A 72,089-nucleotide genomic window follows, 5' to 3' on the forward strand; every position below is an offset into this window, starting at 1 on the left:
ACCAATGGAACTGATGACCGGTAGACCGGTTAAAGATCTTCTTCCATCTCTGAGAACCGAGCCATATTGGAGTCGGGATGAAGAAGCTCGGGATAATGACGCGATCAAGAAGATGAAGGGAAAGCTTTACGCGGACCATCGAAGACACGCAAAACCGTCAGAGATCGACGTTGGAGATGATGTTATGTTGAAAAATTATGAAACCGGAAAACTCGAATCTAAGTTCAAACTAGACAAGTTTACGGTGGTCAAAAAGAGTGGAAATGATGCGATTGTCACAAACAAAGAAGGAGTTTTGTACCGCCGCCCTGTTTCTCATCTAAAAAAGTGGCCATCGGTGATTGACACTGAACTCGATCAGTCCACTTCAAAAAAATTCCAGTCTAGTGACCATTCGAATACACCAAAGATGGGATCACCTGTAACGATGAGCGATTCGACCACGGGAACAAAGCACACTGAGGATCCTCCTGAAGTGTCACCAGCGTTGAAGATAAACTCGACACCGAACAAGCGATTGCACGATGAAGTTGAAGAACGTGACATTTTAAGCCGTCCAAAGCGCGAGAAGAAGTTGCCGGCACGATATATTAATAATACAGCATAAACAAGCAGTAGAGGAGGAAGCTACGATTATTTTTTTTATTTTTTTTTTTGTTAGAGTAGAAAAGGGATGTAGAGTTGATAAACGTAAATATGGCAACCATTCTCCACCCCCGGAAGAGACCTATGTATATCGAGCGGAAGAATCAAGGAGAGTGAGAGAGAACGGACGACGACAAACGAGCGCCTCGGTGTAAGGGAGATTTATTGAGGCAGAAGCCGATGAACGATTGTTGCGACTGGTAGTGAATAAAACGGTCTGTTAAAGTTAAAGTGGTTAAACGAGTTTTATTGGCGAGTTCCGAAAGTGTTCCTTCTGGTGAATTCGATTGTTGCCTCCTGGAGGGACTCTACAGTCAGGAGAAATGTAGTTTCTACTGCTGGCAAATAAAGCGTCGTTGATGATTATCTCGAATACTTTCGAGCAGGCACAAAGTGAAGTAATTCCTCGGTAATTCTCCACATTTTGTTTGTCTCCTTTCTTCAAAATCGGGAACATGAACGAAGATTTCCAATGAGAGGGAAATACACCTTGTTGTAACGAAATATTGACCAGCTTTGAAAGCGGAGAGGAAAGCTCTGTTGAGCAACTTTTGAGTATAGACGATGGAATGCCGTCAGGCCCAACAGCGTTCGAGAATTTCAGCTTCTGGATGGCAGAGTCGACGAGGTCCAATGTGACCGTGAAAATATCAAAACTGAACGCGTCACTGGGAGTATCTCTGATCCCTTCAGCAACTTGGCTTAACGATGCCGTTGAATCGTTGAAAACACTCTTGAAATGCTCAGCCATTACATTTCTCTAAAGAAGTGTTAGCCCATCCTCTTTCCTTTTTGTCTTCACAAACGTCCAGAATAGTTTAGGATTACGCCGGAGATTGGTCTGCATACGTCTTGAGTACTTCTTGTTTAGAAAACGGTTGTACATTCGGTAGCAATTACTTTCAACGAAAATAATCGCTTGGTGAATGGATTAGGGGACTGGCTGTATTTTCGAAGAGCCTTCGATCTCACACGCTTCAAGTGTTGTAATCGAGCATTGGAACATTCAGGTTTTGGAGCAGGTCTCCTCAGAGGCACACAATCCTTTATTAATCGGCTAACAACTTCGTCGAAATAGTTAACGGCTTCATCAATGGACGAACACAAGTCAAGTATTGGTCTATTGACATCTTCAAATATAAGCGGCGCCGATGGTGTAGTGGTTAGCGTGATTACTTCTCACCCCAGCAGGCCTGGGTTCAATCCCAGTCGGCGCCGCCGGGATGTTCTGAGGCATAACATTTCTCCCCGGTTCATGAGTTGATGGGAAGATAGGTAGGGTCCAGGTATGGGAGCTGCCTCCCTGGCGTCGGTAGCATTGGTGCTCAGCACGGAAAACAAGATCGACGGAAAACAAATCAAGGAAAAAAAAATCTTCAAATATCGATTACACACGTTTCTTTTTTTAACCTCCATTTGACTTCCGTTTGTCGAAATAAATCTTGAATCATAACGATTGAGATTGTGAGGAGGTCAATCAATCCGATTCCGCATTCTGCAATTTAATTTAGGATTTAATAAATAAGGATTAAATTATTAATATTAAACTCACGCTTAGAAAACTTCAAGAAGACGATCTAGGGATTGTCCACATATTTGCTATTGGCGCCATATTGAACTTATGAATAAGCAAAGAGCACTAAAAAGAAATCGCAGTCGTAAAACCTACGTGAATTTCACTTAACTTTCACCAGTATAACACTTAACTCGACCAGTCAATCCAGTTGAATTCATTACCATGCAATTGAATATTAAGTGTAGCAAGTAATTCGTACTGTATTACTGTCTTTAGGAAGTTACCTGAATTTTCAGGTGAAATTTACGTTTCTCGTTGGTTATACACGAACTGACAGTTCGTTTGGCTACATTATACTTTTCCTCCGCTTATCTATGGAATCTATAGTATCTATAAATAGTAGTTAGTAGCTGAACCCTCACTTGCTTACGATTAATGCCGCTTCAACTTTCGGATTGAAATAAACAACGAAACTCATCTGTTTTTATATCACTTTATTCATGTTATATTCATTATGTATATCTATTTTAAATAGTTGTCTGTAATCTTCCTCCAATTGCCCATCAGTATTTTGTAATAAAATTATTCCTTCCGACTATGTTTTGTGTATTGAAAAACAATCAAAACAAGGATACTACTACCTTTCACTCATTTCATTTTTTTTTGTATTAATTTTCTTTTGGATGATCAACTGTTACTAGCGTGTATAATAGCTACGATTTGTTTTGTTTTCTAATTTTTGCAATTGCACGTGATCCTGTTTACTGTTTTTTTTTTGTTTTTGTTTTCTGACCTAGGTATTACTTTCAATGATATCAACTGTCCTGCTCATTTACGGTAGCATTAAAGGTTAAAATTGTTACAATTGTATGGTTTCAGCGCAAAGCTCGTCCAATTGTTATCTAATCCAGTTCACAAAACATTAACTTTACACCACTGTTTATTACTGTTTGCTGTTAGCGTTTGTTTAAGACATAGATCGTTTATTTCTCTGCAGCTGTATGTTTGTTCTTGTTCTGTTTCTTGAATTATTAGCTAGTTTCTATGTAGGTAGCGAATAATATTTCTCAATAATTAATAATTTAATCATAAGCATCAGATGCAGGCAAAGTTAAGTCCGTGTATCGATTTTTGTTGTTGTTGCCTTATTGATGAAAAATCGAACCGAAATTATGGGTAATTTATTTTCAGGTTTAATACGGGACCAACAATGTTTCTAATCTTGTAATCGACTACTCTACTAACCAGGGGGACATCAACCAATCAGGTGGTGGACAGCGGAGTAAAAGAAACTCAGCGAAAGCGGAATCAATTTCAAGAGTCTATATTATTTGCTGCTTTGATGCTTATTTAAAAAGTATGTACTTAACAACTACTATACATCATCATCCGATAAAGTGTTTTCTTGCTTATTGGATTCTAATCTTTTCCTACGAATGTGAAAAGAACCAAGAAAAAAAATGTACTGTATAACATAAGATTACTTTCTTTTCATTTTTTTTTCGACGCGATTAGAATTCGGAGCCTTGGGAGATCTGCGCAAGTCAGAATTAGGTTTATATTAGTTTTTGTTTGTTATAAATTTTGGACTTTCAAAATTTTCAAGTGTGTGTTTTTTTTTTGTTCGTATGAAATCAAGAATAATGTGTTTGATTTAGTTTATAAACGTCGATATCATCTACTACTGTTGGATACTGTTGTTATTTCTGTTGTTTATTGTTTTGCTGTGGAGTGTGTTTACAAATAACTTTCTCTGCCTTACGCACACGTACACGTGTTGCTGCTGCTGTTGTTATTTTGCAGCACGTCCGTCTCGTTAGTGTGTGTTTGTTTTTATTGAAATTTATCTATTACCTTGCTGCGGGTAGGCGGTTATTAGCACGAGCAGTTGTCACCGTTTCGAGTCCGGTTGTTGCGATCTGCGTTCAACTTGATCTGATCGGGGAATTCGTTGTAGAGTTCGACCTGCAAAGAAGAAAGGAAAACGAATTACGTAACGAAGTAGAGCTTTGATAACATTAATCTGAACCTGAACAGTGTCTGTTTGAACAGAGCAAGCAATTACTACGAGGGATTGAAAAACAATATCTTCAAGTGCAAAAATAATCGGCGTAACCGGAGAATAAAACCTAGTTTAGATGATTCAATTAATCATATGGTCGAGGTGCATGAAGAATATTGTGTCTAACAAAACAGGTGGCATCAGACGACTTGGAATCCTATCGGCGTCATCTTAACAACCAGAGGATTCAACGCCTGCACTGCCTATAATCCCATATCAGTCCCATTTGAAAAAAGTAGGCATTGAGAAAATGACAGTGGAAGTTATGAAGTGCAATTGCCATGTAAATATTTTGAAAATCATAGTAAATTTATTGATTTTTTTTTTCAAGTTCAAATCAGTTTCAATAGGGCTTGCATCAAGGGGTACGTACCTGAGTACTGCGAACTCAGCCGATTTTATTTTTCAAGTGAGCTAGAAAACATCTTGAAAATCTTCCGAAGTTTCAAATTGTTTTGCTGAAACAGCTCACGAAATTGTATATAGGTACATGCTGTCAAATGAACTCTTGGCTCATCCTCCTCTGCTCCAGAAATAACGTATACATGGTGATGGGAGTGCTATGTGCTTTACCTATAGGCACAGAGAACAGACATGGAGGCTCGAGCAAAATTTCTCTAAAAACTTGTGTAAAGATTCCTATTTGACTTAAGCGCCTCTAACGGCGACTTCCCCACTTAAAAACCCTCTTTGACAACATGATGGCGCTGGCGTTGCACAAATTACACTAGATACTAAGTGCTAGTAGCGCCAAGTGGCAATTTTCAACAGAAAATTTATCGATACTAGTGGCAAATTGGTCGAAAGTGGAAAATTTATAGAGAAAATCAGGAGATGCTAACACCACGTAACGGCGACGTTCCCACTTATTTTACACAAGTTTCTGACCGAGCTTAAACGTCTGTTCTCTGTGCTATAGGTGAGGCAGTGCCTCTTACGAATGTATCAGTAAGCGGGGCAAACTTTATGGGTGGTAGTGTGGTCCCGTGTACCCGAAGCGTCAGGCACCAGAGACAATAAAGTCACAGAGAACAGACGTTGAGGCTCGAACAATATTTCTCTAAAAACTTGTGTAAAGATTCCTATTCAACTTAAGCGCTACTAACGGCGACTTCCTCACTTAAAAACTCTCTTTGACATCTTGAAGGCGCTGGCGTTGCACAAATTACACTAGACACTAAGTGCTGGTAGCGCCAAGTGGCAATTTTCAACAGAAAATGTATCGATACTAGCGCCAAATTGGTCGAAAGTGGAAAATTTATAGAGAAAATCAGGAGATAGGGGAATTTACGTATTCTCGGTAACCTAAGCAGCGACCTTCTTTCTATAGCCTTTTTCTCTATGGAACGCACACATATGCAGTATTGGTTTGTTTACAAACATTTGCTGCCAGCTGCTCTAACAATTTCAGTCGAAAGAATTGTCAAACACTGTTTTGAAACGCTTTTACAAAGCTCCAATCTTCTCTAGTGAGAGCGAGTATTGTCGGCAATCAGTTTTCTTCGGCAACCGTTCCATTTGAACTGCATGTAAATCTGCTGTTCTATTATCGGCAACTCGAAATCAGCTACAATTTGTAGTGCGTGTGTTTCATTTCAAGAAAACCCTGCTAGATTGCTTTTTCTCAGTGGGAAAAATATAGTCAAATTGAAGCTGAAAGCATAAAGAATCGTTTGCATGCATTCAGCGAAGTGTTTTCGTAAGAAAATCCAGTGAAAATAGTGTTTCAATTTGGGTTGCCGAAAATAGTCTGTCATGCCGAAGCCGTCATTTCCCCTACTAACACCACGTAACGGCGACGTTCCCACTTATTTTACACAAGTTTCTGACCGAACTTGAACGTCTGTTCTCTGTGATAAAGTTTCGACGTCACAATCACGATTTTTGTTCGGAGAGTTGGTTCTTGTGTCGTCACCACTTTTCATCTCCGAAAATGCTTAGTAGTATCACAGAGAACAGACATGGAGGCTCGAACAAAATTTCTCTAAAAACTTGTGTAAAGATTCCTATTCGACTTAAGCGCCACTAACGGCGACTTCCCCACTTAAAAACCCTCTTTGACAACATGATGGCGCTGGCGTTGCACAAATTACACTAGACACTAAGTGCTAGTAGCGCCAAGTGGCAATTTTCAACAGAAAATTTGTCGATACTAGCGCCAAATTGGTCGAAAGTGGAAAATTTAGAGAGAAAATCAGGAGATGCTAACACCACGTAACGGCAACGTTCCCACTTATTTTACACAAGTTTCTGACCGAGCTTCAACGTCTGTTCTCTGTGGTAGTATTGCTCTCAAACACAAACAAGCACTATCATGTGCCACTCCTGTATGTATATCTCATTGATGGGAGTGCACCTGCCCACAAAGCTCACATTACTCTTATAAAGTTTGATTACATTCTTGTTTCAGCAACCCAGTTTTGGCATTATTAATATCAAATAAAAACACTTTTTCGAGCATCACGCTCGATGATTTACATTATCCGCCTACTAAGGTTGATGTTTCGATAGTTTCATAATTATAATTCTTAATTTGTTTTCAGTAGGTGGCAACACTTTTACTTGTGGTTCAAACAGTAACTACCTACGTGACTTCTGAGCTCTTTTGAATGTTTGGCTCGAGTTTGACAGTTTGACTCGGCTCCCAGATGACAAGCATTTTGAGTTAGTTCGCAGTACTCAGGTACGTACGATTGTTTCGAAAATACCCATCCCGGAAAGCCGTTTTTTTGGCACCTTGAATGTTTTGGTTTTAAATCGCTAGGATAAATTGGATTGAGGATAACGCGGTAAGCGGCGGGTGTGCGAAATGTTGGTGTTTTGCGTTCATAGGATAATAAAAGCCCTATGTTTTAGGGTACATATTATAATGCCCTCAAAGGTAGACCAAAAACCTAACCTTTAGTGATGTGAAAAGCAACGGTCTATCAGCGGCCGGAACCGGTGGGGAACATTGTTGAAGACCGACTCTATAGGATGATAAATCGAGGGGGACGACTCTATCTAAAGGGTGATACGGTCAAAATTTGGTCAATATCAACTTGACGTATTTCTTTCAATTTTGCATTTAAAAAACCTGAACACCCCTCATTTTGAAGGTGTGTGTGTGTAGAATGTTGCTCCTATTTTGATTTTGGAATTCACTCTTCAGTTGTCAAAATGCCGTCCAAGCAAGAAGAGCAGCGTATCAAAATTTTGCTCGCGCATCGCGAAAATCCGAGCTACTCGCACGCAAAGTTAGCAAAATCGCTAAAAGTTGCCAAATCTACCGTTACAAATGTAATTAAAGTGTTTGGGGAACGTTTGTCGACAGCCAGGAAGTCTGGATCGGGGGGAAATCGAAAACCGGAAGCCGCTGAGACGACAAAGAGAGTTGCTGGTAGTTTCAAGCGAAACCCTAACCTCTCTCTCCGAGATGCCGCAAATAAGCTGGGTGTATCGTCTACAACCGTGCATCGAGCCAAAAAACGAGCCGGACTATCGACTTACAAGAAGGTAGTGACTCCAAATCGCGATGATAAACAAAATACGACGGCCAAAGCGCGATCCCGGAGGCTGTACACGACGATGCTGACGAAGTTTGACGGCGTGGTAATGGACGACGAAACCTACGTCAAAGCCGACTACAAGCAGCTTCCGGGACAGGAGTTTTATACGGCAAAAGGAAGGGGAAAGGTAGCAGATGTTTTCAAGCACATGAAACTGTCAAAGTTCGCAAAGAAATATCTGGTTTGGCAAGCCATCTGTACCTGTGGCTTGAAAAGCAGCATTTTCATAGCTTCCGGGACTGTCAACCAAGAAATTTACGTGAAAGAGTGTTTGAATAAACGTCTGCTGCCTTTCCTGAAGAAACACGGTTGTTCCGTACTGTTTTGGCCGGATTTGGCATCTTGCCATTACGGTAAAAAGGCCATGGAGTGGTACGCCGCCAACAACGTGCAGGTGGTTCCCAAGGACAAGAACCCTCCCAACACGCCAGAGCTCCGCCCAATTGAGAAATACTGGGCTATTGTCAAGCGGAACCTAAAGAAGACCAAAAAACTGCTAAGGGCGAGCAGCAGTTCAAGGCAAACTGGCTTTCTGCGGCGAAGAAGGTGGACAAGGTGGCTGTACAAAATCTGATGGCAGGGGTCAAGCGTAAGGCCCGGCAATTCGGATTTGGAAAAGCGGAAGCCTAACTGAATATTTTTCCTGAATTTTATACTAATTGAACTTGAAAAAGAAATTTAATTTGATTTTTTAAATAAACGATTTCACCAATTTACACACGTTTTCCCTTGACCAAATTTTGACCGTATCACCCTTTACGATGCAGAAAAAAATGTGTTATGCTGTGGCTAGCTGCGCACACGCTGAGTAGATAGAAAGAAGATTGTTGACGATTCTGAAGATTTCCTGCAAGAAGATGATGCGCGATGCAAGTAGATGCGACAAATGAAAGAAGATTTTTCAAAGATCGAATCGCTAGTGTGAGTTTTGTTGAGCATCTAAACTTGAGATTTAGATGTGTCGCCCCCTCGTGATAAATAGACTTCTTCAGTTTGTTTTGTGTGAGTTGCAGCATTATTTGAATTAAGGGTACTAATGGGGTCTGATTAACTGCCTCTTTCTCTTGAGCTCACTCTAGAACCTACTTTTCGTATTCAGATCTATGCTGGTCTGAGTTCCTCTGGTATATTCAATTAGAAGATGTTCCTGAATATACAGTCAAACAGCACGTAATTTTGTGAACAACTTCAATGACAGTTGTCCATCAGTGCTCCTATTTTAGTTAAAACAATCCAATGCCTACGAGATTGTGCCGAAGGTGTACCAATGGATGTGCCCAAGCAGTGCCGAATCTAATTTCGGCACAATGTGCTGAGTGACTTAAAATTTGACTTTTGAGCGGCGCCGTGTTTACTAAAAATGAACACATGATGTAATGCTCGCAGCGTGACGTAACGAATGAACTCAGTGTTAACACAGAGAACAGACGTTCAAGTTCGGTCAGAAACTTGTGTAAAATAAGTGGGAACGTCGCCGTTACGTGGTGTAAGTATCTCCTGATTTTCTCTATAAATTTTCCACTTTCGACCAATTTGGCGCTAGTATCGATAAATTTTCTGTTGAAAATTGCCACTTGGCGCTACTAGCACTTAGTGTCTAGTGTAATTTGTGCAACGCCAGCGCCTTCAGGATGCCAAGAGAGTTTTTAAGTGGGGAAGTTGCCGTTAGTAGCGCTTAAGTTGAATAGGAATTTTTACACAAGTTTTTACATAAATATTGTTCGAGCCTCTACGTCTGTTCTCTGTGGTGTTAATCGGCTGAACCTTTTTGACAGTTTAGTGGTACTGTTTACAAGCACTTAATCGTTTTTTCGAAAAAAAAAATTCTAAAATTTCCGAATTTTAACTTGAAAACTGTCGAGGAACAGCGCGTTGCAAGGATGTTGCTCATGAACATTGCAGAAATGTGGTGTACATCTCACTACAGTCTGAAAAATTATCGAGAAAATCCACCTTAGAAAAAATCGACTAAGTCCACGTAAACAGTACCACTAAACTGTCATCAGATTGAGGTTAACCCCGGCTGTGCAAAACCTAATAAATAACTTGTTAGGCCCTTTTCTCACGAGCCGAAGAACACCAGGGTGGCAAGTGAATTTCCATTTTGAACAATGAAACAATGATTTAAAAATTTCCTGGTTTTAAAAACCATGTATTAAAAAAACAATTTTCAATAAAAAAATAAAGTGAATCCTTGTACCATCATTCATGCGTAATGCGGAATTTCACAAACCAAAATAGGTATTAAGGTTCTTGTGAATGCCCGTGAAATCTTTACCTGATTGTTTGCTGTAAAGAAGCTAGTAGGGAGCCGCGCTACTTCGTCGTATCATGGCGCCTATTTCCGTTCTATGTGCTAAAACTATAATTGCAAAGCATTTTCACCCATGTTTTTGCAAAAACATCTTTGCTTACAAGATTAATTACGATAGAAATCTGAAATTTAGAGATCTATAAGCCCCTAAATCTTGAGATTTCTGTTTTTGAAACTGCGATTTTTTTAACTTTATTATTGAGATTTTTAGTCAACGGGCTAGTTTATCCCAAAGTGAAATTGCGAAGTGTGATATGAATGAGGACTCTTCAAACAAACCTTTGTTTCAAACAATTTTACGGATTTCCAGTTTGTTTAAATTTTCCGCAAATTGTCAACGATTAAGGATCTTATTTAGCGGAATTTTGATAACAACATGATTTCAAAATCATATGAACAAAAGATTTCATAAAAAACGCTGGTTTAATAACCCTTATTATTAAAAAGGCTGACTGCTGAAGTTCATAGAAAGTCCCTAAAATTCGTAGAACTTCCCTGAAGCGTTAAGGTCTTTCATTCATTGAAGTTTGTATTGCCTGAATTTCATGGGACTTCCCCGAAGTTCGAAGGACTTTTTTTAAGATCTTAGGACTTCCCTGAAGTTCGGAGTTTTTTGAAATTCATAGGAATTTCTTAAATATCGTAGAAGTACCACGAAGTTCGTATAAATTCTCATAAGTTCGTGAGACTTCCTTCAAGTTCAAAGAACTTTCTCGAAGATCTGAGGACTTCCCTGAAGTTTGAAGGACTTAACTGAATATATGAGAACCCTAAATTTAGAAGAGCTTTAGAGGTAACTCTAAGACCAGAAGGTCCCGAAGAAACGAGCTCAACTTTTTGGCTCAGCTCTGGTACTATCTTCGGTCCCAAGCTAATCGGTTCACCCCTCGAAACATAGGAAAATCCACTAGCCCCTCATTTTATCTGTCAAAATTTCATAGCGAATCAAAACAAACATAGTGTAGTACTAGAATTTCGACTAGAATGGGGTATGTTAATCGATTTGCTTGGGACCAAGTCGAACCGGGGGGTTCAACCAGTGGCGTCTCGTGAGAAGATTCACTAGTTGTGCACCTATTTTATTTATATTTTGTCTGTAACAGTAGAAGCCAATTTTGATGCAGAATAAAAAAATGGGATACAAATCTTTCGACGGGGATACCTGTATGAAAAATAAACGAAATGATGATGGGAAACAGTTCTGCTACCAGTTTCGCTTTCTCTTGCATAGAAACATTAATTTTCTTTTTAAGTCTTATGTTTATGATATTTGTCATCGTTACTCACCGTTTCATAAGCAGTAGCGTAGAGTTGACGCCAATTGCGATTTCCTCGAAATGCTCCTTTTTCCCACGCAATTTCCTCGAGCATGACACAACCAACAATTTCCACTTGTCCATTTTCGGCAAAGTTCTGCGTTATGATTTTATCATTTCTTTTACATGTCATTTTCAAGTTGTTCAACTTTGGCCGTGGGACGTCTTTTCTCGCAATAAGCATTTTTTCCTTTATGGATCTTCTGGCAAACGGTCTTTTCAGGAGGTCATTAACAATATCCTGTTCCATGATTCCTATTTAATTTTGCACTATGCTATGAACAATATTCCATCAATGTGCTGAGACTACTGAATGTAATGCAGTCAGGTAGTAGGAAAATTTAAAAATTTAAAAATTCGATGTGTGCGTATAGGTAAGTATACAACGAATGACGGCTCTCCAAGATTCAATCAATTCAGAGAGAAACTCAAATTCGACGTTGCCTATACATGCCAATTTATTCTCTTCTCTTTAAACTGTGCAAAGATAGAAGTGCACAAAATAAACACTAACACATCGGCAATTATGCTCACGGGACTTCAATACATATGCAACTGATCTGGTTGTAAATACGAGCGTTTCTGGTGCACAAGCAAAAGTGCTCAGGCTGGGAGAACTAAGCATGCGGTGGCTTTGGTAGAACGAAGGCATATTTTCCTTGCTTGTTTTGTGTCGCTCATTCGCCACGCCATAGAAGCCCAAAATGAGTTGTCTGCACGTGGTAAAATCCCAGCGTACCCGTACGTGAAAACAAGCTCGCTATGCCTCGCTTCTGTTTTTACTTACTTTTCTTTCAGTGGCGGGTAAAACGGAGGTTGAGCAGCGATGTGGTAAGCAATTCAGCTACTATCCAGTGATGTGGTGGACAATTCAGTTACTATCCATATGAAACCAATAAATAGGGGGGACAAAAATGGTTTTGATTGAGTATTAATTTTTTGCCTCTTAAATTTTATGAAATATAAATTTCACTTTTTGAAAATTCGAGACTGTGCAGTGCACGAGGTGCACATATGGACGAGACGCCACTGGGTTCAACATATCCGACTGAACATTGAACACTGTAGTTAAATCTCGACAGGTATATTTAGGAATACATAATCGTGAACTTGTTTTGATTTATCCTCTCTTTTTTTCTAAAGGGGCTGTTCATAAACTACATATATAGGTTAAGGGGGGAGGGGTAGATAATTGGTGATTGTCTACGGTCCATACAAATACAAAACAAAATGCATGAACAATTCTCGCGTAACTTTTCAAAAGGTCCTAAGTAACAAATGTAAACAAATCGAGTTAAGTGATACAAAACTACTACTCTTTTATCATTGTATGTTATACAAAACACCCATCCAAATTTACTTTCATTTATTTAAGATAATCATAGATCAAAAATTGTCCAACGTACAGTTTGAAATTATGGGTACATGATTGTTACTTCGGTCATTTGGACTGCCTAACATGATTGGTGCTCATTTTCTAAAGGCGGGGAAAATCTAAAGTTACGTACTCTGAAATCTGTGAAAGGGAATCTAATATCATGTAAAACAGAACGTCCAATCAGGCGGTAAGTCATTCTGCCACCTTGTGTTAAACACATTAAATACACTCTTCGACACACTCAAACACCCTTCACGGTGTTTCGCGAAAACCCATTAATGGGTATAAAAATACTCATTTCCGCTAAAAGTGCCCCTCCTCATTTAATGGGTAAACTATGGTTTGCTTATAAATGGGTAAATGGGTGGTCTGTCAATAAATGGGTGTTTTTTCACCGATTTTCTTAAATTGTGTTTACCGTAAAATGGGTGAAAAAATACCCATTTTTACAAATGGAGGATGCAAGCGCTCGTTGATGTAAAAAACTTTCTAATACATTGAAAATAAATGCAGGTGTTCCGCTCAAATTTTACACGAAATATTATAATACCATATTGGATAATTTGTATTGACTTATCCGTAAGCCTCTCCAACGTTTCGGATTCTAACACTTTCCGGAGATCGTCTATTTTCGCTAAATATGCTGCGGACAGTAACTGTTTGCATTCCCAATGAATCGGTGACGGAAATGAGACGATGATATTTTGAATGTTTTTTCACCCATTAGTGGGTAAAAAATATACCCATTATTCAACCGTGTACTGATTCTTTAAATGGGTATTTTTTCACCCATTTTATGATTTCAAAAATCCCCTATTTTTTGACAGCTGCATACATGGTTTGAAAATGGGTATTTTTTTTTCGCGGAACACCGTGTTCACCACCATGAGAACCTATTTTTCAATATTTTCTGGCAGCACTGCCTAGAGCCAAGAATGTTTACATTCTTTTGATGCCGTTTTTATTTTTTTTTTAATTTAAAACTCTAGCAATTTGTAGGATTTCACCGAAAATTGATCGGGACACGGAAGTAAACTCACTCAAGAATATCTGTAACTGTATGTTAACGAAGGAGCGGATAATTATCAAGTCAAGACATATATTTTTTTATAATTCAGTAGTCATTCCATATACACAATACCAAATCAGAGAGATCCGTCTAATAGCAGCCGCCTACAAAGTTCGTTTTCTTTGCGAAATTTAGATAGAGAGATTGCTTAGAAAGAGGTGGCTTGGCTGAGTTATCTGGGCTTGATTGCGACATGAATTCGTTTGAGATGGATTCGAGAGGACTTTACTAGTTTGAGCCAGAATGTCAAGCAGGCATGACATGATAATGCGACGGTTGAGGGAGTTATTTGTGAGATAGGAGTGGAACTTCAGGCACCGACGAACCGACATGCCACTGAAGCATTTCGTTTGTCCGCAATTCGATTTGTCAAATGGGGGTTGAACAAATGTGGGTGACTATTCAACTTGGTGATCGTCAATTGCTTCTCTGTGCAGTGTACATTCCTCCAGATCGAACCCGTGACTTGGAGCTTATTGACGCACATTGTCGATCCGTCTTGGCCTCTTCAGACAAAGCAGGCCCTTCCGACGAAGTTATTGTTCTTGGCGATTTTAACCTACCGGACATTGTATGGACTCCAACCCATAGTGGTTTCTTTTGTCCTGATCACGAGCGTTCATCTTTCCACGTAGGAACCATCCAGCTCCTGGACAGTTATAGTACCGCAATTGTGTCCAATGGCCTGTTGAATGAAAACAACCGCACCCTGGATCTCTGCTTTGTGAGTGCTCGTGATACATCTCCTTTGCTCTCCACGGCACCCGAACCTTTAGTCAAGGTAGTGCATCATCACCCTGCTTTAGTTATCGTGATCGAAAATAATATTGTCCATGATTTCACCAGCACTCCAAACGCTGTGTCATATGACTTCCGTAGAGCTGACCATCGCAGTATCGTCCATGTGCTGTCTAACCTAGATTGGGAGCATATTCTAGATCCTGTAGACGTTAACATTGCTGCACAAACCTTTTGACGAAAGATCTTCGCTCGTTGAAAAGAACTAAAGGCTGCTCTCAGAAGATTTACTAAACTCCGCACACTGCCGCTGAAATGCTACTATGTCAGACTCAACCACGAGTATAAGCGGTTAAGTCGTCTCTGTTTTCAACGCTATCAAAGGAGGATTCAACGGCGGATAAAATCACACCCGAAATCCTTCTGGAACTTCGTAAATGAGCAACGCAGGGAAGTCGGCTTACCCTCTTCCATGATTTTTAATGGTGAAACTGCTGGAAATCAACAAGACACTTGCAACCTGTTATCAGCCAAATTTGCTAGTGTGTTTGAAGCCGTCCGCTCACTCGCCGACTACCGTTCTCTCCAAAATCAGATTGACATCTTTGCTGACTGGTGTAGTCTAAACCGACTGGTGGTCAACCCAGATAAGTGTACAGTTATTACTTTCTCACGCAAGAAACAACCGATTATTTTCAACTACAAACTACTAGGCACGACTATCGAACGGGTGCACTGCGTGAAAGACTTAGGCGTTTTTCTAGACTCAAAGCTGACATACTCACACCATATATCGTAAGTAGTCGACAAAGCGTCCAGAACGCTTGGCTTTGTCTTCAAGATTACTAAGAACTTCACGGACATTTACTGCATGAAATCGCTCTATTGCTCTCTCGTACGATCTACGTTGGAATACTGCTCTGCTGTCTGGAGCTCGAACTACAATAATGGGGCCGAGCGAATTGAATCTGTTCAACGACGTTTTCTTCGCTTCGCGCTCCGTAAGCTGCCTTGGAGATACCCACTTCGTCTTCCAAGCTACGAGAATCGCTGCCAATTGATCAATATCGAGCCCTTACGTATCCGAAGAGATGTTTTCAGAGCCTTAACCGTCGCCAATACTCTGCAAGGAAGAATCGACTGCGAAGCAATTCTGCAACAAGTGAACATTAATGTTCAACCTCGATCACTAGGCAACAGTCTTATGCTGAAACTTCCACTTCTTCGAACTAATTATAGCATAGGGAGCGCTATTTACGGCTTGCAGCTAGTGTTCAACCGAGTAGCGTCGATGTTCGATTTCCACTTGACACGGAATATGCTTCGCCGAAGATTCTCTGCCTTTTTTGCTCACCGAAGGCGCTTGATGCCCAACAGCTAAGTGTAAAATTTAAGACTTATAAATTTTTAGTAACTTGACAATGCTTTCCTAGTTATTTTCGTTTGTAACTGTAGTAACTGTAGTATATGTATGTCGTCTGTATAATCTGTACTTTTTTTACAACACATCATTGGGACTATTTCTAGTCTGGTGATGCAACCATAACAAATAAACAAATGAGCGGTTTGATCTGTCCAACTGTCTTATTTGGTGTTATAGAGAAGATATGAAGTGCTCTTCTGCTGACCTCGTTTAGGGTCAAGCATTGCGCGTTCCCGGTGAGTTTTTTTTTTTTTGAAAAAACCGAAACTAACTTTTCAAAAATTTTACCTTCGAAGAACTCAGAGCCATTCAAATGGAGCATCATTTTCGCAAGACATCATTTTTGGTAGAATATAATATGAATTTTTGCAATTCGATTGAAATATGAATTCTTGTTTAAACAAATCATAACACATAAAAAATTTGGTTTTTTTCAATTTAAATAAAACTTTTCCAGATCATGATTTAGGGGGAGGGATTCATTCGCAAGGGGTTTAAAATGTTCAAACCAAAATCACAGCACTTACCTCACTCTCCTGGGCTAACGCATTTTTGGCAATCGTTTGGAAAGCAAGGTCTACATTGATGCCTTCTTTGGCCGACGTTTCGAAGTATGGAATATCGTTCTTGGCTTGACACCACTGCTGCGCACGTTTCGTTGACACCTTAAAAGACACACGGGAACATCAATCGTCAATCAAGCGCTTTACCGATGTTTCCAAAATACTTACAGCCCTATTCTCCAGATCAATTTTGTTGCCCAGCACCACGAACGGGAAGTGGTCCGGATCGCGTGGACTGGCCTGGATCAGAAATTCGTCCCGCCAAGATTCCAGATTTTTAAAAGTATTGGGCGCGGTCGTATCGTACACCAGCACGCAACAATCCGCTCCGCGGTAGAATGCCACACCGAGCGACTGGAACCGTTCCTGTCCGGCAGTGTCCCAAATCTGAAATCATCCGTAACGACATCGTATTAGCTAATTGAATGCACACACATCGAATGCGTCCAATTATGAATTTACCTGCATCGTCACAACCCGATCGTCAATCACCACTTCCTTTGTCAGGAAATCAGCTCCGATCGTGGCCTTGTATTGGTTCGAGAAGCGCTTGTTCACATACTGGTTCATGAGCGACGTCTTGCCGACGCTGCTGTCGCCGAGGATGATCACTTTCAGGAGAACTTTTTTCCTAGTTGCCATCGTGGGCCGCTGTTGCTGTGAACACTATACTGCTGGGTTACTCTCTATAGTTGGGAACGGGTAGAATTGAAGATCACCACTCTCAACACGTGCTCTCCTTCCTCGAGCTCGACTCGAGCTGCTGCAGTCGAATGATGAACTGGGCTGGTATCAGCTGTAAACAATCAACGGGAGGGACTGTGTTAGTGGTTGTAGTAAATCGTCGAAATTTCGCAGATCATCGTCAATAGTCAATATGCTGTTCTGAGGATGATACTTTGTTGTCGGTGGCGCACTACGACGCAGTGAAAGTATGACTAGGTAGATTGTGTAAAATTCCGTTTCCTTCCTACGTCTATAATTCAAGGGAGTATGATGAAGGGTACAGATCGGTTTATCACATTCACTGTACATATGCACTACCACCATGCAGATGGGCGTAACACAACGACGCGACGACAGTTTCTTATCCTCTACTATAATTATCACTCGTTGTTTTATGATGGTTAAACCTGAATCTGGTTGAGTGTTCACAAAATCGCGATTGTTTCGTGTACTGACGGAGAGACTGTTCAGCAGCAGAAGAAACCGACCCGGTGAATGAACCTTTGTTATCTGTTGAGAACAATCATCACCATAGTAGATAATGACGTGGAAGACTTAAGGTTGGTCAGCATCGAAAAAAAGAAGAATGTGGGCCAAGAGGTTATCAAGCAAGGGATGGAGTTAGTCATTTTGGAAAATATTTGACCTTATCACCCTTTGACGATGACTGTATTTGTGATCTGTCATGAGAATTTACAGGTAGTCGAATGTGCTATCAGCTAGTCCAGAAGCTTTATTGCGGTATAGTGCAAAACTTCCCCAAGAACGCATTGTTCTACTTATCTATTTTGGAAGACTACTCATTATGTACTAGAATACTGAGAAACGATGACGTATTGAGTTTTTTTTTTTCATTGAAGTGATTCAGGTTCTAGCTAACCAATTTTTTTTATTTGATATACTGCTGTCATTTCCGGCTCTACCTGCAGAGTCACTTGGTTGTTTTATTGTTTTATTGTTGTTTCACATCAACAGGCTGGATGAAGCCTCAATGATGTTAACCTTATCAACTAAAGTCTGGAACGCGCAAAAATTGGTTAATTTCGAATTGGTGTATTTCTGTTAAAAATGCATTAAAAAAAAATCTGAAATGCTGCATTTGGAAATTGAGTGTATATACAATGGTTGCTATGATGAGTTTTCCCCGTTTGCTATAGTTTTCAAAATGACGTCCTAGCAAGAGGAGTAGCGTGTCAAATTTTTGCTTGCGCAGCAAGAGAATCCGACGTTCTCACACGCCAAGTTGGCAAAATTGCTGGATGTGGCCAAATCGACCGTGACAAACGTTTTAAAAGCGTTCGGAGAGCGTCTGTTGACCGCCAGGAAGCCTGGAAGTGGCGGCAATCGAAATCCGGACGTGGCAGCGACGACGAAGAAGGTGGCGGTGAAATATAAGCGGAATTCTAACCTCTCCATCCGGGACGTCGCTGGGAAGCTCTATGTCTCCGATACTACTGTTCAGCGGGCCAAGAAACGAGCCGGGTTGACGACTTTAAGAAGGTGAAGGTGGCGAACCGAGATTACAAATAAAACACGTCGGCAAAGCAGCGGTCCCGAAAGCTGTATACGAATCTGCTCACAAAGTTCGACTGTGTCGTCATGGACAGGCCACGCACAGGCAGGCCACATGTGGTCTAAAAAGCGGCTTTTTCATTACTACGGGAACCATCAATCAAGAGATCTACGTCCAGGAGTCCCTGGAAAAGCAGCTGCTACCATTCCTAAAGCAACATAATAGATCTGTGCTGTTCTGGCCGGACTTGGCGAGCTGCCACTATGGGAAAAAGTCAATCGGATGGTACGATGCGAACAACGTGGTTGTGGTACCCAAAGACCACAACCCTCCCAACCGCCCAGAACTCCACCCTATCGAACGGTATTGGGCCTTGGTCAAACGGAATCTCAAAAAATCTAATAAATCCATTGAAAACGAGCAGCAGTTTAAATCTAACTGGCAACACGGCAGTTCGGATTTGGCAAACCAAAAGAATAAACGAACCTTTTTTTCCTTTAAGTATACGAATTGAACTACCAAAAGAAAAATAAGAAGATTTTTGTGATATGAATTTTGACTGAAAGAAACGATTTTTTTGTCGATCAATTTTTGCGCGTTCCAGTCTTTACTATATAACAAAAAAAAAATCAAAACAGAAGAAAACTTTCGACGAAGGGCATCACGGGAGAGATGAAAGTCTAAACAGATGCAACTCTGTCTCTGTAGTCCGAAAATCGCACCGTATGCTCCATAATTTGTGCGACGTAGAGGCAGTCTTAGCATAAGGTTGTTACGAAGTGGTCCGGGTTGAACATTCAGGTCAATTTGCCTCAGGATAGCCTCGCAATCTGTCCTTCCTTGCAGGATATCGGCCACGGTTAAGGCTCTGCTTGTGTCTCTTCTAGTCCGGAGAAGTTCTAGGTCGATAAGTTGATAACGGCTTTCGTAACTGGGTATTCGAAACACCGCAAAACGAAGGCACCGTTGTTGTAGTTTGGGTTCCAAACCGCTGAACAATACTCAAGCGTCAATCGAACAAGCGAATCATAAAGAGAGTTAGATATCGGTGAAGTTTTTAGCTATCCTAAAAATGAACCCTAAAGTTCTTGACGCCTTGCCTTATCGACAACATATGCAATGTGTTGCTTGAATGATAGCTGCGAATCCAAGATCACACCCAAGTCTTTCACCCGATTCACGCGTTCGATTATCGAGCCAAGCAGGTCATAGCTAAATATTATCGGTTGTTGTTTTCGTGAGAGCGTCATAGCGGAGCATTTGGCTGGGTTCACTACCATTAAGCTGGGTTTAGATAGGGCAAGTCAATTGATCAAGTCAGTTGAATTTAACTGACTTGAACGCGAATTGAACGTGTAAACCATGCCATTCAACTGACTTGATCAACTCACTTGAATTGAAAAAAACCAGGCTCAACTTTTCAAGCCAATTGAATTCAACTGAGTTGATCATTTGACTTGCCCTATCTAAACCCAGCTTTATGTTTAAGCTGCACTAACTAGCGAAAACATTCAGCTGACGTTAAAGGAAGCGACAGTCAGCAATGGAGCGGATTCGTAGGAACATTTTGAGGTCATCTGCATATGATAACCGAGGAGCTTCGATGACCAGATGCACGTCGTTGAAGTACAGTATAAAAATCAACGGTCCCATGTTGCTTCCCTGAGGTATACCTGATGTGGCGAAGAAGCTAGCTGATCTGCAATCTCCTATGGCAATCTTTAATTGGCGACCGGTAAGATATGACCGAAACCAACTCAGAAGATTACCGCATACACCGAGCCTGCCGAGTTTAGCAATCGCAATAGCATGGTTCAACTTGTCGAATGCTGCGGATAGGTCTGAATAAATAACGTCCGTTTGAACCCGATCCGACATGCTTTCGGTGGCCCCGTCTCGATTAGTTTCATCGTCGCCCACTGGTCACGGCTCTTACAGGATTTATGTTGTAGCTAATGAAGTAACGCATCGGAACAAACCTATTATTGATTTGTGCACGGTGAAATAACCAACAAACCGACATTCTGACTTATGCCCGAAAATCGTAAACGGCCGATTTAAATGTGCAGTGATCCGAACTGTCAAAACCATTGGATTTTTTGATCTAGACAAAAATAATTTGTCCAGAATAGATCAGACACGAACCAATTCATAACTTTAGCATACGGGTTCATGGCTTAGCTAAATATTTCCCGCGAATACGGAGCCAGATGTCAGTAGTGTGTTGTGGTCAGAAAATTTATTGTTTTTGCTATGGTCATTCATCTCGGTTTGTCGGTGGTGAAATCATTGATATTATTGATCTTTTCTGATCGATAGAACGGAAATGGGCGATTACAACGAAGTAGCGCTCCACCCTACTGCTTACAATGGGACAGAAACAGTTCAATAATAACTAACTCGAATAGCTTTGAAACGGAACTTAACGATGAAACAACACCAGATGGAACTCCATCAGGTCCAGGATTGAAGTATGACTTGAGCAGAGCCACGGTCTTGGAAATCATCTCAGCATTAACATCAATTGCACCCAGCGTTTGATTATTTACTGGAACGTTCCTGCTGGCTGCCGTTAGTATCTCATTAGTGAATACACTAGAAAACTTGTCGGAAAAAAGGCGGTATATATCCTGAACGGTGGCAGCAACTTCTCCGTTGAATTCCACAGACGATGGGAGGCCGAATTCCCTGCGTTGCTTGTTCACGTAGTTTCAAAAGGATTTCGGGTGTAGCTTAAGTTTGTGCTGGATGTCTCGTTGGAAACTTGAAAAGCATTCCCGACTGACTCGCTGGTACATGCGATTCTGCCTCACATAATGTAGTTTCAGAGGAAGCGTGCGATACTTCGTAAATCTTCTCAATGCTGCTCCCTTGATTGACTTCAACCTACGTAGCTCTCTCGTCTGCCAGGGAGGTTGAGACACTTTGTGGGGAGTTCATTTCGGGACGTGTCTGTCAATGACATATGCCAAGACATGTGAAAAGGTTTGCGCTGCAGCCTCAACGTCATCTGGATCAATAGACAATACATCTATGATGCTACGGTCGTCGAAATCACGCACGAGTTTGTCCTCTACAGTGACAATTAGAGGATGGTGATGTGGAACTAGCTTAGTTAGTGCACAAGGAGCCGAGGAAATTAATGGAGCCCTGTCCTGTCTGCTCACGAAGCAGAGGTCCAAACGACGATCATTTTCGTTAACTACATGGTTAATTTGAGAAAGCGTTGCTGCGCTGTAGTTGTCGAGAAGGCTTATAGCTCCTGCGTGAAATATAGAGCTATCAGGATCTGGATACAGGAATCCGCTATGAGATGAACTCCACGAAACGCCTGGCAGAACTGGGAAACTGCGAAAACTGACCGACAGTTATTGTCTCGGGCGCGATCAGGTGGAATGTACAGAGCGCATAGAAATAGTGTGCGATCACCCAGATGATGGTTGTCCAAACCTGCTCCACAAAATAGTTCCATGAATCGTTCTCGATGGCTTTTTCCTCCAACCCGCCACGGACAGCTACAAGGACACCTCCACCAGTAGATTTACGGCTGTTGTTAGGATTCCGATCGCAACGAAAGACCTCGTAGTCAGGATCGAAGACTTGACTGGAAAGCGTTCGATAATCGAGCCACGTTTCGCAAAGGACAATTACCGTATGCGTGATAATGTTTGCACCATTGAGAAATGTCAAAATTTAAAAAAATTCTCAAAAATTTCATTTTCGAGTTTTTTTTATTTATTCAAAGGGGGATGTTTCTCAGAGTCTTAAACTATGTTAATCATCGATCGAGTTTCAACTTGCTGCAATTACGTCCTCGATACGCTTCCGGAATGCACGGCAGGTTCTAATAATGTAGTCTGGATACATTTCTCTCCAGGTACGGGTCAATGTTTGTCTGAGGCTTGCTGTACTCGGGTGGCGTTTAGAACAGGCCTTGGCCTTGATGACGCGCCATATTGAGTAATCCAGCGGATTAAGATCGGGGCTGGATGGCGGCCACATATCCTTCGCCCAGAACGGAAGATATTCCTGCAACCATTTCTGAGTGCGGTTCGAGGTGTGGCACGGAGCCCCATCTTGTTGAAATACAACATTTGGCTTCGGACCGTACTGTTCTTTGATCCACGGAAGAACATACTTACTTAAAATCCCGATGTAGACCTCCGTGTTGACCTTGTCGCCTTCTGGTATGAACACCGGGTCCATTTTTGACGTAGAACTACGTCTTTGTCGACTATACTGGGGTGCAAATCAAAAAATATGTGTGGTGAAGGAGTGTTAGGTTTTGAACGCTTGTAACTTTGTCATTTATAGATGAAATTAAAATCCAAATACGTCAATCGATAGGATATTACATTACGAATCTGTTGAAATAAATATTTTTCCAATTTTTCTGTAATTAAACTATTGAAAGTGTACAAATGATAATTTTATCACTGATTTCATGAAATAAGCCTTTTTCACAAACCCAGTCATCATAAACGAATACCACTTGGTTGCGCATGATTTTGCTTGAACCTGAAAAGATATAAATGAGCGCTGCTCTCATGCCACTGCTCATTAACGCTTCGGATGGCGTGGCGCTTGGTCCTGCAGCAAGCACGACCAAATCAGCGGCTTAAGGTGGATCACGGCGTGACCACAATGAGGAAAAGCACACACGCCCTTCAAAACAATCTCTCAGCCCCCCCCCCCTCAACAACCTCTCCTACCCCCCCCCCCACCATCAAACCTTTCCTACCCCCTCACACCATCAAACCTCTCCTACCCCCCCCCCCACCATCAAACCCCTCCTACCCCCCCTCAAATACCACTCTTAAACCCCCCCCCCTCAAATACCTCTCCTACCCCCCCCCCTCAAATACCCCTCCTAAAACCCCCCTCAACAATAACCCAAAAGCGAGACAGACTGACGATCCCTTTTTTCCGGGAAATAAATTTTAAACAAACCACAATCATTAGTAAAACCAAGTTTTACCAAATTTGAACAAAAAATTGCTTTGAAGACATGTTTGATGACATTCAGTTGGTGAATTACACACAACTGACGGTAAATTTGTTTAAATGATCTTTATTTTAGTTTAACTTGGACGATTACCATATAAATTTTTACTAAGTGATTTAATTGCTTTCTTCATCTTTAGGTATGGGCAAAATTCAAAATTTGTTTTACAGAATTAGTCCTAGACTTAGTACACGGTCGACCACCTTGGTGGGATTGGTTTGTTTAGTTTTTAGAATTTGAAGAGAAACTACTTAATACTACTATTTACAGCTTAAAACTAACCTACTCTACTATATACACTTAACCTACTATGTACAAATTGCTTATTAAAGCATGTTCAGAAAGATTGCATTTTTGAATAAATTTAGTTGTCATATCATCAATTTTGGAATCTACTTTGGGAATTTCTGCCTCTTGATGGAGGTCTGCTATTCTTGTGTCGAATGGACGATCTAGGATCATCCTCAACACTCTATTCTGTGCAACCTGGATTTTGTTCCTGTGGGTCTGAGCGCACGATTCCCACACCGGGGCGGCATAGAAGATCGCGGGGGCTATGATCTGTTTGTAAACAGCCAGTTTGTTTTGCCTTGAGAGGCGGGATCTGCGGCAAATGAGCGGATACAAACACCTAACCAAGGCGGAGCACTTAACTAGGGTTTTCTCTATGTGCGAGCGGAACAGGAGCTTCTCATCGAACAACATCCCGAGATAAGTAACATCAGTGGACCACTCGACCCTTGTACCATCCATTATTACGGTACAGGAGGGAGACGGTTTAAGTTTTAATGATTGTCTGTGAAGGAACATGATCGCTTGGGTTTTTGAGGCGTTGATTTTGATTTTCCACGTGGTGGCATAATCAGTAAAGGTGTCAAGGCATCGTTGGAGCTTGTTCGTAATTTCACGAGGCATCCTACCCTTGACGGCTATCGCGGTGTCATCTGCAAACAGAAAGAACACGCAACCGTCTCCTAGAGGAGGGATGTCCGACGTGTAGATGCTGTAAAGCAGTGGTCCCAGCAGACTCCCTTGCGGAACACCTGCTGGGATCGGAAATTGTCCCGAAAGGGAACTATTCAACGACACCCTGAACGACCTTTGCTGGAGATAGTTACGGGTGATTTTCACAAGGTATGGTGGAAAGTTGGAGTTACAAAGCTTGTATATAAGTCCGTCGTGCCAGACATTGTCAAACGCCTTTTCGACGTCTAACAAGGCCATGGCTGTGGACTTGGATACAGCTTTGTTACTCCGGATGTTATTCATCACCCGCACTAGCTGATGATTGGTGGAATGCCCCTTACGGAACCCGAACTGTTCCGGAAGAAGAATGTCATGTTCCTCCACAAACTTGTTTAGTCGGCTGAGGATCAATTTTTCGAACAGCTTGCTCAGCGCTGAGAGCAGGCTAATCGGTCTGTAGCTTGACGGTAGTGAAGGGTCTTTCCCAGGTTTGCGGATCGGGATGATTTTTGCCACCTTCCAGATGCTTGGAAAGTAGTGCAGCTCCAAGCATCTGTTGAGGATGGCAGCCAGCAGCGAGTGGACCCTCGGGCTGAGATTTTTCAACGCTAGGTTGAATATTCCGTCAAACCCGGGAGCCTTCATGTTTTTACTATATTTCAGCGCTGAGCAAATTTGTTCCTCTGTAATCCGTTCTTCTGGAGGGACGGCACAAGGGTAGGCATCTAACGTCAGGACGCACTGCGCAACCTGGTTCTCGAGTGGACTTGGGATTTTAGAGCCAAGCAAATGCGACTGGGCAATGTGCTCCCCAATCGCATTGGCCTTCTCTTCGTTGGTGATAAGCCGTTCGTCATTGACTCTAAGTGGTGGAATGGGCTTGGGGTGAGACTTCAGCACCTTGGCAACCTTCCAGAATGGTCTGGAACGGTCGTCCAGGTTCTGAACGAGCCGCCCGAAACTCTCGTTCCGGATTGAGACCATTCTGGAAGCGATCTGCCGATTCAGATCGACCATTTCGTATTTACGCTGCAGATCCCCAGTCCGCTGAAACTGGCGTCTACGAACATTTCTGAGCCGAATCAAGAGTTTGGTGTGGGAATCAATTGCTTGAAACTTACCCCTCACAGGAACTCGTCGAACGCACTCTTCGTCAGCCACGGATATGGCTTGATGGAGACCCTCCAAGGCCCGGTCGATGTCATCCACTGTGTCGAGCGGTGGGTTGTCGTCGATGTGGCGGTCGACCACGCGTCGAAACTGGACCCAGTTGACTCGATGGTAGTCCTTCCGCTGGCACGGTGCAGGGGCCACGTTGTAGCCCAGCTCGGTCAGCACCGGTTGGTGGTCCGAACTCAGGTCGTTGACGGCAACCGGCTTGGCTAATCTGGTGTTTGCCAAGAACAGGTCCAGCGTCGATGGGTTGCCCGTCGGTGATGTGAAGGTTGGTTCGTCCGGAAACCAGACGGAATAGAGACCATGCTGGGAATGGTCGAATAGCAGGCGGCCGTTCTGGTTCTGCTGGTAGTTCCGCCAGGCCTCGTGCCGGGCGTTCAGGTCCCCTCCGATTACAAAGCGGGCATTGGTGTGGGTTATGATGGCAAGGTCGTTCTTGAACTGCTGTGCTGTACCATTGCTAACGGTACATTGCCGGGGGCAGTAGGCGGCGATGAACCGGACGTTTCCGGTCGATGTTTCCACCTCTACGCCAACGGCCTCGATGATGGAAGTGCGGTAGTGGGGTAGGGTGCAGTACTTGATGCCTTTCTTGATGATGACCGCGACACCGCCCCCCCTGGAGCTGGTGCGATCAAGCCGGACAATGCTGTGGTCGGGCAGCCAGAAGCTGTCACCGGTCTTGAGGTGAGTCTCGGTGAGAAGGCCCACGTCGATGTCGTGCTTGCGGAGGAAGTCTGCAAGCTCAATGTTTTTCGCCCCTACGGAGCGAGCGTTCCAGTTGGCGATCTTTATGGGTTCACGGTCCATAATTAGCGACGAAGGAGATGATAGCTTGGAGCTGTTGTGTTCTTGTTGCGCAGGTGCGCTTGATGATGATGGCCTGGGCCAACAGTGTGACGATCTCATCCGTTGACAGCGGAGAATCTTCTGTAGCTTCACCGGTTGTACCGGCCAATCCCGGAGCAGGGGGATCCGTCGATGGGCCGGAGGCTTGACTGGGTACTGCAGCGGCAGCCGACTGGGCAGCAGCCAACTGTTGGTTGAGCGGGAGCGGCGCCAACACTGGAATTGGCCGTGGTTGGACCGGTGATAACGGAGGAAAGTTCTGCGCGTTGTTTTCCGGGACCTTCTTGCGACCGGGCTGGTTGTTGGACGAGGCCTTCTTCCGGATCTCGGCGTATTCGGCCCGCTTCGGACAGGCCTTACTCGTGGCCTTGTGGGCAGCACCGCAGTTGGCGCATGTGGGAGCGGCTTCCTCGATGCTGTCGCAGTCGTCGATCTTGTGGTTTTTGCCGCATTTGATGCAGCGGCTGGCCATGCGGCAGTTCCTGGTGCCGTGCCCGAACAATAGGCAGTTCGAGCACTGAGTGACGCCACGGTGGGTTGGCTTATACCGCTCCCACTTCACTACGATGTGGAACAGTGTGCGTGTCGTATGGAGATCCTTCACGGTTGTGGAGTTCTTCTGCAGATGGACCAAGTAGAGCTGGTCACGATACTTGATGGCCTTGCTGCGGGTCATCTTGTGGATTTCGACCGGCTTGAGGCCGTTCGCCTTAATCTCGTCCATTAAGGTGGTGGTGTCCATGTCGTGGAGCCCGCGCAGCACCACTTTCAGCGGCTTGGTGGCCTCGACGTCGTGGGAGAAGTACTCCAGCTTCATCCTGTCCAAGAGGGCCTGGACTGCGTTGTAGTGATTTTCGGCCGAGACCATCAGTTTGTAGCCTTCCGTGCACCGTTGAATGGTGCAGCGAAGGCCCTGCTTAATGTAGAAATCCAGCTGCTCCCATAGCCCGGGAGGGAAGCCCTTCACATAGAAGGGTGGCAACTTAACTTTTTTAGGCACCGTCTCAGGGTCCGACTGCGGCTGGGCTCCGTTCTGCAGGGCGGAGAACGGATTGTTGCTCAGCAGCTTTTTTGCTGCCGATGCGGTGGCGCTGATGTCTTCAGGTCTGGGTCGTTTAGTTCCGGGAGGCCCCGGCTGCGGGTCCGCAACGCCTGTCGGGACGGGCAATGGGGTTTTCTTCTGCTTCTTCTGAGCTGGCTCGGTGGTCGCGCCGTCTCCTGGGAGAGTCTGTTTTCCCGGTAAGCCGGCACTCGCGTTACCGCGCGATTTCTTACCCATGGTTGGGTCAGCGAGAGCGTCACTATACAACGCGGAGCTAATTCGACTTGCGAACGAACGAACGAAACTAGAGAGAATTCAAATCGACTGAACTGCTCAACAGTCTGGCAGCGAATGTGAATGGCTGACGGTAAATCATATCTGGTGCCTCTATATATGCAATTATATTAACATTTAAAGTCCATCCTATTTTACATATTCTGCACAAAAGAAACTTTCTGCTCCGCCCCATTCATTAAAAACTGCGGGAAATCCTATCAGGTTCTGAACCTGAAAAGATATAAAACAGCGCTGCTGTCATGCTTTTGCTCATTGTCGCTTCGGACGGCGTGGCGCTTGGTCCTGCAGTATGCTGGACCAAATCAGCGGCTTAAGGTGGATCACGGCGTGACCACGATGAGGAACAACAATAATGTAAACCCTCCCCCTTCACAACAATCTCTCGTCCCTCCCCCCTCAACAACCTCTCGCCCCTTTTAACAACCTCTCGCTCCTTTTAACAACCTCTCCTACCCCCCCCCCCACCTTCAAACCTCTCCTACCCTTCTCTCCACCATCAAACCCTTTCTACCCCCCCCCCTCTCAAATACCACACCTAAATCCCCCCCCCCCCTCAAATAGCTCTCCTAACCCCCCCCAACAAAAAATAACTCGAAAGCGAGACAACTTTGACGATCCCTTATTTCCGGGAAATAAATTTTAAACATACCACAATCATTAGTAAAACTAAGTTTTACCAAATTCGAACAAAAAATTGCTTTGAAGACATGTTTGATGACATTGAGTTAGTGAATTACACACAACTGACGGTAAAACATATCTGGTGCCTCTATATATGCAATTATATTAACATCCAAAGTCCATCCTATTTTACATATTCTGCACAACAGAAACTTTCTGCTCCGCCCCATTCATAAAAAACTGCGGGAAATCCTATCAGGTTCTGAACCGGAAAAGATATAAAAGAGCGCTGGTGTCATGCTTTTGCTCATTTTCGCTTCAGACGGCGTGGCACTTGGTCCTGCAGTAAGCAGGACCAAATCAGCGGCTAAAGGTGGATCACGGCGTGACCACAATAATGATGTAAACCCCCTCCCCCTTTCACAACAACGTCTCCCCCTCCCCCCTTCACAACAATCTCTCCCCCTCCCCCCTTCACAACAATCTCTCCCCCTCCCCCCTTCACAACAATCTCTCCCCTCCCTCAACAACCTCTCCTAACCCCCCACCACCACTCATCAACAACCTTTCCTAACCCCCCCCCCCCCTCAAATACCGCTCCTAACAAATCAGCATCTACGTGTCGGCCACATACTTAAAATATGTACATATAAAAACCATGCGTGACCACACATACTATTCATTTGCGTGTAAATTTCATGTGTACTTCTGAGTGGATTCTGTTTATGTGTGGTCAAATGAAAATCATGTGGAATTTCACATGGATATTTGTCAAGAAAAATGTGTAAATTGTTTTGAGTCAACCATAACCGAAACATTGAAATACTTGAAAATTTTAAGATAAAGTATAATAGTCAAAAATGCATGAAAAACATCAATTTTGTGTGGTTCTACGTCATACTGCGGTCGTGTCTAGGACACAACCCTTTACTTTTTTACCATCGGAAAACACCAATCTAAACACCATAACGCTCGGTTTTGGAATTTGATACGGGATCGACAGTAAACATGCTCTCGTCGGTGAACAGGATTACCGGATTTTTTCGTTTAAGGAAGTTCAAGATTTTCTTGCATCGTTCGACTCGTAGCTCCCAGATGCGGTTGGTAATCATGTGGGTTTTTTTATCCGTACCCTCGACTTCGCCCCGCAATCTTCCTTTACGATCTTCCGTGCCGTAAAGTCACTGATCCCGTGTTCCATTGCCATTTTGCCTATTGAACGCACTGGATTCACCCGAATCTTCCTTTTGATAGCAGCGATAACCCTCGGAACCCAAGCTGACCTCGGACGACCTGTGGCCACCTTCGCGGATAGTTGTCCTTTATTTTCTCGGTCTAAAACCCTTTTGACGGTCCACCGGGACACTCCCACAGCGATTGAAATGTCTTTTTGCGACATTTGCGCGTGGGACAAATCACGAATACGCTGCCACTTCGTCATGATGTAACTGTCAAACTAAGTAAATCATTTTCTTTTATACACAGCCTACTACGGTATGAGCTATAGGTTACGTGCATGCAAAGAAAACCAAGGCATTGTATGCACAGGTGAAACGCAAACCTTATTTGTATGATGGTGCAAACATTATTACGCATACGGTATAATGCTTCATCCACTTTTGGGTAGCTAGCTTGCTTGAAGGTCTTGCGATATACTGTAAACAAGAATCTTCATGGCAACTTATCTGTAAATTAACCTTTAAAATCAATATCTTTGTTTTAGACTGCTGGATGTTGTATATGGTAAATCGTGCTTTGATGCGATACTTTTCCATCACATCTCGGATCGAAACTCCATTCTCCAAATCTTGTATAATCTTCACTTCATCAGTGAGGAGAATACCCGATCGATTCTTCTTTGCTTTGGAAGAATTATCAGAAGCCATTTTTTCAGATTTTAATCTGCACGGTTTCAAGTCGAAGTAGAGATACTAACTTTCTCACGATCGTAAATGTCAAAAAAATACACGCTAACGTGAATCTACCCACATTTATGTCAAAGTAACCTAGATTTAAACTGACCGTTTAATAGGAAATATTAGCGTAATATTGCTATCCGGAGTGATTTGAGATTTGGGCGTAATTACATTTGTAAACAAACACGTAAATCACCGATTTCTCGTGAATCATAACTCGACCTCGAAAAATAATAACACTGTCAGGTAGAGGAATGATTCCTCTACCATTTGGTTTTGTTTGTTAACAAGATTGATCTGCTATTCTCAAGAATTCAACGATTGACGTGTTTGTTTACAAAAGCAATTACGCCCAAATCTCAAATCACTCTGGATATAGGGCCGGGATTGGCTTTAATACTGTAGGAATCTCTTACAAGCACGGGGTCAACAACAACTTACAACGCTCTTTTTTGGCTGTATGATTCTGTTGTAAACTTCAAGACTTAAATTAGGTGAATCCAATAGAAACTAAGCGTTCGTAATGAAATAATGAAATTGGGTTGTTAGCAGAATTGAGGTTAAAATCTATGCGTACTGAACGTAGAAATACGCAAGCGAACAAATCTAAACAGATTGAAAAACATCTTTAAAGTGAATGTGTTACAGTTGCCGAACATAATGTGGATAAGGATATTACCATAGTTGATATTTTCCACTTCCGCAGCAATTTCTTACTGGACGGGAAGTTGTGCAGATTACATTTTCGTTTTTTTTTGTCTTGCATCCTACGACACTACAAACTCGACCAGTACGCAACTTTCGGATCTTTAATATGGAGATTGCATACTGTTTTAATTTCATACGGGTGCCTGTAATCAGAGGTGAATTAATATCGTGCTCTATGACAAAAGAGGAGGCTACATTTTTTTCTATACGCTTTCCGGAAAACACTAGTTTCATGTTTGCGTTGACTATTCAACGATTGGAACTAAGGCCAGTTATTCGTTTTTTCCCTTCTGAACGTGATAAACTTTAGGGTTTTACAGTGTTTTGCGGGAAATTTAGAAATTTAAATTTAATATTTACATTTAACCAAAGAATTTGACAGATTAAAGCAGAAGTATTATCACAATGACGAAAGCGCCGCCTACATGTCGGTACCAGCTTTGAACGCGAATTAAATGATGAAGACTGCACATTGTAGTCGAAATACGTATCTGTCATGGATACCAAAATTAATTAAGTGGAATTAAATAGAAGATAACCTTTTTGCTGTTTTATTTTTAAGCGATCCCCCCTTATTCTGCGAGTCACGTGACTCTCTCTCACCGGTGAGGTGACAATTGTCACCTCGTGTGAGGTGACTCTCCATGCAAATCAAATGGAGAGAGTCACGTGACTCGCCGGTGAGAGAGAGTCACGTGACTCGCAGAATAGGGGGGATCGTTTCAGCCACTGGTAGTGAATAGGAGAAGCCTAAAAAGCGTGATGATGACTGAAATTTTCACCGTGACATAGCAAGATGTCACGATGAAAAGTGATTAATTTATCCTTCGCAGGTGCTTGAAATCACCACCCACGTAGAATATTTTGTTTTCTGTATCGGTTTTGCAATGATCCGGTTGGTGCTTCCATATATTTTTAATGAGAAAAATGTAGATTCTTAAAACTGTGCCTGCGGTTATGATCTTCCAGATTTGAGTGGATTTGAGTGGTTATTTGAGCTGTCAATCAGTTCAGATCTGTAGATAATCGGAAAATAACACCACTCCCGATGGACATTTGTAAGATGTGCAATAAAATATGCATTATTTTGAGCTTTGAAAATCGCCATTATGATGTAAACAAACGGTTTTAATGACAAATCGACTAGCGCACTCAACATTAATGGTGCATCAATGATTGATTTGATTTTCGCTATGATTGATTTTCAAATCCATGACAAAAATTGGTCCCACCTCAGAAACTGTTACTATACCCTATATATAGTTCAGATGTGTTATGTTATGTGAACAAACAACCAAAAACAAAAAAAATGTTTTTTTTTTCCTTTGGTTTGTTTTCCGTTCTGAGCACCAATGCTACCGACGCCAGGGAGACAGCTCCCACACCTGGACCCTACCTATCGACCCATCAACTCATGAACCGGGAACCAACGGCTCTACTTCCCTTCCGAAGAAAGGCGTGATCAGAGATTTTATGCCTCAGAACATCCCGGCGGCGCCGACTGGGATTGAATCCAGGCCTGCTGGGGTGAGGGGTAATCACGCTTACCACTACACCACCGGCGCCGCTAAAAAAAAAAATAGGTTTCAAAGCAAAAAATGTACGTACAAAATATGTTCAAATCGAAGTACGTAAAATCGAGGCTCCATATAATCGAGGTATACCTGTGTTCGTTCATGAAAAACAACCTAACAACCGGTATCGATAACTTCCCGTTAGCTATGTCCAAAAAGTTGACCTTTTGAACACACGACTATGCGTGAGTGTAACTACTACAGCGGATGTAAGAATAGGAACTGTTGCAGTTTTTATTTTTCTGCAGCAAGCAAAGCAACAGCGTTCTTCAACAGCGGTCGGTGGGGAGAATGCAACCCAGCTTTAGTGAGTGGAAGCGAGCATTTTTGGTAGGGGGCTAGGGGAATGGAACGGAAAAGGTTGAAAACCACTGGCTTATAAGTATGATTTCGTAATCACTTCGACTTCGAACCAACGTACAGTGTGTAGTCAATCGCGTTATTGCAAACGAGGTTAAAGAACACAAAGAACAACAACACAGCAGCAAGTGTGCCGTTCTCGAAAACGCTTATGAGATCTTACCGTAAATGAATAATGACAGCCATACGCGATATTATTTTTGAAAAATGTACCCTTATGGACGGTTTTCTTTGTTCGGTAGTTGATCGCCTGCTTCCAACGATTGAATCAGCTGATCACATATACCGAACAAAACATCCGAGGGTGGGACATAAAGACAGAGCACCTGCATTGGCTGTTTAACGCGTATCTTAGCATTCAACTATCTCCATGCGACGAAGACTTTTCGCGACAACGCACTCTGTGACGTCTAATCGCCTCGTTCCTCCAAGTGCCTGCTTCAATTTCACCGCAGCTCGCTGTTCGTCAGGAAAACGAAATGCGCGACTATTTATATAAGCAACTAGGTAGGCTACTGTCGTCTGTTGTCGATCGGTTTTCATTCAATTACGATTGAGTAGCCGGAACCAACGACTTGGAATACCCGCAGAATGGTCACTATCTATCGGAAGCTATATAGTACATGGCTATTAATATATGTTGCTCTTACTGGAATGGGAGCCTTATGTGCCTGGTGATAGAACCATGCGGAAGATTACTACATGCAGTGTGATTCATTCATTATCAGGCAGAGTATTGACAGAGTGCGGTGCTCGGCGGACAGACGCAACTATCAGTGTATGCAAAAGTGGTCACTCGGTTAAGCGTAGAAAGGTTACTATAAATGAGGGTCTATTTATATACAGTGTCGTCCCGTTTTTGATCACGCGACCAAATCAGCTTAGCATCCGTAAATTTGTGCTAGAGTTTTTTGGGCGATTTTTCATGAACTACCACCAAGCAGCGCTAATCTCTACGGAATGGTCTAATAGAATTATAAATGGAATAAAGCGTACTTGCCCCGTAACGTGGGTAGATCACCTTTTCGTGGTACGTTACAGGATGTAAGATCTACCACCGACTCCTAGTCCTGACAACTTCAAACTAGGGAAATAGAATTTTTCAGTAATCCAAGGAACACATCTTAGTCCTTGTTACTTTTTATGTCTTGTTGATAGTGACAAGACTCGGCTTTGTCTACCGAGAATGATCTTGAAACAAGGAAAAAAATGAGATAGTTGTCTTCATCTATGTGATTCCTAATATTCTAATCGTTGTTCCCTAGTTTGAAGTGGTTAAGACTAGGGTTCTGATGCATGGTCATTATCGGTGTCATACCTTAATTTTGTTGCTAAGGGAACATGCATAAATGACGTAGCATTTGAGGGGGGAGGTGGGGGTTTCAGAATTTGTGACCGGCCATGTATTGGATATAGCCAAATACGCTACGAGGGGGGGAGGAGGGGTCTAAAATTAATCAAAAATATGCTACGTCATTTATGGATGCTCCCTAAGGAATCCAATTTTGACTGACAAAGGGGCGCGCCTTTGGAGGGTGTTTCAACACTCCGAAGGGTATAAATAGTGGGACCTTTCAATTAGAGTCGGATCCTTGCGATAAATGCAAGAGTGGCAACTGTAAAAAAATCGAATACTTCATCATTTCTCAATAGTGATGGAGTAATACGACATGCACTAAAACTAAGGACACGGGATATACTACAATAGAACAATTTACTGTTCGCAGTAGTGTTAGGTCCCGAACAAAGGAAAAAAAAAAGCGTACGATGGATTTTATAGAAAGCAAAGAAGTTGTGTTGCCAAAAACGGGAAGGTTCTGTGTGTGGGTCAATTGTGATGCCTGAATTTGAGTTAGATCTATAGGGACAAACTACATGGCATATTAGTCGCTAGGCATAATACCATAACTAGACTAGAAGGTCCCGAAGAAACTTGCTCAACTTTTTGGCTCAGCTCTGGTACTCTCTTTGGTCGCAATCTAATCGTTGCACTCCTCGAAACATAGGAAAATCCACGAACCGCTCTTTTTATCTGCCAAACATTCGTAGCGAATCAAAACAAACATAATGTAGTGCTAGAATGTCGACTAGAATGGGGTACGTTAATCGATTTGCTCGTGACCAATAGGCTAGTCAAGTAGTGAGCTAATTAAAATCGTTAGTTTCCACCGGTTGATAATACCGTGAAAAAGTGCTATTTGCAGGGCTGTTACAAGATCTTCAAAATTTAATCCGTGAAATCCGCGATTTCTTAAAAGAAATCCACGACTTCAAATACTACTTCACGACAGATAAAAAAGTTTTTTTTTTTTTTATTTCAGTCACTTTAACGCTCTTGGGTCATTCGTGACTTGTGCGGGGGTGAGATTTGAACTCGTGACTTTGGCGTGAGAGGTATGGATGCTAACCACTACGCTGGAGTCGCCCCAAAAAAAACTGTTTTTATTGCTTAAAAATACCATTTTTCAAGCTTATTGCTTATAGAATATAAGCTATTTGCTTGCTCTCAACCACAGAGAACAGACGTTTAAGCTCGGTCAGAAACTTGTGTAAAATAAGTGGGAACGTCGCCGTTACGTGGTGTTAGCATCTCCTGATTTTCTCTATAAATTTTCCACTTTCGACCAATTTGCCACTAGTATCGATAAATTTTCTGTTGAAAATTGCCACTTGGCGCTACTAGCACTTAGTATCTAGTGTAATTTGTGCAACGCCAGCGCCATCATGTTGTCAAAGAGGGTTTTTAAGTGGGGAAGTCGCCGTTAGAGGCGCTTAAGTCAAATAGGAATCTTTACACAAGTTTTTAGAGAAATTTTGCTCGAGCCTCCATGTCTGTTCTCTGTGTTTAAATTGAGAGCATTCTATGCCTGTACAATCCTATACCCAATGAAGTCGAGAAATTTTCCATCCCGAAAAATTAATAGACTAAATGGGAATCGAGCCCAGCTTCCTCCAGCATAGACTTGCTTCGTAGCAGCGCCTTTACCAACTGAGCTAAGGGAGTATCGTTTGTGAAGGGTGTACGGAATCAAATTGCATCACAAGAAAAGGTTCGGCAAAATTCACCTATTCAAACTTTCAGGGAATAAAAGAAATCATGTTACTTAACTTTTTCCATGTTCGTTTTATTCAATTTCATTGCCATATCCAAATGCACGTACTTTTCTCTTAACACTACTCATAAGATCTTGTACAACGTTTGAACCAACTTTGTTTTGTGTGGAAATCAATTTTTGCTTCATATCTTCCTCTGATTTCACTTCCTTAGGGTATTTCCGAAGTGCCTGCTTCATGATGGCCCAGTACTTCTCAATTGGCCGCAGGGATTGAGATGCTTCGGCACGAAATTGACCTCCTTAGCCTTGTACAACTCCAGAACATCTTTCGAGTAATGGCACGAGGCTAAATCCGGCCAGAACAACGTAGGACCATTGTGTGACCTCAGAAGTCGAAGTAGACGCTTTTTTTCCTTAAGGTATACCTGCCCATTTATCGTCCCAGTTGTCACGAGTGGAGTGCTCCGCTTTCCACACGAGCAAATTGCTTGCCAAATCATGTATTTTTTGGCAAACTTTGACATCTTCTGCTTTCTGACGACCTCAGGGACATCGACCTTATAATGAGCAGTGAAGAACCGGAGCCCCGGAAGCCGGAGTGAAATTCAAAAGGAAATCTGAAATGAATTCAATGAATCTTTCGGAGAATCTTTCCAAAGGGGGTTCTTATTGTGGAGAATTTCAAGGTAATTCCGAGGAAAACTAACAGAAAATTGAATTCGAAGGATTAATCGAAATTTCGAGGAATATTTCAATGGAAATCTCTGTTAAATTTTTTTCCATGATTTGTTTTCCGTCGATCTTGTTTTCCGTGCTGAGCACTAATGCTACCGACGCCACCTGGGGTCACATTGCGAATCTCGAAGCGAAAGACTTTTTGTACGAACGCTTGTATGAAAAAGTTTTTCGTTTCGAGATGCGCAATGTGGCCTCTGGACCCTACCTATCGACCCATCAACTCATGAATCGGGCACCAACGGCTTTACTTCCGTGATCAGAGATGTTATGCCTCAGAACATCCCGGCGGCGCCGACTGGGATTGAACCCAGGCCTGCTGGGGTGAGAGGTAATCACGCTTACCACTACACCACCGGCGCCGTTCACACTTTTTTTCTTGACCTGAATATGCATCGAAAGTGAATTATTCCCACCGAGATTCCCACTTCTCTGAATTTCTATATGGCGATTTTCATTGCTTCCTACCAGCAAAACAGCAATTTAAAAAAATACAATATTTACAACCAAGTTTAAAGACGAGTTCGATTGTTCAGACAAAAGCAGAAACCAATCCCCTTGAATGATCTTCTCCAAATAGGACGAAAGAAAAGTTCAGGTTTCAATGTTGTACATCGTAGTCCATTCCAGCTTCCACCGGTTTGCCATTACAGGAGATGTGCGGAAGTTGTTCTGACAAACTTTGGGTCATCAGAATGAGCGAACTCTACACTGAGTCAAACAGACTTAAGAAATTCATAAGGCTGGACTTATGAACGACACATATGAATTTCATAATCGTGACTTATGAAAGATTTTCGTCTAAGATAAGATAGCTCTTATACACCTTTAGTTATTGCATTTTCCCAACCGTTGACAGACGAGTGACCTATTATCTCAAAGTCCATTATTCGGTTCCAGTTTTCATAAGGCAAATCAATGAAATTCATACTTGTGACTAAACTTTATAACTGGTTCTTACCGAATTCTTACGTTATTTTGCCTCAGTGTACTGTAACAGTAATTGACGCAAAACGGATTTGGAGGCACTGAAAACCTATTTCCAGAATATACCAACGATACATCTTGTACTCCGTTTCAGGCTTCTCAGGCTATTTCCACTTGCTGTCCCAATTTTTAAGCCGACAGCATCGAAACACTAGTGGAAGCATGTAGTTGCACACAGCTGATTGAACCACTATTAAACAGACGGGGTTTTTAATCTCCAAAAGAGGAGCGCGTATTATCCCAGTATCCTGAAACACATTCTAGACGGTCTTAAGGAGGAGAAACCGCCACCAGAAGTTGATCGATCGCTCTATAGTATTTAGCAGAAAAATAGAAACACCTCTTTCTGAAATATTTTTAGGCAACCAAAAGTAGAAAAATGCAAAATTGTAAGAGACCTAGGCGTAATCCTAGACTCCAGACTCACTTTCGTAGAACATTATAATACCACAGACAAACAGACATAACACATTGAATATTTCTCACTGTAAAACATCGTCGCTAAAACATTACCGCCATCTGTTGAGTACACTGTGGTGGGCACTGCGCTGAACAGATGGCGGTAGTGTGTAAACGTCAAACGCAAGGAAATTGACTATGCGCGCCACAGGTTGTGGTACTACCAACTACGATACTTTTAAATTGTTCGTTAAATGCTTGTTCGATGAACAACTTGCGAGGGTTATGTCTGTTTGTCTGTGATAATACTATCATAACGAAAGCAAATAGTATGTTGGGCTTCATTAAGAGGTTCAGCATTAAATTATTATACATAACATACGTAAGAACTATTCTGGAATACTCTAACCTAGTATGGAGCCGGACAATGCCATAGATGAGGAACATATAGAATCAGTCCAAAAACAATTCCTTTTATATGCCCTTGGCAAATTGAATTGGACCGCATTTCCTCTTCCATCATATGAAGCACACTGAATGTTCATCAACTTACAACACTCAAAGAACGCCGCGAATTTGCAATGCTTTTCTTCATCAATGACATTATTTCACATCGCATAGAATCATCACAATTACTCTCACAATCAAACTTTTAAAGACTGGACTCGGAAAAAATGAGACACACAAAAATGATCACCAAAAATTCATTTTAAATCGGATACTTCTCAAATTATCAGGGATTAAATAACTATATATTAGCTATGTTTTGGCATAATTTATTTATTGAATTTCCTCCCCCAAGCTTAATGCTCCTACATTTCTCTTAACACTGCTCATGTGATCTTGGGCGAGGCTTTGCCCATCTTCCTTACACAATTTCTCCCAGTTTTTCTTCAAAGCTTCATCGGTTTTGAATGTTTTTCCGCTTTTTTTCAACTTCTTCTTCATTATTGCCCAAAACTTTTCGATCGAACGAAGTTCTGGTGTATTTGGCGGGTTCGCCTCCTTCGGGACCACATTAACGCCCTTCGCTTCGTACCAATCCATTACAGGCTTGGCGTAATTGCACGAAGCGAGATCCGGCCAGAACAGCGTGGGACCACGGTAAGAGTGGAGGAAGGGCAGCAAGCGCTTCTGCAAGCATTCCTCTCGATAAATCTGCCCGTTTATGGTGCCGGTTGTAACGAACGGCTTGCTGTACCGTCCGCACTCGCAGATCACCTGCCACAACAGGTACTTCTTCGCGAATTTGTCCATCTTTCTCTTCCGGAACTTTTCCGGAACCTCCATGCGGGACGTACCGACAAAAAACTCGAGGCCGGGGATTTGTTTGGTGTCCGCCATGATGTATGTCTCGTCGTCCATGACGAGACAGCCTGGCTTGACCAGCCACTCACGGTACAGCTTCCGCGCACGCAATTTGGCCACCGTGTTTTGCTTGTCAGTCCGGTTTGACGAACCACTTCGACGAATTGACCTTTTTGGCCACGTCTCGGGTGGAAAGGTTCGGGTTATTCTTAAAGTACTGCCTTATCTTCCGCGCCTTCTCTGGGTATTCCGTTTTCGGTTTTCGGCCGCTTCCAGCGCGCCGCTCGATTGTCTTCGTCTCCTGAAACATCTTCACAACGCGGGACACGGTGGAATGGTGGATTCCAAGCCTTTTGCCGATCCATCTGTGCGACTGACCAGGATTATCGATCACCGCGCCCAAGATTTGCTGGCGTAGCTCTTCTTGTTTCGAATGCATCTTGAAAACTACTTGACAGATCGCGATATAGATTTGCACACATATACATAACACTCTAAACTAGTATTACCCAAATTTTCATTAATTTTTACCCACGCGATAAAAAGTTACACCCAAAACAAAGTGTCGCATTTTTTTCCGAGTCCAGTCTTTACACACCCTGTCGTCATCTTTGAACACGGACATTATTCTCAGAAAAATCACACAGAACAAATTACGCAAAAATGGCTCCATCAATCGAATGATGCGACAGACTAATCTACACTGCGAAGTCATTAGCATCACTATGTCAAAAGAACAAATTGAAAACCGACTAAAACATAAGAGAAATAATGCATAGCATGTAAGTGAAGCATTGTCACCATTGTATGCAGTCTACTTTTGCTTGACGAAATAAATACATTAACTTACAAAAGTTTACAGAAAACAATAAAATTAACGGAATAACATTTGAGACCTTGAATTAAGCAATTTTTAGAAGATTAAATGAGAAAGTTTTCAGTTTATCGAAATTTCAAATGTGGCATTATTTTCAACATTTCAGATTACAAAGATATGACTGTTGAACATGGACAACATTTGAGAATTTTGACGCTTTGAAGAATTATGTAGAAAATTTTGATGTGAATGACAAATTATTTTCGAGGAGAATTTCAATGATATAAGTTTTATGTTATTTTGGGAAGTATTTTAATAAAATTGTAAATGGAACTAAAATTACCTCTTAGTAGTTCTAAAGAGACTATTATGGGGATTATGAGTAGAATTCCAGGGAAGTCTAAAACAAATTTGAATAAATTGCTGGGAGCATTTTTTTGTATTTGTATTATTATTATATTGTTCACATAACAGTGCGAGGGGCGCGCACTTCCAGGTATGAGTAATTTTTGACAGTAATTAAAGTATTTAATGAAATTAAGAGTGTATTTAAAGTAATGAATGAAGTAATGGCAAGTTTTTAAATATTTTGTCAACAGGCTGCGTAGTATTGAAAGATTAGTGCGTGCCCCTCGTAACAGCGTATATCACGTGATATACGCTGTCTTGCAATAAGCACTCATACATCTATTTTTCACAGGAAATTTTATGTATGAGTGCTCATTGCAAGACACCCTATATTACGTGATATAGGCTGTAATGTGAACGTGGTATTAAGCTAATACGACTAACATAATGGTGATATCTCATATGATATGACAATCGTATGGTCAATTACGGCTGGAAATCACTTAAATGTCAATCAAACTATCAAAGAGATTTCTAAGTAGAGCTTCCAGAAAATATCGATAATAATTTCAAGAGAAAATACTTCCAAACAAAAGCTCATACAAATTATATGCAGAATTAAGCTAACTTGAAGATAAGTTTTAAGGGAATTCATAAGAAAATTTGAATTTGCGAGAGAACTCCAAAGTTAAGAGTTCACAGAGAATTTTGAGCATATTTCCAAATTCCCTTATTATTTTCTGAATTTTAAGAAAATTCTCACGAAATTTATAAGGGAATTCTAAGAAAGGTTAATGAACTTTCCAAAGAATTTTGCATAGAAAAATCCAAGAGATTCTCGCATTTTTGTAACAAATTCTCAGTGGAATCATTTATGGAAATTATCACGATCTTGGAAATGACAAATTATCAGAACTCTGAGACATTGCTAATTTGTTGAGATCTCAGACTTAACTTTTGGTATTCCTTACTAAGAAAAAGATAAGAATTCCAAACTTGAAGCAAAACTCAAGAATCTACGGTAAATATTAGAGAATATCGGACTTTGAATTTGTATTAAGAAAATTCGATTGATATAGGTATAAAAACATATTTGGAGGTTCAAATAAAATTCCCGGTTATTTCAATATCCGGTGCAGTGGCCACCCTGGAATTCTAAGGAGAGTTTGAAGAAAATTCCAAGAGATCCTCGGCAACAGCATTTTGAGGAAGCATTTCAAGAAAAGTCCGTGGAAAATATCTATGGAATTCTGACATGAAATCCAAGAGCAAAGAACAGGTGATTAATTCTAGATATAGCTGGAATCAGAGCGTAACAGCCATTGAGAGAAGCCATTGTTTACTAAGGCTGATACGTCCTAATTCCAGTTCTAGCTAGAATTGGATGAGAATGACACTGATGACTGACATTGTAGTCGAAATACGTATCTGTCTTCGATACAAATTACTTAGTGGGATTAAGTGGAAAATAATCACCATTTCTTTGTTTTTGTGAAAATTCTACTAACATCTCAATAGATAACTTCCATTGTAAAATCCAAAAAAAATATGGTTTTACACTTTCTAAATTCGAAATGGTATGCCACGAGATTTCCAGGAATATTTCAAGCGAATTGTAAAGAATATAAGGGAGATAATTTGAAACAATTTCTCATTTCTCAAAAGAACAGAATGATAAATGTAGAACAAATTTCAGTAGTTTTCTTGAGAGAATTTCTAAAGTTATCTGAAAAAAATCCAACATTGATGGAAATAAATTGCAGGGATTACTGGACAAAATCATAAGATTATTGAGGAGAATCCTCAAAGTAAAGTTTTTCTAAAGGCATTTAGAATTGATCCTATGGAAATTCTTGAGAAATGTGCAAATATATCATGAGATAAGTTTCAAAAAATTAATTTAGATAAATTTTAGATTCCACAATTCTTAGAATTTCAAGCTTATTGTTTATCGGATATTAGCTTATTGCGTGCTCTTCACTTAGTATTCTAGATGCACTACCACCATTTTTGCATTAGTATAATTGTGTATACTCTATGCCCAGGGAAGTTGAGAAATTTTACAACCCGAAAAAATCCTAATCCGGACCGGGAATCGAACCCAGCCACCTCCAGGATGGTCTTGCTTTATAGCTGCGCCTTTACCGACTGAGCTAAAGGAGATTCCAGATTCCACAGATTCCATACACAGACATTTAAGATCCAGGATTAACCAAAATTGTCAAGACTCTGAGACTTGAGTTGAGAACAAGTTTCAAGATACGGATCTTAAACAAATTTTCAAGCTTATGGGTTTCGTTCCAAAATTGCAAGAGAAATATTTGAGATATCATTTACATTTGAATCTGGTCGAGTTTCAGTTTTCCAAACTCGATCTTATCACGCACCCTGAGCACTGATAGCACTTGTTGGAAAAGGAGGCCAGCTTGCCGAAAGTATTGTTAGCTTGATCAGCCATACTTCTCTCGTCGCTTTTGAACAGATCCCAGTAATGAGCAAATCAGTAATCGAACATGGTGCCTTTCTCTGGACCGTAGGGGGTGAATTCGCTGATGTTCGTTGAAAGCAACTGGTGCTGGAGCGGCCAAACATTAGAGAAGATCCGCAATCCGCAGAATCGCTTTTGGAAATTCCATCGAGTTCGTTGCCTTGTTTTCCAAACGATACCGCTAAAACGATCCACACCTTTGAGTCACTTTTAGGAATAGTTGACATAAATGCGAATGATGATACCTTGCCAGTTTTCGCCTTGAAATTCGTTCCCTACCAGCAGTGACTTTTTTCGTCGTCACTATCATACGCCGGATGAACTGCCCTTGTCGCTTTTGTACTGAAATCAGCAGCAGATTTCAATTCATTAGGTCCATGGTGAACTCCAGGTCGGAACGACTCGCAAACGCAGTAATGGGGATATGGCGTGAGTCAGGAATACTCTTCAATATCATCGTCACATAAAGATTGGCGAACGCTTTCGAATAGATGACTTTTCTATATCCCCGTCGCCGAAATTTTCCACTTTGCACAGATTCTTCTGATTGTCGTCATCTGGAGATGTTTCTTCAATTCTTCCCAGATCTTCCTGGCGATCTTGCAGTTCCGAATCATGTGCCTATGATTCTACTTCTCATCGTGTATTGCGTGACAATTGTCACCGTCGCCGGGTTTTAATTGAACTGCCTAACAAGTAGTGTGTTGTGATGTAAATAGTTTGCTGGCCTTAGAGATACCGTTTTTGCCAAATGATCAGAAGATCGTGGGTTCACATAAAGTAGTCTTTGTATCCAGCATCCCAGTGATTTCTCGTAGAGGTGCAAAGGATTTCTTCGCTTCCAAGAAAGCGAGCCTGAACACTTTCCTACTCCTAATGTACCGGGATTTGGACGCGACTGGCGTTGGTATTGCCTATTACAAAGTATGATCAAGTGTGCAAGTCAACTGGAAGCGATCCTCGTATGTGAAGTGATTGTATGAAGTATATCAAAGTTTTCTTGAATTAAATCAAACAATTTCTTGATTAAATCTCTTACTCTTTACAATTCAGTCTAATGACCCATCCAGCTCAATAGTGTTCGGCTTAGTGACCATACACATATTCCATGACTCAGTTGTACAGTAAGTTTAGGTCTCATGATTAGCAAATTGATTTTTCTTAGTACCTATCTCGAAAGTATCATTTACTTCTCGATAATCAATATTTTTAACGACACTAGGTCGAGCGCTATTGACTTCTAATATAGAAATTGTTTATAGAATCTTAACTTGATACAAATGAGATCTAGGGAAACTTGTTGGAGATAATAAGAAAATGTTTAAACACAATGTGATAAAGAAAATTTCCAAGATTCTGAAGCTTTGAGATTTGTTAGGAGCATTAGACTGTGGAATTTTTGTTTACTTTATTATTTATTTATTGAAAGTTAAAGAACTTAGATTTATAAAAACACAAAATTCGTTTAAAATTTGGAATTGCGAAAAAAATACTCAAAATGTGGAGTATTGAACAATTTACAAGATCACAGATTAAGAAAAGATCGTTGTTTTGGTAGTGGAAAGTTTTCAAAACTCTGCAATTTAGAAGAATGGTCAGGGCTCTAACTATAAAAAACAATCTTTATAATTCTGAGGAGGATACCTAAGGATTTTTCAGGAGCAGTTAATAGGCATTAAAGTGTGAATTCAAGAGAAATTATGAGAAGAATAAACACAAAATTCTGGTAAGTTCAGACGACCAGGATTCCAAGATAATTTTGAGATGATGTTCTGATGAATTCTGAGACGAAATACAATGAACTGAAGCGGAGAAGAGAGAAAGTTCTGAATTTAATTCATAGGTACCTAATTATTAGAATAATTCCATGGACGTTATGACATGAATATTAAGGAGCATTCCAAAGTGATCCTGAGTAGACTTTTATGAGGATTGTGAGGAGAACAGCAAGTGAATTTTAAGAATAATTCCAAGAGAATTTTGACGAGAATTTAAAGATAATTATTAACAAAATTTATAGGGTGTTGTGAGAATTATTTCAGGAAGATTCCTGAAGAGAGATTTGTAGTCTAGCCAAGTCTATTATACAATACTAGGATTTCCGAGGAGAGTTTTGATTAAAATTTTAGGAATATTTTCAAAGGAATTGAATTCTCAGGATAATATGAAAGGAATTCTAAGGAGGATTGTGAGCAAATTCATAGGGGAATTTCAAGGGAATTCCGAGATACTAGAAAAGCGTCAAATATATTTTCTCGAGGAGCATATCATTATTATTCTGATCAGAATTCCGAGGTAATTAAGGGAAAAATGCGCTAAAGCACTAAATTATTCCAAAGTTAAAAAATCCGGTCATTAATCGCCGAAACAACGTTTAAATTGATCACAAAAATAGCTTTGAAATTCCAAAATGATTTCGAAACGCCAACATATTCCAGAAAGTATTATTCTGTTCAAAGTAGGTGTCAGTAGGGAAAATGACGGCTTCGGCATGCCAGACTATTTTCGGCAACCCAAATTGAAACATTATTTTCACTGGATTTTCTTACAAAAACACTTCGCTGAATGCATGCAAACGATTCTTTATGCTTTCAGCTTCAATTTGACTATATTTTTCCCACTGAGAAAAAGCAATCTAGCAGGGTTTTCTTGAAATGAAACACACGCACTACAAATTGTAGCTGATTTCGAGTTGCCGATAATAGAACAGCAGATTTACAGGCAGGTCAAATGGAACGGTTGCCGAAGAAAAACTGGTTGCCGACAATACTCGCTCTCACTAGAGAAGATTGGACCTTTGTAAAAGCGTTTCAAAACAGTTTTTGACAATTCTTTCGACTGAAATTGTTAGAGCAGCTGGCAGCAAAAGATTGTAAACAAACCAATACTGCATATGTGTGCGTTCCTTAAAGAAAAAGGCTATAGAAAGAACGTCGCTGCTTAGGTTGCCGAGAATACGTAAATTCCCCTATATGAAAATTTCAATTCATCCATCAATTTGTTTGCACATTTCTTTTAATTTTCTTAAAAATAAAAAAATGTAACTAGCAAAACTAAACCTGTTACGGAAGATCAATGTTAATTACCAATCTAAGCATAAATTTAAAATCAGATTTTTTGGGAAATTTAAATTTAATATGGCCAAGTTTAATAAATTTCTATGACCTACCAGATAGGTCATGACCTATAGATAGAGAAACGCTGCACTAGTCTATTTACTGAAGTGATAAATACGTGAAATCAAATCAATGGGATTATTTTGAATCTGATGCACTACCCATAATCACATATCAGTCCCATCTTTGCTTGACTTCCTATCCATATGGGATTGATATGCGATTATAGGCAGTGCAGACCAATTAGTACGAGAGTGTATTCTGATTACAACAGGTAGTAAATTAACTATTTAGCCAACAAACACAAGTTTAATCAAACCTTGCAGGGAGGAAATCTGCAAACCCATCCACCAGGCAACACTGCTTCAGGGCCAAAACAAAAACCGTACTCTAGTAATTATTCGTACGCCTACAGTATGGATATTATTATTCTACTTCAAATGAAAAGGGTGTATCAACATTGTAAACAAAACTTGTAATGCCCCTCTTGGTATTGGTCCAATGTGAGACGCAATAATATTACAATATCTTGGTTGGGTTCTCTGCGTAGTATAGTGGAAGAGATACGGTCGATGTCATCCGCTGCTGCTGATTCACTGCTGTTTGAAAACCCTTGTTCTGTTGCCTGCTGATTTGAAACGACATCAATCCAATACAATGCCCTAGTTCCAACACGTCGCACTGGCACAGAGGAAGTGGGCAACACAAAGCAGGATCACACTCCACCGACTCACTTCACACCAGAATAGAAAAATTAGCTTATCTGTTACGCGTTTTCTTCTTGCTGCGTTATTTACTTGGTCGTGTCCATTTTATGACCTGGATCAGATGGGACAGACACGAAACGGAAATTAACTACTATTGCTGGTCGCAACGTCACCAGATTGTATTCTTTCGGTTCTTCACCTTGCACGTATTATTCTGATAAGAGCACTAATAACTTTTGACTTGCTTCCTTTCTGGATTACGATGGCTTCACCGTAACCACCAGAACCAATAATACAGAATATAAAATGCACCAATACCATTATTTCACGACCGTGCTTTCATATTTCATTTTTCCTCCTCCCTCTTCAACAAAGGAATTTTACACAATCTCGTCATAATATGTACAGACGACGACATCGGAACGAGCGGACACTCGCTCGCAGCCAGAATCAGGAAAAACACTGCGCCGTTTTTGTGGTCACCAATTTCACCACCTTCCCGAGGGCCACGGAACCGAAATCCACCGTGAAAACCTTCCGTACCGTTTGAACTGCTTTTTGACGATATTTTCCAGCACTCGGACGACGATGGTTTCCAAAGGAAGAAAAATCTTTTCCCGTTGTTGCTGCTGCTGCTGCACTCAATAATACAGTTTTATTGCTTCTCTTCACTTTTTTTTCTGCTTGGCTAGTTTTACTCCGCACCGTTCACTCTTCACCACACAAAACTACTCACTGACACTGACTCGCGGATTCGTTCCGTTCGGATGCCTGATGACTTGACTGCTGATTGTGCCTTTATTTTCTTGTGGGAATCGGATTACCGATGAAGACAACGTCAATCGAAACCTCGTAAGACAACACAAACAATGCGAATGTGTATGTGTCATCGCTCAAGGGTTTTGCGTTGCAGGTTATACGCAATGATTCATCGAATGAACTGAGGGGAATAGATTTTGAAGCAGATCGCTTTGAAATTAGAGTACAATCATTTTTGAATCAGTCAATTCAATCAGCGAAAAAATTTCAATGCTCATAACCAGCTAAATCACTTCATATCCCTCAAAAAAGGTAAATACATTCCGTTCAAAAATCGTCTCACCTGTGATGCAGTATGTAAACTTTTACTTTTCACAAAACACATACACCCGTAATGTTAAAAGAGGAGCATCCCTTTTAAAAACAGCGTACGGGCATCTGTCACGGTGCTGCAAATGTCACACTCAGCGGTTATTCCGCGGATGGTGCACGCTATTTTAAAACAACCCTTATTTAGGTAGAATCAAGCTAGATCGGTTGAAACCAATCTTAAACGGTAAGGAAAAAGTCCCCCCAAAAGCACAGAGAACAGACGTCCAAGTTCTGTCAGAAACTTGCGTAAAGTTAAGTGGAAACGTCGCCTTTACATAGCGCTAGCATCTCCTGATTTCCTCTATAAATTTATCACTTTCGACCAATTTGGCGCTAGTATCGATAAATTATCTGTTAAAAATATTCTGTAAAAACTTGGGTAAAGATTCCTATTCAACTTAAGCGCTACTAACAGCGACTTCCCCACTTAAAAACTCTCTTTGACATCCTGAAGGCGCTGGCGTTGCACAAATTACACTAGACACTAAGTGCTGGTAGCGCCAAATGGCAATTTTCAACAGAAAATTTATCGATACTAGCGCCAAATTGGTCGAAAGTAGAAAATTTATAGAGAAAATCAAGAGATGCTAACACCACGTAACAGCGACGTTCCCACTTATTTAACACAAGTTTCTGACCGAACTTGAACCACAGAGAACAGACATGGAGGCTGGAACAAAATTTCTCTAAAACCTTGTGTAAGGATTCCTATTTGACTTCTGCGCCATTAACGGCGACTTCCCCACTTAAAAATCCTCTTTGACAACATGATGGCGCTGGCGTTGCACAAATTACACTAGACACTAAGTGCTAGTAGCGCCAAGTGGCAATTTTCAACAGAAAATTTATCGATACTAGCGCCAAATTGGTCGAAAGTGGAAAATTTAGAGAGAAAATCAGGAGATGCTAACACCACGTAACGGCGACGTTCCCACTTATTTTACACAAGTTTCTGACCGAGCTTGAACGTCTGTTCTCTGTGCTTGAACGTCTGTTCTCTGTGATGGAAGATACTTACCGACTTACCGACTTAGCGTTGACACCAACTTTCGTGCACTGAAAACGAAACCTCTCAGAGTTAGAGTCATTTTTACTCATTCGCAGTGATGGAAAAGTTCGCGAAAACTCACTATGACTTGGTGAACTTCGTGAAATTTCGCGAACTTTTCCAACACTGCTCATTCGTATGGATTAATTTCTAAAAGCGTATGTAACGTACGCTTTTAGAAATTTCTCATACGTATAAGTAAAAGTGACTCACTTTCTGAGCTAGTTTCGTTTTCAGTGTATACATTGCATAATTCAAGAGCAAATTTTCATTATGTCGTAAGTAACATTCGCACCGATCCGAGAAAAATAAAGTTTTGTTTGGATGACAGAAAATTTATTCCTATTTCCAATTAAACACATATAATCCCATAGTGATAGCAATGTTTAACATATTCAGCCGGGTTTTAATCATACAAAGGCAAATCGCTAGCTTTCATGCTAAGAAATACTGGTTTTTAAGTCAAAAGATATTATACGTCGTTTGGTGGCCCCTATTGTTACTTAAGTCAAAGTGTATTTACCAGGATATTCGGGAGAATTATCAATTACGTCTCCTTACGTGCAGCCCATTCATCATTTTAGGACCACCGAGATCATCTTAGCAACAAACAGTTCGATTTATTCACTTTAATAATGAGAAAGCGAAACGACGAAAGTACACTTTTCACGGGTTTCTCAGTGCTGTTACTTAAGGCAAACGGCATCTCCATAGAAATCGGGTGACTTAAGTAACATCGAAAACTATTTTGATCGGAAGGTGATTACGTCAAAAAGCAATTCGACTGGTAAATAAATTTAAAAATGGGATGTGATCCTATATTCGGACAGTATATAGTGTAATAGCAGGAGCATCGATTGACACTGATAGCTCGACTTTGTTTACCTTTGTTACATTCGACGTAATGAAAATTTGCTTTTGAATTACGATTTTGACCAAAGAGAACTGCGGAGCGTTGCAAAGAATGATGACAGTGTGATACTTTTTCCAACAGGTGGCAATACAGTGGGCAGAAATGTGCACGGCCGTTCAATCCCACTCAGAGTGAGAGTAACTTCTACACCGATGTAAAAAGTAGCTCACAGGCTGAATCAAGACTCTCAGTTTCTATTTTTTCCGTACAAAATATTACTCATTTTTGGCAAAAGTGGATTTACTCACTGCTTAGACAAGTTTACTCACTTTCTGTTATTACCATACAAATTTTTCTATTTTTTTTTTGAGAAAAAAATAGAAAGTGCACACTGAGAGACACAAAGAAGTTTAAGTTAAGTTAAGTTTTCTTTTTTCTGGAGTCTTTCAGCCTGAGGCTGGTTCGCCTCCGGCAGAGAAGTTTAGATTACTCCCTTAGTATGCTTAAAACACTCATGACATGAATTTTATGTTCCAGGCATTGTCAAATCTGTCCTTGGGAACAATCCTGAATGATGTTAAGGTCAAAGGATAGTTCACACCTACCACCCTTTGCGTTTGAATAATAATAAATTGAGTTTTCTTAAGAATTTTAAATTACATATTTTTCTACTCCCTGAGTCGGTTTAGAATTTTCATGGCATCAGTTTCATGTTTCAGAAATTGTCAAATGGGTCCTTCCGAATGATCCTAAATGATCAGGTCAAAGGATAGTTCAAAACTACTGCCCTTTGCGTTTGAGTTCATTGAAGTATTTTAGAGGGTATACGCACCAATAGTGGAGGGACGTTAGTGCAATGTGTTCCTATAGTGGCTTATGGAGACTCCATAAGCCGCTATAGAAACACATTGCACTAACGTACCTCCACTATTGGTGCGTTTACCCTACCAAAGAACTTAAATGTAGCGGTTTTGGCTTTCTTGCTTTGCTAATATATTCAGAATGAGGTACTGAGTTCAAACTAAAGGCAGCTACCTTAAATTTGTGAGCATTTTGATTTTTGGCAGGGTTTTTTTGCATTCTAATCTGCTAGACAGTGTCTATTCCCAGCGGTACGTTTATATAAGCCTGAATGTATGCAATATTGCATGTTCTTTTTGGAGTGTATGGCAAGCACAGAGAACAGACGTTCAAGCTCGGTCAGAAACTTGTGTAAAATAAGTGTGAACGTCGCCGTTACGTGGTGTTAGCATCTCCTGATTTTCTTTATAAATTTTCCACTTTCGACCAATTTGCCGCTAGTATCGATAAATTTTCTGTTGATAATTGCCACTTGGCGCTACTAGCACTTAGTGTCTAGTGTAATTTCTGCAATGCCAGCGCCATCATGTTGTCAAAGAGGGTTTTTAAGTGGGGAAGTCGCCGTTAGTGGCGCTTGAGTCGAATAGGAATCTTTACACAAGTTTTTAGAGAAATTTTGTTCGAGCCTCAATGTCTGTTCTCTGTGGTGCTAGTATCGATAAATTTTTTGTTGAAAATTGCCACTTGACGCTACTACCACTTAGTGTCTAGTGTAATTTGGGCAACGCTAGCGCCATCATGTTGTCAAAGAGGGGTTTTAAGTGGGGAAGTCGCCGTTAGTGGCGATTAAGTCGAATAGGAATCTTTACACAAGTTTTTACAGAAATTTTGTTCGAGCCTCCATGTCTGTTCTCTGTGTGGCAAGTTTGGCTATTAGCGAAGACAACAAATCAAGAAGACTGGCAACTCTTCCATTTTCCATAGGTTTGTGTATTTGCTCATTTTTCTATGCGTTGCTTCCACCTTCACTCAAGCGCAGCGCTATTGTATCTGTCGCTTGGATTCTGGCAAAGTTGCCAGTCTTCTTGATGCGATGTCTTCGCTATTAGGTACTACAGCGTAACGTCACAAATAAACTCAGTGTTAATCCCAGGACGGGACTTGACAATCGAGCTTCTCACTCTTCTTAATGTCTTTGAAGAATGCCCTTCGGAAAGTTGTGCGTGGTGCGGAGTTGACCAATGATCCAAAATATTTTTTTTTTCTATTTTAATTTGGATTTATTCGGAGCTTCTACCACAGTTTAGCAGCATCAGTTTTGGTCAACACGATAAAAACAACCATAAACAAACATTAATATCCATCGCTTAAAACTCGCGGTGCACCCATTTTTTAAACATTCCTTTCACAAATATAAACAGATTGATGCGATCCCTCTGTCCTTTTTATTTCACGATTGCTACTGTCAAATCGACCAATCAGAAACTGGCTCGGATTTGTCAGCAAATTGGCTCAAAATCGCTACCCGATGTCAAGGCTGGCGCACAATGCATAAGTTCCCGGGTTTTTTTGACAGATAACTGTGGGCTAACTGTCAAAAAACATGAAAACTTATCCATTGTGCGCCGGCCTTCAGTGTTAATCGGCCGAACCTTTTTGACAGTTTACTGGTACTGTTTACAATCAGTCACTTTTCGAAAACAAATATTTTAAAATTTCCAAATTTTAACTTGAAAATTGTCGAGGAAATGCGTGGGAAAGGTTGTTGCTCGTGGACATTGCAAAAGTGTGGTTTATATCTCACTGCAGTCTGAAAAATTATCGAGAAAATCTACCCAAGAAAAAATCGACTACACGAAACGAAAATCAATTATTTAATTCATGTGTTTCACTTATACATTTTTGCCAAAGCATCAGCCTTATACATTCCATAAGACAAACCACATAGGTTCTATTAGAATGCATAAAAGGTATGTGTAACCGCTTATACATTTCATTTGACACATGATCTTTATTAACTTTTTGCAAGGCGTCTGCTTATTAGTTGACTTATACAATTTATGAATAATCAGCAATGGAAATTTGCCAAAAGGTATAAGGAGATTTCTATCCGTGTAAGTCCACGTAAACAGTACCACTGAGCTGTCATTTGATTGAGGTTAACCCCGACTGTGCAGAACCTAATAAAATAGAGGTAAGGGATGGTCCATTAATTATGTCACGCAAATTTGGCCCATTTTCAACCCCCCTCTCCCCTTTGTCAATTTTTTTGTATGAACCCCCCCTCCCCCCTAAATGTGTGACATAATTAATGGACGACCCCTAACTCTAATGCCTTGTTCAGACTACATAGTTATAACATGTTATAGCGCTATCTTGATGGTGGTTTCTGTGTTGCAATTTATGTTATGTTATATTTAATTGAATCAACAATAAATAAATAAATAGCAGATATCAAATATTTCGTGAAAATAATTTAACACTTTTTTCATGACTTAGAACAATATGTACTCCTTTTTAGTGAATTGAGCGAACAGTATTTTTTTAACTCTTTATTTGTTCCATATTCAAAATAAATTACATTTCATTTTAACCTAAATGCTCCAGTTACTAAAGTAACTTACCAACCTTAATTGTTATGATATAGGGGAAATGTATGTAATGTCGGCCTAAGTGTCCCTAATTTGGGCCCATACATAAATTCAGCAATCGACTAAATTTTCAATAGCAAACAAAAATATCCATTAGTACCGTCCCAATGACGCGTTCATCTAGATACAATTGACCACTTTGTCAAGCAGTTTTGGCGTGACTTTCTACCAGAGATTTCACAAAACTGGACCAACTAATTTCTATTTTTTTATGAAACGCACAAATGTTGGCTACTTTTCTCGAGGTTCTAGAAGAAAAAATCTCAAAATAATGTTTCATTTCAAAGTTCGAGTGGTAGTAAACGTCATTTTATCTGCTCGAATGAAGTGGTTAATTGATACATAGCAGATTATAAGCGATTTCAGTTTGCAGATTTCTGTATGATTTCAGTTTTATTGAGTTAAACATTGCACAGTGGTCCAGAATGCATATTTAGGTGGAATGATATGTTTTGAGCCTGAAATTGAAACTTTAGACTAAAAGTTTCTTCTTTCTAGGTGTCTTAGAATGACTAAGACGGTCATTGTGATTAAACCAAAAGAGTCCAAACAAGCTTGCGAAGATACTCGTAAGTTTTTGAAAACACAGTTAGATCCAAAAACACACAAAATCAGTCATTTCAGGAATGGTAAAGATGGCTTCATTATTGTTGAGTGTTGAGTGTGCAACAGGAGCTAATCTAAATGATGTAAAAACTGGAATTGAAAGCAGTCTGGGTGAATAATATAGTGTTGTTGTTCCCACTTCGGTGCCAAAATTGAAAATAGTGGGCATGAGCGATCAGTATTCCTCCGATGTCTTCATTGACTACTTAAAAGGTTAAAATGAAAACACCGCTATAAATGATGTAAAAGTAGTGAACATGTTTGAAAATCCACGCTTCACTTATAACAAGTTTAGCGTTGTAATTGAAGCCGATGTAGATACGTATAAATGTTTGTTATGTGCCAAAAAAGTAAATGTAAACACTAAGATTTTTTTACAGGAGTCAGTATTTTTTTACTGGGTTTTTGAATTGCTGAAAAAGTCGGTAAAAATTCAAATGACCGTTATCCGTAAGGAATCAATGAAATCGACCAATTTTATTTCCTATCATTAAATGGGGTTAACAGAACTAAGTATGTACAAGTTCAGAACAATTTTCTCATAAATAAATTTTCCACATATTTTTAAACTTTTACCGAACAGTTCCGCTATTCAAAAACTCGGTAAAACCGTACTGACTCGATTAGTGTGTAGGGTTTGATCTGTGCTGGATAGTTCCCGCGATTAATGTGTTGAGATGCTTCAAATGTGGAGAATTTGGACACAAGAGCACGCATTGCAAAAAATTTGAGAGATGCTCTAGGTGCAGCCAACAACACAAAACGTCGGAGTGTACGTCAACTGTGCAAAGGCCTCAAATTCCAATATCAATCTGAGTAAGAAATTAACCAGTAATAGACCCCCATGGTACGAGAAAATACACAACTTAACAGCAGCAGTGACAATGTCACACATTTCCAGGGTCAGTTGTATATAAACAGTTGCTACCGTGTCGTCAGCGATGCGCGCTGGCTTAACTAGGTGCTTCGCGAAAGGTCAAAGTAAACATTGATTAGTAAGCATCCTACATAGCCGTTCCTACCGCGAGGAGCATTAATTCTTGTTAAAAAAACAGACACCGACTTTCCAAGAGAAAAGCTATCTGTCTCGCTTTATATGTACATACTGGAGAAAAACTATTGTGTAGAGTTTAAGTAACAAATTCATGTATAAAAGGTTTCGAATAATAAAGAATCGGGGCAGTTGTTCTGATGAGTTTATTATCCGAGGTTTGCTAGGTGCGGACGAGCACAGTTCCAACCTCAGGATAACTGATTCATCAAAGAGCTTTTTCCATACAGTAGAAATGGAATTACACTGTCTTTCGTTTTACGGAGAAAGAAAGACCACGCGAGTTGTTGCTCTACGTTGGGCACTTCAACACGGGAGTGAAACATGGATGCGCAACGGAGTATGGGCACTTCAACTGTATTGAAATCAAGGGGTGGTCACTCTACACACTTGTTTTGCGCCAACTTTTTTCTCAGTGTACCTCAGTGTACCGCAGTTGTACCGGCAGTGTCAAGAAGTCATTGAACTGAGTTTTGATTGCTTGTGAATAATGCCTTGTTTGGCAACCCGGTATTTTAACAGCTTTTATTTTTGTTTTGTTTTTCAATGTTTTCAAAAACGACACGGACTCCAGTTGGGACTACACACTGGATGCATCCGCCTCCAAGGATGCCTGCAACGGCCGAGCTCCGTTGCTACACGATCCTTCCATCTTTGGCGGAAGGCCGACCCCGCACAACGAACGTCAATCATTAGTCGACCAACCCTTCTGGGAGTCGGCGGAGGAAATGGATTTGCACCGAATTTTTCACCGCCCGAGTATCATCCGTCGGAAAACTGGAAACCAACACCGGCCAGAACACACGTCGGACTGATGAAGGACGCACCGCTGACCCGAAACGGACCAGCCACTTTTCCAAGCTGAACTACTTGTCAGAGTCCACCAACCTGTACACCCTGCAGGACAATTCGATCAGCTTCAAGGTCTACAGCGCCTCCAAGAACAATCGCTTCCCAGGCCAGCAATAATCGCATTCTCCACTTCTTCAATAACCCACCCGTATGCCGTCCGAGGATCTGCTGCTGACTGCATTCACCACCAAGGGCTGCCAAGTGCGAATGTTCCCGCTGAAAACGGGAAGTTCCTCCTCCGGATTGGTCGAGTTCCCGAGCGTAGCCCTGGCGGTGAACGTCATCATGAAGTGCAACCACAGCGCGATGATCACAAATGCACAAATCTCCCGTTCATTATGAAGCTGTGCTTCTCCTCCTCCAAGAAGATGAACGGTGCGTGGAGCAACGAAAACACCGAAAACACGTTAGCTTTGAAAGAACGGAGCTTATTTTCTGAGAAAAGAAAGGATTTTCCTTTTTCTGGATAGTTAATGTTATGATTCGTAATTATAATTTCTTATTCTATTAGTTGGAAGTGCAAAAAGGAACGAGAGTAAAAATTTGTTGAACTATTTGAGATTTTTCCAAGACGGTCCTCCAACATTATACGATGGAATGGTTGATGTAGCAGCCACCGCCATGGATGTATTCGAGCAGTTCGAATGGTCGGATGGTATAGATTTTGTTTGGTTGCTGACTTTCCGATTAAAACTCAAGCACCGCTTGTCGTGACCGGCCCAAGATTTCCAGCGTCGACCACGGCTACACAAATTAGCAATGCAGCTCCCACGGCTGCGGCTGATTCCAATGCTGCTGTTGCTTTAGTTGCTGCTGCTGCTGTTCCTTCTGCTGGTCCGTCTCCTCTAAAATTCGTCAAAAAAGACGGACCAGCAGCAGCATTGGAAGCAGCCGCAGCCGTGGGAGCTGCATCGCTAGTTCGTGTAGCCATGGCCGGAAACCTCGGTTAGGTCAAGATACCGCTGTCAGCTGTTCTTCGTATGAGAGGAAATGTGGATGCGACTCAGCGTTGCCAGATTGTTTTAAAACTTATCGGTATCAAAGGTATTTAAAAATCGGTATTTATCGGTACCTATTGACAATTTTTTAAATTTGCTATTTTTCCCGTTTTTGAAAGCGAACATTTTAACGATGGTTACGACTGGGATTTGAGGGGAATTGCTTTGTTTGACGGCTTTCTCAGTCTTAAAAAACTCTTTATTTCAATTTTTTAAATTTTTGTTGTCCTTAAGTGGTGATCAAAATGGTCACCAAGCACTGTTTTTTTTCGATTAAATATCATTAAATGAAACCAAAATATGGAAAATCAGCCATGATTTAACTACTGGCAATAACGACAAAAAATATTTTCCCTTGAAATGGCGGAAATGTCGTGCAGATTACATTGTAGTCGTTGCATTGTTTTAAGACTGAGAAAGCCGGTAATCAAAGCAACATTTTAGCTTCTGAACGAAAAATTCCGGAAGAAAGCACCGGGGAATGTTTGAATTAGTTTCTGAATGGAGCTGGAAAAATATCCAGAGAAATACGAAAGAAGCTCTACTGGATGAAGTTCGAGAAAAGCTGGGAAAACCTCCGGGAAACTTCAAGACACGAATTGAGAAACTTGTGGCGAAAATTTAAATAAACTATCGGAAAAAATCCAAAGGAAGCCAGAAAATTTTCGGAAACCGGAAGTAAGCCATTTTCAGGGAAAGCCAGAAGAAGCTCGGAAAAACCTTCCAATAGAAGTCGAATAAAAAAAACTTTAACTTATGGTCAAACTTCCAGAAGAAGAGGAAAGAAATTTCTTGGAGGATTAATTGAACTTCCTTGAGAAGACGAAACTTCCTGGAGACCTTGGCAGAAACTTCCTAAGGTAGATTGAAACAAACATCTGAAGAAAGTCGGAAGCCAGAGCGTTTACGGAACAGTCGAGAGAAACAAGGACATTATTCCGGAAGAAAGAGATTCCTGGGGGATACAGAAAATGTTTCAATGATGATCCAATGATCCAGAAAATTTTCCTGATATTCAAAAAACATCCCTGAAGACTCAGAAATTTCCCTGAGGTTTTCAGAACATTCCTGAAATACACTTAGGAATATTCCATAATTCCCCGAAATTCCTTAAAAGTTCTTGTAATTTTCCGGAAAAAATGGGCTGTTTTGGAGTTCTCTGGTCATCTTCGAAGCGAACTTCCCTGATTGTAATAAAACTACTGGAATATCTCTAATTATCTTAGAAGGTCTCTGGATTTTTTTGAAGATTACGAAATTAAGTGCTCTCACAATTTTCTTGAATTTATTATAACATAAGTATTGAAGTTCTCTGATCTTCCTGATTTATTTTTTATTTTTTAAAAGTTATCGACACTGCCATTAAAAAACATAGAACTTCCCATAAAATGTTATCACAATGATCTAATGTTCATGTAACTTCCCTTACGTTTCCTAAACTTGCATGGACATTGCTGAAGTTTTCGGAAATTGTCTGAGTTTCTCGGAACTCCTTTATAATTTCAGAAATTTCATTTAAATAATTGATCTTTCCTGATGCTCTCTGAGCTTCACTAAAGTTCCTGAAAACCAATAAGTTACCCTGAAGTTCTTTGGACTTGTAAAGTTTTCAAAATATTTATGATGTTTCCTTAAGTTCACTGGACTTTTCTGAAATTTCCGGGTTTTCGAATTTTAAGAGAAATGAATGAAACTGTCTTTAATTAATCGAAACTTACACAAAAGTCTGGACTTTTCTGAAGTTTCAGAACTTTTTAAATGTGCCTGCAGCGAGTGTGGATCCGCAATAAAAATCTGATAGCATCCTTGAAGCTCCGGGAAAGTTAAAAAAAAGCTGGCGGGAGAAGATGAAAGAATCATTCGAGCGAAGGCTGAAGAAGCTTCCAAGGTAAGGTGGAAAAAAATTCCAGGGAAAGTTGGATGAAACTTTAGGAAGTTTTAAAATGAATAAAAACTTCCGGAAGTTAATTAATGTTTAAAATATATATCTCGATTCCATAGGAATTACGAGAAAGACCCATCGACTATTTCTCGTTTGATGGGTTGCCAAAAACGGTTAGGAATGCAAACATTAGTCGAAAGAGTATCAAGCATAAGGCATCTTTAGAGATTATTGTTTAGAATTTTGAAGGCAAAAAAAAAAATAGTGGGTGTTCAAAAAGATACAAGTCTCTCACAAAAAATTTCTCTGAAAATCGATCGCGGGCAAATACTTTTGATTATTTAAAAAAAACGGTATAAATCGGTATAAAATCTTAAAAATCGGTATTCTGAGGAACCTTATCTGTATATCGGTATCTTGTTTGAAAATCGGTATAAATACCGATAAATCGGTATATCTGGCAACGCTGATGCGACTGCCGTCATGGTTGTAACGATTTTGAGAATCCATGGCGACCCTAATAAAAATGTTATGGTTAATTTGCTTAACGACGTGTTCGGGGTATCATCCAAACCATTTGTGGAATAGTTCAATCATTTGGGTTATCGTTCGTTTATGGTAATTTTTTTATTAGGGAAGACTTGGTGGAGATTCACGGTTGTTTTGAAAATAATTTGACTAGGAGTGGCAACGTCAATAACAAATTTTGACACATTTTGCGCAGGCGCAGAAAAAGTTCAGTGTTGCCAGTAACTTTGAAGATCATTAAAATTGTAACCATGCACGCTAACTTGAAAGTACTCATTAATGAGTAAAAAAAGACCCATTTTGAAGAAAAGTGGCTTAACTCATTAATGATTAAACAATTTTACCCATACCCATACTCATTAATGGGTAAAAAATTTACTCATTTAATGAGTTAAGCCACTTTTCTTCAAAATGGGTATTTTTCAACCATTAATGGGTACTTTCAAGTTAGCGTGTGGGTGCCAAACAACGTCAATGACTGCACCCCGATGTGTCCCAGTTTGATTTTGGCACACTGTTTTGAGTGACCAACCCCTTGATTGAAATGTATTAATTGTTTTAAAATGACTAAAAAACGTAAAATGAACTTTTAATCAATAGCAGCCATGTTCCAGGAATGTGAATCAATTCGATTTTTTGTATTTTAATATTGGGGGGTTGTCAACAAACTACGTAGCATAACGGCAGATTGTTGAGGAAAAACGTCCTCTTTTAGTTTTCTTATCTGAAACTCATATTGTAGAAACTGAAGCTTTTGATCAGTATAGTATTCCGGGATATATTGTTCCTGCTTGTTTATCACATTCTAGACACACTGACGGTGTTGCTATTTATGTCAAAGAATCAGTTCAATTCAACCTTCGTACCAACGAAGTTATTGATGGCAACTGGTTCTTGGGCATTACAGTTGTACGTGGCATGAAGATGGGTAATTATGGTGTTTTGTATCATTCTCGCAGTCCTAGTGACGATTTTTGCTATTTTTTTGGATTCAAAACGAAATTTTGAAACAATTTCTAATTAAGATCAATCAAGCGCTTTGGAATTACAAGTGCTGCATAGAAATGGTTTGAAAGCTATTTGTCTGACAGAACTCAACGGACTGTTTTTAATGATTCTGTTTCCATTCCCATGGGGAATAACCTTGGAATGCCCCAGGGAAGTGTATTAGGGCCCCTGTTATTTATTATGTATATTAATGACATGAGACGTGTTTAACGATTTTGCGACATTAATCTTTTTACAGATGATAGTGTGTTATTCGTTGCAGCTAAGGATTTAGATGATACCGTTTTACACTTGAATGAAGATTTGCGTTCTCTAAGTAGATGGTTGAAGTATAAGCAGTTGAAATTAGCGGCGCCGGTGGTATAGTGGTAAGCGTGATTACCTCTCACCCCAGCAGGCCTGGGTTCAATCCCAGTCGGCGCCGCCGGGATGTTCTGAAGCATAACATCTCTGATCACGCCTTCCGTCGGAAGGGAAGTAAAGCCGTTGGTCCCCGGTTCATGAGTTTGATGGGTCGATAGGTGTAGGGTCCAGGTGTGGGAGCTGCCTTCCTGGCGTTGGTAGCATTGGTGCTCAGCACGGAAAACAAGATCGACGGAAAACAATTCAAGGAAAAAAAAGCAGTTGAAATTGAATACAAGTAAAACTAAATTTATTGATGCAACACAAATATCGAAATTACAGCGCTTGCAGAATAAAATAATGCGTTTGCGTTACAATGGTTGTCTGTGAAGCAAAGAATTGTATGTTTGACTATGGTGTTAATTAAAAAAGTAGTTAACGGTTTGCTGCCCCGATATTTGTGTGATCGAATTGAAAGAGGAAGTGACTTTCATAGATATAATACTAGAAACGTGGCTGGAATAAGAACACCACATTTCTCGAGGGGGAAGACTCTATCTACGACGCAGAAAAGATTGTGTTTTGCTGTGGCTAGCTGCACGCACGCTGAATAGATAGAAGGAAGATTTATGTCGATTTTGTAGATTTCCTGCAAAAAGATGAAGCACGATGCAAGTAGATGCTCGCTAGTGTGAGATTTTTTTAGATTTAGATGTGTCGCCCCCCTCGACATTTCTTGACTTGTGCTTCACAAAATTCATTATATTATAAAGAAATAAAAGTTTTCAATTCGATGCCTAGACATACCTATAAAAAGTTCAGCAACACTTACAGAATTTAAAAGACACTGCATTTCACACGTTAAAACTGTCTTTTGAACAGTTATACCAACAATCAATACGAAACTATTGATTTTAAATTGGCTCACTACTTGACTAGCCTATTGGTCCCAAGCAAATCGATTAACGTACCCCATTCTAGTCGAAATTCTAGTACTACACAATGTTTGTTTTGATTCACTATGAAAGTTTGACAGATGAAATGAGGGGTTAGTGGATTTTCCTATGTTTCGAGGGGTGAATCGATTAGCTTGGGACCGAAGATAGTACCAGAGCTGAGCCAAAAAGTTGAGCACGTTTCTTCGGGACCTACTAGTCTTAGAGTTACCTCTATGGTTATACAGTGATTTTTTTTTATGAATTGACAAATTATGTATCTTGACGAAGTTATCTCTAACGGATTATTTTATATGGATAACTGTCATAACGACTTTTTAATAATTATTGTAGCACTGCAAACATTATTTCTGTTCGCTACGATGGTGATGATGGATTTTTAATATTTGATTTAATAGTAGTAGATTTTTTTTTCTCTTTATTAAAGAGACTTTCAGCCTTGGGCTGGTTCGTCTCTGGGCTATATAGTAGTAGATTTAAAAAATGTAGTCTACAAAGGTTTGAGCCTCGAGGGCGTAATAAAAAAAAAAAATGCAATTTTGAAGATTATTTGGAAGATACCTTGAGTTAGTAGTAAGTTTTCTGGTGCATTCCTGACATTGCTGAAAATTATGATAACATCAGATTGCGGGGTTGCTCGTGTAATAGGATGCTTTGTTGATTGTTCATTAACTCTTGATTGCTTGTAATACTTATGAATATTTTAGGTGGACAAAAAGGCGAACTAAGAGGTGGACGCCTGAGCTTTTCCACATTTATACCGCTGTGAAGCAACTGTAAACTCTAGAGGGAATTTATATCTGTAACTGTAACCAGTTCGATTTTGTTTGCAAACCTGGTTAAATTGTTATATTTAATTATCTTAAAGATCCAGCTCAAACCTTTGTGGGGGTAAGAGGTGGGACCATCATCATCATCATCATCATTATAGATTCTATAAGTGGTGAAAAAATATAGATTTTCATTTAAACGATAATTTCCGAACACAAGCTCTCCATTTATAATATAACGTTCTCTTAATGTAGCATTTAGTTAGTTTTAACATTGTGTACAATTCAATAGCATTTCATTTCTAAAAGAACAAAGTATTTTTGCAAGAAAAAAAAAAGCAATTGGCTAATCTGAAAGTCATAAATCACAGTGTGAACACAACCTTCTGCGGGGGAAAAACCTCGACTTCCAAATAAGCTGAAACACCTTATCGCCACCATGCCGAAAAACCAACATAGAAACAGATAATCTCATTCAAAAGCGGTTGTTTTTCAGTCAAGAATATGCCCGTAAGACTTTCTCACCGATTCTAATCTACTTTCCTAATTGCATTAAAAATTGTATGATGAACCGTGAAAGAGTTCAAACCCCGAACCTGATTCTGGTCCTTTCTCTTTCTTTGCGGTTGAGCATGGCAAAAGGTACTTAAGTTACACGTGAGTCGAAAGCAAACTGGATAATCCACCGCCGACTCCACCCTCAGCGAGCTTCCGAGCGTATTAGGTAAATTATTTTTGAGACCTCTTCTCAAGGAGATTTGCTTGCTAGGTAAAACACGACACAGGACTAAGATTTCTAAAAATGGAGGAAATGTGTTCGGCTGCGAAATGGGCAATAAATGATAATTTTCTGGTTCGTTTAGCTTTGTTTAGGATGAGTTTTCTTTTTGGGAAAATCTGCAAATGCTGCAAAACGATTATGATAATTTATATTACCAGAGAATGAAGCTCTCCTCGCTCTTATGATTTACTACCGCATTCGTTTTGGTTGATTAGTGTGCCGAGCAAAAAAGTTTATCATTCAGATTATTCACTGCAAAGAAGATTGATACAACCATTTGTTAGACTGTAATGATGTCAAATTGCTCCTTCAATTATGCATACACAAAACTCAACTCCGGATCTCTGGCAAATTGGCCGCATCTGCCTCCTTGCTGCCTCATTCCTGATGTTTGAAAACTTGCTAAATAGCACCTCTTACAAGCATTTCTCTTGCTGCAGTCGGTTGATTATCTTCAAAAGAGCCTAAATGCACAACGACGACGACTACGGCGACGATTATCGGCACGCATTACTACTTGTTCAACCGTTTAAGCACCCTCTAGTGGGTTATGTACGTACATGCACTAATCATCGTCACTTATCCAGCGTCAGGGAGTTAGGCGTTGGGAGTTAGCTGGGCTGACGGCGCGGTCATAATTTTCACTTAATCTTTTCCAACGACTGTTTATTTCAGTTGAATTATCGGAATTATTGGAAAGTGTACTTAAGTTTTTATGCGCAAGAGGGCAAAAAAAAAACTTCCTCAAGTTTTGCCCCGAAAAAGGCCTTGGAATTTGGTAGCTATATAAGAAAGCGTGTGTTCGGCGAACAGAAAACATCCGTAGCTACATATGCTACGATGTGGTTCTTGGTTCGAAAACAAAACCAGAACAGACCACATAAAAGAACCGGGAGTCATTGGATCCCTCGGTGTATTTGCAAAGCTGGTTCCCCTTTCCCTTTTCCCCGGCACCATCCTCACTCCAAATGCAAACCAAAACACTGCTGGCTCCGACTCGAACATAATTATATGTTATAAACCATTTTAGATTATACGTAATATGCAAGTGATAATCATATCTTTCTCAGTTTCCCTCTTTTTTTTCGGAATTCGTTGTCTCGGCCGAGCGAGAATCCTTTAGCTCCTATAATTAATCGTTTCGGAACTGACCTTTCGGACTCTCGTTAGTTCGTTGGCTCATTCTTTTTTTTCTTTCTGGGGAAACAGAACATGCCAAAATTTTCTACAGCCGGCTGGTTGCTGTTGAAATCATTTTCTCCCGGTCAGTCTGAAAATATATGTATCCTTTGTTTGCCCTTCGATCTGCTGCTGCTGCTGCTGCTACAAACTACTTATTTCATCCCTCGCTTTAATGAGATCCAATTTTCCCGAAAACCTCGTTACACACCAAAAAGGTATCACAAAAGAACCGGAAGATGACACGTGGTTGAAAGGCTTTGCCGCACACACATGGTTCGCTCTCCAGTGCCGTTCAAGGGCGCCATACATGATCGATCGATCTGCTTCCGATGCGATGGTGAAAACGGTAGCAAACACCCCGCAGGGTCGCCTACATATGCGCGCTATACATATACCTCTACACCTATCGATCCAATCGATCACCGACCGCCTGTTGACTGGCTGACTAGCAAAGGAAGTCGATACAATTGCTTTTAATTAAGAGTCATATTGTTTTGGAACCCATAAACGGCAGTTTAAATCGTTTTGGCAGAAAATTGAAATCGCCAGACGGTTCCAAATTCGATCGCATTCAGCAGGAGAAATCCCTTTACCAGAACACCGAAAACTGTGTCATTTTGTGACTTAATAAGTTCTCATTATTTCCCACATTTCTCTCGTTAAGTGTGGCTTTTGTTTGCATTTCTCGTTCATTCGTTTGTTTCGTTCTGCGCCTCATGGGAACCTGAAATTCGGTTGCTGAAAAGTCAATCAATCCTCTTGATGCCTGTGTATGGGTTCACTTAATTATTTGCTCATTTGCTGGCACAAAAGGGTCCTCGTCCCTGCCTAGAGGTATCCCGCTGCGTGCGAAAGTGACCGACTTTTGAACTGTCCTTTTTGTCACACTCACCGTCCGAGTAGCACTCTCTTTAGGTTATTGAGCGTAATACTGGTATTTGGGAAGCAGATTGGGTAATTGAGTTAATATTATCCAAATGTGTTCTTAGAAGTGAGCTCGAAAATTTGGAGTACCTGCGATGTGCTCACAGACGGCCGGCCATGGAAATCCAATTAAAAGTAGGTGCTTACGAAATTAGGTAAAGGGTTGCGATGGAACCACTTAGGAAAAGCCGAGTGTAATGTGCTTACAACGCATTATTGTGACGGCGGAGACGGCGTCGGAGCATAATGCGCAAGTATGAGTCATGAAAGTTTGAACTTTGTCGACCGTAGGCGCTGGAAGTACGTGTAGTGATCAATCTTTCGAAGCGCTACTGCAATATTTTAGAATGCACCGAAATGCGAATGTAACAACTGTGTAACAACCATAGGTGTGCACTTAGACTGATGCAAAATTTGACTTTTTCGCTCCACAGTGCTTAAGTGGTTTCAAATCGGGTCCTGATTAGCCTCCAAAAGTTACAACTCATTTGGTTAAAAACAGAATTCGCACAAACCATTTGAAGTTTACATGTAAATTACTATGGGAAATCTCAACTTTTTGTTCATTGCCTTCTAGTCTTTTTTCCATATTGAGCTGCGAAACAGTTCGATAGCAATTCTTACAGAAAATTTTCTCAGCTACAACTTTGCTCAAGATCGTTTCTATGTAAAACGAGACAGAAGAAAGTTATTAATTATTTAAGAGATTGGTAAACTTATGACATGATCAAGCAGCTGCTCTGTAGGCAACACTGTATTTTGCAGTGTGACATAGTAGCCATGATTTTTGTGTCCTATTCAACGCCCCAGAAACACCAATGTTGCCTGCTGACCAGTTGATTGAGCATGATCATAAGACATCAGCGCATTGAACAATTGATAACTTTCGATCCTTGCATTTAATCAAAAAATGGTCTTCAGCAAAGTTGTAGCTGGGAAAATTTCCTACAAGTACAGTTGAAAGTTTTTGAAGCAAACCGATATGGTGAATTATTAGATAGACATGAACAGAAATCTTGGTTTTACCATAGTAATTCCCATACAAACTTCAAATGGTTTGTGCCATCTCAGTTTCTCACCAAATGAGTTCAAATTTTGAGAGGTTAGTCAGGATCAGATTTGGAATCGTTTAAGTATTGTGGAGCGAAAATTTCAAATTTTGCATCACTCTAGTGTGCACAGATCTCTTCATTAGGGGGGCGATCCAACTAAAAATATCTTCGGCGCTATTGAGGGGCGTATTGATTTTAGTGAGACAGATGATGGACTGGGTGGTGTTAGCGAATTAAACGTCCAAAATACTTGTTCCCAAGATTAATGCTGACAGGGAAGGGGGAGCTGCATCCTTTTCGGAGGATGTGGCTTACAAAACCCGAGCGTCTGTTCTCCATGTTAGGGGCGGCCACTGGCGTGCACATGGTGGGCAAGGTGGAGCAATTGCCCCTCCTTTTATATATAAGATGTTTATTTCCACATTTTCAAATTATGATATAAAATAACTTGATTTATTGATAACTTGATTTGCAGGTAAATAACTTCATTTTATACTATAAGGGCACTGAAAACCTTTTATCGCATCCATTCCTTTGAGATGGTGTCTGAAAATTGCACCACAACAATGCATGAATGGACAAACTTCAATGAAAATTTTTGGTCAAAAATTGCACCACAGTGGCGCATACAAAAAAAATTCTGGAGTGATTTGTTTTTTTTTAAAAAGGTTCATGAAGAGTTAAAAGAAGAGGGTAAATTTAAGGTTGAAAAAATTCACCTTCGTTGTGATAAATTGTAGAAAAAGCTTTTTATTGAATAATTCTGGGGTAAAAATATCATCAATGAATAATTCTGGTGGAAAAATTGAATCACGCAAAACATTTGGTGGTGCACATTTAACTGAAAATTTCTGGTAGAACGTTCGCAACACTGTGGTGAATGTAGAAGCAAGGTTTATTCATGTTTCTGGTGCATAATTTGCATCGTTCTGATGAATGCAAGCTTCAGTGAAAATTTATGGTGGAAAATTTGCACCATTCTGATGAATGAAGAGGCAAAGCCTGAAAATTGCACCACAAAGGTACATAGTGAAACAAACTTCACTGAACATTTTTGGTGCACCGTTCTGGTGAATGGAGGAGCATGCTTTATTGAAAATTCCTGGTGCAAAATTTGTATCGCTCTGATAAATGAAACGAACAGAAAATTTCTGGTGGAACACTTGCACTGGTCTGGTAAATGAAGGCACAAGCTTTATTTAAAATTAAGCTATATTGAAAACTACTGTAGAAAAATCTGCACCGTTCTGTTGAACGGATGGGCAAGCTTGTCGGAAAATGTTCGGTCTCAAATTTGCATCATTTTGCTCAATAGAGGAACAAACTTTAATAATAATTTCTGGTGTAAAACTTGCACCATTCTGATGATTGGAGGGAAGCTGCTTTACTGAAAATTTATGTTGAAAAATCTGAAAATAGGAGCAAGCTTTATTTGGTGGAAAACCTGCTACATTCTGATGATAGGAAAAGCAAACTATATTGAAAATGTCTGGTGGAAAATGGAAAAAGGATATCTGCACCAATCAGAAGATTGGAGAACAATTTTTATTGAACATTAACGGTGGAAAATTTGCATCGTTCTGGTCAATTGAAATTTTCTGGTGTAAAAATTTCTGGGGCAAGTTGTATTGAAAATTTATGGTGCAAGATTTGCAACAATCTGCTACATGGAGGCGATAGCTGAATTGAAAATTCCTGATGTAAACTTTGCACAGTTCTGGTGAATTGAGGGTCAAGCTTTATTGAACATTTCTGGTAGAAAAAACTTAAACGTTTTGGTGAATGGACGGACAACTTAAACTTGACTTCCGAGAAGAACCTCAAGGGTATTGAATTCTAAAGACAAGTTTCAAAAGAAATGATTTCTGGGGATGATTCCAGGAAAATTCTGCGAATAATTTCTAGTGAATCCTGCAGATAGTTCCAAAATAATTTCGAAAGGAATACCGAGATAATCAAATTTTGAATGAAATTCCAAAGGGATGTTGGGGAAAATTTCAAGGAAATTCCGAGGATAACTTCAAGCTCATTTCGGTAAGAATTTCTGGAGAATACAGAGGAAATTCTTCTGAAAATTTAGGGGAATTTCAGTTCCAAGGTGTTCTGAGAAAAAAATCTAAAATTCGAGAAATTGAAAACGACGAGAGGGCTGTCAAATTCATCTTATACTCCTGCCAAAAGTTCTGCATCGCTTCGGGCAGTGGATCATCCCAACCGCACTGCTGCTTCCACAATGCTTGGAGAAATATCTTGGCAATGACGACAACTGGACCCATCAATCCTAACGGGTCAAACAGGCGAGCTGCTTCTGCGAGAACGACGCGTTTCGTGAGCACTGCTTCGTTTTCCCACTTAGGAGAATGGTATCGGAAATTGTCTGAATGCGGCTCCCACAGTAACCCCAAAGTTTTCACTGGTGAAGTTGAGGAATCAAGCTCTAAAGTGGCACGATCATCGAGGAGATCGGATGGCAATTCGGCTAACAATTCCTTGCAGTTGGAGTTCCACTTTCGCAGGTTGAATCCACCTGATGAAGTTAGCGTGATCATTTCCTTTGCCAGCTGCTTCGCTTCGTCGACGTTGTCCGCTCCAGTCAGCATGTCATCGACGTAAAAATCTTCCTTCAACACCTTAGCTGCGCGAGGATAAGTGAGAGCTCCTTCTTTTGCCAGTCGCTGTAAGCACTTTGTCGCCAAGTATGGTGCAGATGCAGTCCCGTAAGTGACAGTAGCTAACTCGTACGTTCGGATCGGTCCGTCAGGGGAATCTCGGTAGACGATCCGTTGTAGGCATCGGTCGAGTAGATAGATGAGTATCATCCGAAACATTTTTTCCACATCCGCTACAATGGCAATGCGGAACAAACGGAATCGGAGTGTGATGGCGATCAAATCCTCCTGAACTACAGGTCCAACCATTAGCGCATCGTTGAGCGATACACCGCTGCTGGACTTACAGGACGCGTCGAAAACGACACGTAGCTTCGTTGTTGTACTATCCAGTTTGAAAACTGCATGGTGGGGAAGATAGTACACGGGAAACTGCTCTTCGACGTCCGGAACTTGCACCATGTGACCAAGTCGCTCGTATTTGTGGATGAAATCTGCGTACGCTGCCTTCAACTCGGGATTCAACTGGAATCGCCTCTCCAAGCCCAAAAATCTCCTTGTCGCTATGTTTCTGGACTCGCCGAGCTGATTGATGATGAATTCACGCTTTGGAAGTGCGACGATAAATCTGCCTGCATCATCACGAGTGGTTGTTTGATCGAAGAATGCTTCACACGCCGTCTCCTCTACCGATTGACTACTACTGGAACGACAGGTTTCTATCTCCCAGAACTTCGTCAACTGTTCTTGCAGGTTTGCAAGTGTGCACGAATACGATAATGTGCGATGCATCGTGCCTGGTTGATCGGCTGCTCGACCGGAAACCACCCATCCAAAGACTGTATTTTGCAGTGTAGGGCCTTCATCTCCAACCTTCTCACGACCGTCAGAGAGCAGATTGAGGTAGTGTTCTGCTCCGATTATCAGATCAATGCGACCAGTTTCGTGGAACTGGGGATCCGCAAAGCTGATGTTAGTCGGGAGCGTCCAGTGGTTCACGTTGATTCTTCGTGCAGGCAAGGTTGCCGTTAACTCCGGCAAAACGTAGAAATTCATCTCCTCACGGTACGATGACATTTCCTGAGAGCGAGGTAGAACTGCTGCCTTAACTACCTTCCGCGCTACGACGACTGAACCACCGATTCCTTGGACTGACAGTTGTTCAGGTGAAGCTCGAAGCTTGAGTTTACTGGAGAAGTTCGTCGTCATGAAGCAGAATTGCGAGCACGAATCTAGTAACGCTCGAGCTAGTCGTGAGTTACCGTAACTATCTTTAACACACACAATGGCGGTGGACAGTAGAATATCTTGTGTGGATAGTGTATTGGTTGGAAGCGCGATAGTGTTCTGGGTTGGGCATGGTTGGTTTGTGGTGGACAGTGGTGCAGTGTTATGCGAGTGTAATAAGGGAAGAGAACTTGTAGACTGGTGAGCGCTGTGAGCATGTGTTTGTTGGTTCTGGTTTGGTATTTGTGTCTGTGGTTGTTGCTGATTACCAGCTGGAGGTCTACTTTGTTCTTGTGGGACGGAGGATATGTTTCTAATAGCGCTTGACTGCTGTGATTCTGGGTGCAACAGGGAGTGATGCTTCTGATTACAGTGGTGGCACACGCCCTTGCTGCAAAATCGTGCCTGATGTCCTGGCGATAGACAATTCAAGCAGAGCATCACTGCGTTCATGCACCTTCAGCTTCAAAAATTTCACGCAGTGAAAAGCGGAATGAAATCCGTCCCCACAAAACAGACACTTGTTCGCTGACTTGACTGCTGAGTTACTGACGGATGGCTTCGATCGTTTCTCTGGTATCGGCGTGGATTTGGCAGGAGCGACGGACTGCAACACGGAGCAATGATCTCGTAGAAAGTGGATGAGGTTTTCATACTTCGGCACCTTCTTCGAATTATGATGTGCTTCCCAGTTCCGAAGCGTTGCTGAGTCCAAACGAGAACACACCATGTGAACCAGAATGGTGCTCCAGTTATTGGTCTTTTCTCCTACCTTCTTCAACATCAGCAGGTTTTTATCGAATTCGCTGATAAGACGATTAAGCGACTCGTAACTCTAACTCCTGGTTGGCTCCACAGCAAAAAGTGCATCGAGATGAGCCTTGACGATCAGCTTTTTGTTTTCGTACCGTTTCTCCAGCGTTTCCCAGGAAACTGCGTAATTTACGTCAGACATTTCCACCGAGTTGATTTCCTGTAACGCTTCTCCATTCAACGACGATCGAAGGTACGTAAACTTGTCCATATCCGTTAGCTGTGGATTATTATGGATCAAGCTACGGAATGTATCTCGCAACGTTACCCATTCCTTGAGCGGTCCACTAAAGGTTGGCAAGCGAATCTCGGGAAGCTTAACACGTCATAATCCTGCACCGGCACCGTGTGCGACTGGTTGAGTGTTAGCCGTAGGATCTACCAGCTTCGGTCGAAGACTCATCAGAATGGCCTTGAGGGTACAGTACTTGTCTTCAGCATCCATGATGATCCTCGCATTTTCTGCATCTTTCTTGGGATCCGTTGCAGCATCTTCTTCATCGTCGTCAACATCATCCGTCAGTGTTCCGTTCTTGTTTCACCAAGTCACGCAATTCATTAGCCATTTCCACTGATAGTTAATGTTTACTTACAATGTCACAAAAAGTTTAAACTGTTCACACACAGAAATATTTAACACTGCACTGTAATTCACTCCACTGTGCACCCGTACCCGTAATCGAATTATCGACTCGACGTCCCACGCGAGCCCGCGGTTGACAGAGACAGGGGGAGCAA

General features: G+C 40.9%; 2 protein-coding genes across 2 annotated transcripts; both read right to left on the minus strand.

Annotated features, from left to right (window-relative positions):
- Positions 1-2,642: 2,642 nt before the first annotated feature.
- Positions 2,643-48,023, minus strand: Rab7 (RAS oncogene family member Rab7). The gene is made up of 5 exons (XM_065223879.1): positions 47,830-48,023; positions 17,035-17,368; positions 16,741-16,959; positions 16,537-16,674; positions 2,643-4,126 (listed from the first exon to the last, which is right to left on the minus strand). Exons 2-5 carry the CDS (start codon positions 17,212-17,214, stop codon positions 4,037-4,039), a joined length of 627 nt encoding a protein of 208 aa, XP_065079951.1. The 5' UTR covers positions 17,215-17,368; positions 47,830-48,023; the 3' UTR covers positions 2,643-4,036.
- A 20,766-nt stretch (positions 48,024-68,789) lies between these two features.
- On the minus strand, positions 68,790-70,388 carry LOC135702849 (uncharacterized). The gene has a single exon (XM_065223890.1). The coding sequence runs from the start codon at positions 70,386-70,388 to the stop codon at positions 68,790-68,792; it is 1,599 nt and encodes a 532-aa protein (XP_065079962.1).
- Positions 70,389-72,089: the final 1,701 nt, after the last annotated feature.

The sequence above is a fragment of the Ochlerotatus camptorhynchus genome, unplaced genomic scaffold (assembly GCF_037179485.1).
Source record: "Ochlerotatus camptorhynchus isolate MF236.1 unplaced genomic scaffold, CSIRO-AGI_Acam_v1.1 ptg000201l, whole genome shotgun sequence".
NCBI lineage: Eukaryota > Metazoa > Arthropoda > Insecta > Diptera > Culicidae > Ochlerotatus > Ochlerotatus camptorhynchus.

Excerpts from the sequence above, each read along its gene's own strand:
- Rab7 (XM_065223879.1), bottom strand. The coding sequence starts at position 17,214 with ATGGCAACTAGGAAAAAAGTTCTCCTGAAAGTGATCATCCTCGGCGAC. Across the intron at positions 16,675-16,740 it reads TTGATCTGGAGAATAGGGCT|GTGTCAACGAAACGTGCGCA; the intron begins GTAAGTATTTTG and ends GTGTCTTTTAAG. Across the intron at positions 4,127-16,536 it reads CGTTAGCCCAGGAGAGTGAG|GTCGAACTCTACAACGAATT; the intron begins GTAAGTGCTGTG and ends TCTTCTTTGCAG.
- LOC135702849 (XM_065223890.1), bottom strand. The coding sequence starts at position 70,388 with ATGTCATCGTACCGTGAGGAGATGAATTTCTACGTTTTGCCGGAGTTA.